This window comes from Canis lupus, chromosome 16 (genome assembly GCF_003254725.2).
Source record: "Canis lupus dingo isolate Sandy chromosome 16, ASM325472v2, whole genome shotgun sequence".
NCBI lineage: Eukaryota > Metazoa > Chordata > Mammalia > Carnivora > Canidae > Canis > Canis lupus.
The window spans coordinates 31,601,818-31,673,906 of NC_064258.1; positions in this window are offsets into that span (position 1 = coordinate 31,601,818).

Sequence of the window (72,089 nt, forward strand, 5' to 3'; positions counted from 1 at the left end):
AATGTGAAACATAGGCATTCACTTGTTCACTACTCTTTCATAATTATTCTTTGGCTAGCACAGTTGCTAGAGACACAGTATTAAAGTAAACAATGGCCATGGAAAAGACACACAGACAGAGAAGCAAAAACCTGTATAAAGTGAGAAGTGGACCAAGTACTCTAAAGAAGATGAAACCATGATAAGGAGACTACAGTTCTGACACCAGTTCCAACATGGAGAGAGTTTCCCTCCATGCAGCAGGCAATTCTGGGACACTAACTATGTGTCCTACCATCCTGCTCAATTTCTACCCAGAGATAGAATCAGATTCCACAGGATGAGAGCTCAGTCCCACAAGACTGTCCTCTACTCTGGATGCCAGCTTTAAGTCCAGTTTGTAACCTGCACTTTGTCCCCCTGGCTATAAATCAGAGGTGTGATTAATTTCCTAGAGAAGCTCACAGAACTCAGAAAACTAATTTACTCCCTAGATTATAGGTTTATTAGGAATAATATTAAAGGATACAAATCAACAGCCAGCCAAAAAGATACACAGGACAAGATTCCCAAAAAAGGCCTTCTGTCCCTGTGGAGATTGGTGCTTAACTCTATGGCGCATAGATGCATTCTGGTTTGCCAGCCTGGAAGCTCTCTGAACCCCATCCTTTTGGGTTTTTATGGAGGCTTCATTACATAGAAATGATTGATTAAACCATTGGCCACTGGTGATTGATTCAACCTCCAGCCCCCTCCTCTCCCTGAGAATCAGGGGTTGGGACTGAAAGTCATAACCCTCTTATTGTGGTTGGTTCCCCCAGCAACCAGCCCTATTCCTCTTTAAGGGATTTCTAAAGGATAGCTTGTTATAACAAGACACCCATTTCACCTTTATGACTGAAATGATTTCAGGAACAGAGGACACAGAGACTAAATATTATAACAAAAGTTGCTTCTATTGCTCTTATTGTTCAGGCCCATAGAAGGATGAGGATGCTATTTTAGAAGTTGGCCTAAGATGGAATCTCAAAGGAAGAGCATTTGATTCATGAACTGGGGCCAGCAAGTTCTGGGGGGATGGGGGAGAGACATGTTAAGGGCAGCCAGGAACATAGGAGGTATATTCAGGAAATACAGTGAGCTTGAAGCAGAGTCAGTGAGGGAGAGTATGAGCAAGGTTGGTCCAGGCTCAACAGGGCCTTGGAGGACTTTAGCTGAATATTTTGTCAGTTTTTCTGGGGTTCAATTCCCTTATCAAATGAGCAAGTTATAAATTCATGAGGTCTCTTCTAGTTCTAACATCCCACATGCCCTACATGAAAGCCTCTTGGCATGTCTAGCTTCACCCCATGACAGCCCTGTTTTACCAACCTTCTTGGAAAGCTTGGATGTTTCATGGGGAAGGGGGCTTCCCAGTCAAGCAAAGAATAGGAGAGTACCATATTTCCTTCAAACTCTAATACCCTATATTACAAATGTGAGTTCAAGTATAACTTCCTCTGCATTGGCACAGCTAGGAGGAACTCAGGTTGTGAACCCAGCCTTTGGTGCCCCTCAAGGGTCTGCCCACTGTGGCTGAAAGTGGAGGCTCAGACTCTCTCTCTCTCTCCTCCTTTTATGTATCTATCTGGTCACAGGTCAGTGAGGACACAGAAAGAAGCTGATGGGCTCATCCCAAGCCCTGGATTTGAAGAACAAATTCCACCTACCACATAGAGCTCAGAACACTTTCAACAATATGCTTGGAGGAAGAGTCAGAACAGAAATTATAGACAGGTCACAGTTAACTTTGTGAGGAAGCCAATTGTCAACTGTGGCCTGTAGCAGAATGTTTCTGGAAAGTTCCTGACAAGCACTGCAATGCTGAGAGACTCCTTCAAATAATGAGAGGAAATATAGAGCTATACTTCCTTCTAAGTTATAAAGGATAAATTGAATGAAGTTCAGTGTGGCAAAATGGAAGTAAGACAGACTTTTAATAACTACTAGGATTGACTCCCAGGTCTTCCCCTCCCGAGCTATATCTCAAGGGTGTTACATCTTGGATATCAGGTCCATCATCTGTTATTCCTTAGATAATAATATTCACCTTATATAACTATTTTAAGTGTCACAATAGATGCATGTAAAACTCTCTGACCCTAAAAATACAGCAGATGCTATTGTCATCAGTAATGAAAATTATTAGTGCAATATCCTCCCTGGATAAAGAAAAAATTCTAAACCCTTAGAAGAACCTCCTCTTTGAGCTCTGCCTGCCTATGACAACACAGCACAGGAGAATCTAGAGTCCCTAGCATGGATATATATTCTTTTTCCTTTGGCTTGAAGTTTTAAGCTACTTACAACATGTGGAATTCAAAGCTGCAGGCACACGACTGTCAGAACTGTCAGGAAGATTAACTACAGGTATTTGAAAAGAAAACAGTAGGCAGTTAAGGAGCTGTTCTTGGAGTATGATTTATGAAGGTTTTCTTGACAAGACCATGGTTTTGATGAGAAAACAGTACACATTTCATGAAACTCAACTACATGGGTGTTTTGATAAACAAGTTGCTTTTGACCAGTGGATGCTATTCATGCCTAAAACATCTGTGAGAATCAACGGTCAAAGAGAAATACCAGAATGATATAGAGGTAGCCCCGAGGTCCACTCTAACAGAATAAACTTTTTGTGTCCCCTATTTTATATGTCATCTGAACCACAGGTGACCCTTCATTTATATTTTACAAAGGTATCAATTTATCAGCCTCCAGCCATGCCTTGTAGAAAGTACCAGGTTTTTATTAAGTGTGACTGTAAAATAATTGATATATTAAAGATAAAAAAGTCTCATAAAACTCTATTTAATATATGAAGATGCAAGAAAAAGAAAAGGTTTAGAGTTAGAGTTCACTACAACGATCATAAGAATTATTCAGTCATTTTAAAAAGTTCAGTCCTACAGGATTCTCACTTGGACAGATTTCACTTGACAATGAACCAGTGCCATTAAAGGGGAAACATACATACAAATATATAATTTGCACAGTGTTTGATTCTGGTGGTAATTGTTTACAACTACCGCACATTTTCATTTTCAAATCTAGTTGGCTGGAGCTCTGTTTTGTCTTATTTCTGAGGAGTCCTTAGGGCAATCAGCCGACTTAAGCCATTTTGAGGCTGGGGTGCTATGGCAAGGGGTTTAGCCATCACCCTTCTCCATCACATGGCACTTCATATCCATCAGGAACCAGCCCACTCCAGGCCATGGTTTCTTCAGCCGTCCCTGGTGCTGCCATATAATTCATATGCTGCCTTCTACTCCAGAGAAGCAGTTACAGCATAAACCAGGTGTGCAGGCTAGAATAACTTGATTGAGAAGATTATATCTAAACAAGGATCAGCTATTAAGTTTCATCAAGCTGCATTTTTGCTCTATTTCATGAAACAGCAGGTGAGTTAGACCGGGTGCTTGCTAAAGAAACACACATTAAGGCGGCTTAAACCTCAAGGAAGTGTGGATATGGAAGTGTCATTGGTGATAAAAATCTAACCCGTAGGACATTTCTACAGCTATAATCTAGATGATTGAAATGAACATTACTATTTTAGGTTTAACACAGAGGATTTTGTGCCTCAAGGGGTACTTTTGAATCCCTGATACGGTACCCAGCACCACTGAAAAATGTCTCTACACGTTATGTAGCTACATGGAATCCGATGAAAATATTTAGAACATACGTCTTCAGCAATGGGTTCCTGGCTGCTGCAAATACATCAAAATGACTGTGCTTGGGCAAAATGGGAGAAAGGAAGAGAAGTGACAGTTTAAAGAAGATTAAAAAACCAACCAACTTTTAGGAAGATTAAAAAAGAGAGAGCTGAGAGAATCATTTATAAAAGGAAGGATGTAAATTCTTTACACTCTGATTGGTTTTCCCTGGAATTTGCTTGCTTTAATGAAACTATGATTCCTGAAGGACTGAAAGCCCTTTTTTAAAATGTGAATAAAGCAGCACTGGGGGTTGGCATATTGTTAGTCTTTGGCCTCAGGAGACAATCTCTGAAGACCTAATTAGGTTACAAACGTGTGAAAATGAGTTTCATAATCCCTTGTGCTGGAGGTTCCAGGGTGGCTGATTTCTGCCTGTTGGGATGCTTAACACTTCCCAGAGCATTCTTTGTGAACTCTATAAATCACTGCTTTTCTGCCTTCCCCACAACAACTAAGTTATCATCAAAGGCTCATTTTAATCAGATGACCTTTTCTACAGTGAAAAAATTAAAGATATCTTGGGATTTCCATTGACTTTCTGTAGGATAGTTACTGACAAAGTTCACACATTTCCTAAGTTTTATTGTAATGTTGCTGTCAAATAGAAAAATGGGTCTGATTTATGACTTTTCAATCAATCATTCCAGGGAATCAAAGAACAAACTCTTTAATTTCATAAAATGGTGTTTGAGCTTTAGGAACCAAAGTTTGGCATGCTTGCTAGCACCCTCTAATGGTGAGCTCAGGACAACCAGTTTAGCTAAGTAGGGTCAGAGGTAATATGTGAAACTGAAAGAGAATGGCCTTGAGGATCACAGGACAGCAAGGCACTCAGTTTCTGAGTATTTTCTTAACTGTGTAGTGGAAATAATAGCATGTACCCTGTATTATATACGCATATATACATAAAAGAAAGCACTATATCAAAGACAAAGCATTGTCAAATAGAAGATATTTTCATGTATACAGAGCCGTACATATTCCCCTATAGTCAGTATATGTATTACGAGCAGCTAAACAATCCATTGAAGTATTGAGTAATGAAATCATGTGTTTTATTACAATTGGGTCAGTTATAGACAGAAAGAGAGTATTTCATGTTGGCCACCCAGGTAAAGATGCATGTCATTGCCTACCCAAACGCATATATCATTACTCACCAGAAAATGAGAATAGTAGCCACTGCTGGAAATCTTTCTAGTAAGAGGTGTGTGTAGCATAGTAGCAGTCCAGTTGGTCAGATTATTACAAAGAGAAGAAATGCTTATGGGGTTGATATTTGCATGAATACACAAATAAACTAGACTACAAGTTTCATAGGACAGGAATATTTTGTGCACTATCTACCCCACTAGCTTGGGAACATTCTTACACATGGTATGGTCTGAATATATGTGCGCTAATTGTAAGAGTAAAATAAAGACAAACAGACCAACATCATCCCATAGGTCAGATTAAAACTTAATTTTTAAATCTTAGAAGGCACAGCAGACTTCAATAAGCCAGCTCACGGGTGCTCCAGATGGTAACCCACACTGAGTTCATCCTTCCTTTGGTTGGATTAGCTTGGGACTACCGTAAGCATAGTTCCTATTCTGTGCCAACGTTCTGGCCAATCCCCTCATAGGTGGCTCTGTCCTTCCCCGCCAGGACATATATATTTACATTTCTGCTCAAGAAATCCCCCCATCTCTTCTGTTATATAACCCAGTTGTTCACTCTGGGGAGGACTCTACTCCTTCAGCCAAGCTCATTTCTGAACAAGAACAGAACTGATTCTACTGGGCAGAAAAATGTAGAAGAATGAAGCTTCTTTAAAAGGCAATTGGTACCTGATAGGCACTCAAGTTTTAAATCTATTCAATAGATTGTGTCAATAAGAAAATTAATCAAAAAACTTATGAGGTACCAGTTGTGTACAAGACACTTAATTGAACTCTGTGTATTCAAATGGAAGATATAACCTCTGCATTTGAGGGAGCTTAAAACTCTCCCTGGATAGATATAATTACACAAATGGCATTTCCTGGCAATAGATAGTACAAAAAAAAAAAAAAAAAGGCCATAGAGATTATGTTGAGCTTGGTTTGTAAGAAAAGACTTCAAGGTAGAAATGGGATTTCAGCTGTCCCCTGAAGAATGTGGAAGAGGAAGGAGAAGTATATTCTAGAAGAGGAGAAATAATAAGCAAAGACCAAAAAGGTGCAGGGGAGCACAAGATGCATTTGGTAAAGTAAAAGAACAATCACTGGAATAAGGGAGTATAACAAAGCACAGCAGGAGGTGAGGCTGAACACATAGTAACATTTAAATTAATCTCCTTTGGACTTGAAGCACTAGAACAGAAGGTATTGGGGGCCATATAGGGACACATATCTCCAAATAAGGCAGAAACAAAACAAAACAAAACAGGGTGCAAAAACCTGTAAGGAATTGGACAGGGCGTTTTCAAAGTTAAGTGTTGAAATCTGTTTTTTAAAGTGCTACACTGACCCCTCAAAATATAGGTCTTCCTGAAAGTCACCAATTTGCAACTTTTAAAAAAGAACAAACATATAAAAATGAACACAATTTGAAACAACATTTAGTGTAATTAGAGTTAATGCATGTATAATCAAATGAGGCCTCTCTGTTGCCAGTAACATAAACAATAAACCAATTTTCCAAAACTAAAGTTATTATTTTAGGTGCATGTTCCCAGCCCCCTAATTTTTAGTATGCTGGAGAGCAGTGGTATCCAAACCTTAGCATGCGTCAGAATCACCCAGAGAGCCTATTAAAACAGAGACTGCTCAACTCTACCCCCCAGAGCTTCTGATTCAGTAGCTCTTAGAAGGGGCTGGAGAATTTGTATTTGTAACAAGTTCCCAACAGATATTGATGCTTTTAATCTGGAGATTATACCTTGAGAAGCAATATTCTAGAGCAACCTACATCAGGCATGACTGGTACTATAATTTGCCTTATAAGGGATATCAGTGAACAACATTCCTCAAATCTAAGCGTTCATGGGATGACTTGCAGATACTGCAATTTTTTGGTTGAGGTGTAACTTTGGTTACGCCTATTTTATGTATGAAAATTGAAAACACATTCTAAGCAGAACACTGGACATAGTAAGAGAAAGTAGAAAGCCCTCTCTCCTGGCACACATCCTCATCAGGTCCCTCAGTTCTCACAACATAAAAATCTTACACTTTGCTGCTCTTAAAACATGTTGTTTAGATTTAATTGTCAATGTAGAACAGCTACATTCTAGGTATCTGTCAGAGAGTTCAGTCTTCACTCATTATCTATTTTTAAAATGCTTTAAAGAAATTATATTTGTCAAGCATTGTCAGAAGTATATGGAGTCCACACATTCCTCCAGGTAATTTGTATGTCTGTGACACAGTGGTGTGTTGCTGTCAATTGTGGAACATACTGGAAGCTATTTATTAGTAATGAGAGATAAAAGAGTAAAATTTACAAATGATTTATTTAGAACAAATAATTAGAGCAGATGCAGGGCTATTCCTCCCACATCGTTCTGGCTTATTTGCATTCTGAAATGTTCTTTCAAGTGGAGAGAAAGCCTGGGGATTTCTTACATATGTCTTTAGTAGTGTATCTATCAGTCCAGGAAGTGTCCTCGTCAAGTATACAAAAAAAAAAAAAAAATTAAAACTGTCACTTAAGGACTCTTAAAAACAAATACAGGCTGAACCAGAATCACCTGAAACACTTGTTAAAATGAATATTCCAGGGTTCTGTTCCAGAATCTCCTAGGCTGTTAAGTAAGAATGTCAGGTAAGAATTCCTTAAGTAAGAATCTCCCAGGCTGGTAGAGCCTTGGTAGGTGCACATGATGAGTTACTTGGTTGTTTCTAATGCTCATCAACATTTGAGGACAGTCCTTCCTGGAACCCCAACTCTGGGCCCCTACAGAGCGGCACAGGGAAGTGATAGCCTTGATCTGCATTGCTAACCTTTAAAAGAACCATCTGGCTGGTCCATTTCCGCATCTACTCTAACGATGCTAAGAGGGAGGTCTTTGGCAAAATTACACATCATCTGACTTACAATGACTCTCAGAAAAAATATTTCTCCCGTAAGTATTAATAATTGTCATTCTCCTCCTCTGCTTTTAGTTACCCATTGTAAAACCGTATTATAAGCGAATTGGGTTCTCTCTGTGCAGGATTGTAAGAAAGCATGTAGCCGAAGTTGTGTTTCCCCCATGGTGGGGAGGACTCTGGGGGATAATTCACGATGAGCTTAATCCCTACTCTACTTCACTTCCCTTGATTTGTTAGTTTGTTTCCCTTCTTCATCTTCTACTTTCCCTTACACCTTTTTAATTTCAGTATTCCTTATATGAAATCTTATGTGTTTGGTAGAACTAAAAAGGAAATAAGTCTGCCTAAGTGTGTGTACATTGGTATTTGGCAAATGGCATATTTTTTCTTAAGGAAATGAAGGAGATTTGAGACTTCATCTGAAAACAAAAATGTTTTTTAGTCTTTTTAGGAATATATGGGAAATCTTCATCTAGCATTCATTCAATAATACTCCAGTTTTTCTTATGATTTATTTTTCAAGCAATGTATAAAAATAATAGAGGATACTAGTGATGCTCTTCTGAGATCTTAACCACACCAGTGGGGGTGTGTTTGTGTGTTCTGTTTTTTCTAGATGTATTTAGGTGCTGTGATCCTCCATATATATCCTGTATCTTTACTTTGGATATGATAAAATGAATTACAACTATTAAGAAAGTCAGAGAAATACCCCAATTCTAAAAATGTTAGAGGAAATATAAAATTTTCTGGAAATATTGGTACATGGCTCCACATGAATATAGTACAAGTTCTCTGAACTTGACCTTCTCCTTTTTTAATGTCAATCCATCTGTATATGCAAATAAGATACCCCAAAGAAAGCTTAGCTATTATGACTGAACTTCCAGTCACTTTAAACAAACAAACAAACAAACTGATTCGGGAAACTGTAATTCTTGTAATAAGTGGAGAGTCAGTGCTGTGGAGAATGGGTGATAGTCCTAATTTTGCCTTGATGCTTTGACCAGAGAAATGATAAAATTCTAAGAGGAAAATTCTTTTGTCTGGCAAATATTTGAATAAAGAAGCTGAAAATGCTGAGAGGACTTGAGAGGAAGCCTGTCCGGGTCAGAAATAGACAAACACATTTCATTCCCCTGAAGTGGGTTAGGGTGAGGACAGAATTAGTTGACAGGAGCAGTGATTTCTTGAAATCAGCTGCCCTCTATAATCTCAGATGTGAGTAGTTTAGAGGTAACTGCTGAAAGAAAAGGTACAGTACAAGAGGCTCTTGGTTTAGACTCCATGGTCTGATCCTAAAACATCCTTCCACATTGCAATGGGCTCTGACTAGAAGTCAGTGTACCCCAAACCTATTCCTAATCTGAGAAACCTTCAGATTTCTGTACATTTTTTGGCTGTAAAAGACAGCAGGCATGGAATTTAGATTTGACCTGTGTCCAACCAGTAGAATTAAAAAGTGGAACAAAGAGAGTGAGGTCTTTAAAAGCATGAAGGCAGGAATATGGTCATCACAGAATAACCAAAAATTAGGCTAAAAGGAAACAATGTTGGTCCGTAGGATTTGAGTTTTCACATGGTTTAGGTAGTTGGGTAATTGGAAGGGTTTGGCCAAGTTTTCAGTTGTTAGTGGGGAGTAAAATACTCTTTAAATTGAAATTAAATATTGATTTGGCTTAATAGTAATTGCTAAGTTCCCTATTTCAGTTTGACTTTATACAATTTATGATCACCACCTCCGTCTCAAATTTCCTTCTAATGAAGTGAGAGCAATATTTTAAGTCGCATGTCTTTACGGTTCTTCCTCGTTGTGTGATCCCATATATTTCAAGCACAGGTGCATGATTCTATGTGATTCATAGGCAGAAATATTAAAATTTGGATTTCCTGTTATTAATATGCCAAGTCTGCATATTATTTACTTATATATTTATTGTTTCTACTCCCCTCTCGTCAACACACTCACTAGAATAGATGCCTCTATAAGATCAGGGACTTTAACCATCCTGTTTAACTGCTAAATCACCAGTGCCTAGAATAGTACCTGGGCATAAAAGATACTCCATAAATATTTCTTGAATAAATTAATAAGAAGTAGGCAGTTACAGCACATATAAATCAGACTGTACTGCTGTTGGCAGTGATTGAAATCCAGGAAATAAAAAATAAGAAAGGTAGGGGTGTGTGTGTGTGCACTCGTGTATGATCTGAACAGGCTGAGGAAGAAATCAGAGGAGGCAAATGCCAATCAGACCTTATTACCTTATCAGAATTTAATTCCTTAATAACTGAGAATTACTAATAAGTCTAAGAATATCGGTTCTCTGACGCCTGATGGGAAATTTCACACTGAAGAAACAGACCAACAAAACTGATTGCTCACGTTCATCCCTGGTATATCTTCTCAAATTATTTTCCCCAACTCTCTTCGTGACTCTGACATAATCTATTATTGACACCTAGTGAGTTTAATCTATCTCTTGTTTGCCAGGTTCTTTTATCCCATCTCAGGCTATCACTTCTACTGAATGAGAAGCACAGGGAAGAGGACTCTCTGAGGAGCCACCTGTCAGAACTGTCCATTTGGGCATCAGTTCTGAGGTCTGAAAGCAAATGCTACAGGAAAATGCTAACAGAATGCACAAGATAAGGCTGAGTTTCCCCCAGCCTCAAATCTAAGCCAATGCTATAGAAGAGGACTTATTTTTAAAATAAAAAATTGGACTCCAATTGATAAAGATCTTAAGAAATATTGTCAGAAGAGCTTCTGGAACTAAATAATCTCTATATCACCTCTTCTTTACACCTCTCCTTTGGAGTTCCCCTTGCCTCGGGCCAAAACTATACATTTTCCTTTATTGATCCCTATATTAATCAGAATAAATGACACAATTGTTCTTGAAAAATCCTTCCTCCATATTTCACAGCACCCCTAAAAATGAGCTAAGTCTATGTCTTATGTTAAACTTCATCTAATTATTCCTCTCCATTTAACAGAGTTACAAAGCAAAGAGAGATTATATGGTCATATTATTAAACTGATCAAATGACCAAAACAATGACATTGAACCAAAGCCAAAATGATCTGTTTTGTTTTTAGCACATACACTCTACAAACAGCTAATTGCAAGTCAATATAATGTTTTTAAAAATCTGTATGAGAATGAGAACTAGAAATAGACTCCTACCCTCTATTAGTAAGGGTCATAAAGAAGTTTTGAGCTCAGAGTGAGACTTATGCATGAGCCCTTAAGCCTACTTTAAGAAGAGGGAGGAATCCCCACATTCCCACCCAACACTCAAAGTCACAGCTTACCCATCAGCTTTGAGTCACTACAACTGATCTCATTATGCTCCTTATTGTGTTTTAGGCCAGGGACCATCAGAGGCCTAGGAATCCTAGGTGCCCCCCAGTCATCTCTATGCTCTTATCCTCCTATGACATCCTATACTCTTTCCTGTTCACCAATCTCTCCCCGACTCTGGAACCCTGTTCAACTGTGCCCTCTAGAATTCATGATTCCTCAAGAGGAGAAACTGCATTCCCAAATTCTTCTCTACATTTCCCTTTCATATTCTTGCTCTAAAATCCTGCTCAAAGGCCTCTGAATTAGTGAAACCTGAGCTCCAATCCTTTAACCATACTATTCATATTCTTTCCTTGCTTTAGCCATCTGCCAACCCATGATTCATCTCATCCACCCTCATCGTTTTAGGTCAGGCTGAGGGAACACACTCCAACACTGCGCCTATATCATATCCAGCACATTTCAATATCCATGTAGATGCATCTTCCCATAACCTAGGCTCAGTTTCTTGAACTGCTCTTTTCCCATGGTGGTTCTAGCAAATTTGCCTTTTAAGCATTGACTTACATCCTATCTCTTCCTCACAAAGACATGGCTCCAGCACAACTTGCCTGGATCAGCATTTCTCTCTTTATTAGATGATTGGATCAAGATACAAACTCAGGCTTTCTAAAAATCCACTCTTGACTCCAGTTCCCTTTCTCTATTATCCTATTTTTTTTAATTTATAGCAAAACTTGTGTTGAATTGTCTATAACTGAAATTTTTAATTTGCCCCATTTTCTCTTTTATTTAATCCAAACAGGCTTTTCATCACTTCACTAAAAGTCCCCTCTTCAAGGTCGTCAGTGACCTCTACGCTGTTAAATTCAATGATCAAAATTCAGTTCTGATCTTATTACACCAACCAGCACATTTGACCCAAGTGCTCATCGCCTCATCCTTAAACACATTCTGTTGGCTTCCTGGACTAAATTCTTCTTGTTTTCCTCTTATTTGTTAGTCACTCCTATATAGTCAGTTTGCTGGCTCCTTCTCATGGTTCTAATCTTCTGTGTAACTTTGACTCAGTCTCTAAATAAATCTCTTCTCTTCTCTATTTATATTCCCTTCCTGGATGATCCAATTCTGTCATGAATACTCTGATGACTCTCTAATTAATATCTTGAGTATAGACCTCTCCACTAAACTTCTGAACTCCAGATTCATGTATCTAACAGCCTGCTCAACACCTTCAATAAGATATCTATGTAGGCTAATTTAAACATGTGAAGAAATGAAAATGAACCGTTGGCCTTGTTCACTAGCTTCTCCCAGCCTCTGCCAATCTATCCCTCCCCTTACATCCATTAATTATAATTAACTCTTCCAGTTGCTTGTATCAAAAATCTTTCTTTTTTTTTTCCAAAAAATCTTAACATTACCTTTACCTTCTCTCTTTCTCTCATATCCCACATAAAATCTGTCAGCAAATTCTCTCATACCAACTTTCAAAATATATCTTTAACCTGACCTATTTTACTACTTCAGCTGCTATTCCCTAACCCAATCCACCATCACCTCTTGCCTGGAATATTGCAGTAGCTTTCTAACTAGTCTCTTTGCTTCTATATTCATCTTCCTTACAGTCTAGGTCTATATAAAAGCAGAATGATCATTTAGAAACTTTGAGTCAACAGTCACTCCTCTCTTCTAATCCTTCAAAAGCTTTCCTTTGTTCCTCAAGGGCAGTGGGATGGAGGGTAAGTACAGCAGTCAACTCTCTTGCACTCTAGACCTCCAGTGATTCTATGCTTTCTGACATGCTATTCCATCCACTGGCTACCATATGTCCCTCACACAAGCCAAGCATGCTTCCACCTCTGTTCATCTGTCTGGAACACTCTCTGCATAGAAATCTTCCCTCAGATTATTTGCTTCAGTGAGACCTTCCTTGACCACTGCATTTATACTTATCTCTATATCCCCACCCCCCTTTTATTTTTCTTCTCTGCTTTAGTTCTCTGCATTTACTTGCCATGTTCAAATGTATAATATAATTTACATGTAATTATTATTTTAAAGATTTTATTTATTTATTCATGAGAGATGCAGAGACATAGGCAGAGGTAGAAGCAGGGTCCCTGCGGGGAGCCTGATCTGGGACTCAATCCTAAGACCCTGGGATCATGACCTGAGCCAAAAGCAGATGCCTCAACCACTGAGCCACCCAAGTGCCCTTAACTTATATGTAATCTTATTGTGTGTCTCCTCACTCTAGAAGAAAGGCAAGAATTCCGATATTTCTCTTTTCTTTACTCTAGCCACAGTGTCAAAAGTAGAGCTTAGCACATAGTAAATAATATTTGTTGAACGTATGCATACATAAATGAATGAATAAGTGAATAAATAAATGAGTGAAAGAATAAGATATTATTTGCTAGTTTCAACTTAGGAGCCATGATATAAATGATGATTGATACTTAAGCATACTGTGAAAGAATCTATAAAGCAAAAATCTCAAAATGGATTCCCAAAATCAATATGGTAACTCATGAATATCTAGTGAATAAAAAGATGTTAGAGGGGTGCCTGAGTGGCTCAGTTGGTTGAACTTCTGCCCTCAGCTCAGGTCATGATCCCAGGGTTTTGGGATGGGGCCCTGCATTGGTCTCCCTGCTCAGCAGGGAGTCTGCTTCTCCCTCTGCCCTTACCCCTGCTCATGCTTGCTCTCTCCCTCTGTCTCTCAAATAAATAAATAAATAAATAAATAAATAAATAAATAAAATATTTTTAAAAATTTAAAAAACAAAAGGTGCTAGAAATGTCAAAAATTCATAAGAAGGATTTGGGCAAAACTGTGTTGACAATGAAGCCTCCTCAATCCAATGGGGAAGGTAGGAGGAAGGAATAGTGCTTCTATTTTCACCTGAAGTCAAGAGAGAACTTCACCAAGACTACTCACAGAAGCTGCCATGCATCCTCTAGGTTTGGGAGTAGGTTACAGTGAACCTTAGTAAAGATAAGAGATTGTAGCTATTTATCTAAAGCATGGTACTCTAAGAGCATCTGCACAGAAAGAATTATCAAAAAACAAACAGGGCTGAGATAGTAGCATCCAGGTGGGAAAAGTGCAGTGCCAAGTCTAAGGATAATGAATTTGGTCTAATAAGAGCATCTGAAAACCTATGGAAGGATCCAGGGGAGAGTCAATGCTATATTCCTGACAGACCCAGAGAACTAAAGCCCCCAACCATATTGCACGGCATGAAAAAAAATTCTTATCCTATTTACCTCTCTTCTTTCCTGGACTCTGACCCTGATAGAGTCCTATACTACAGTCACAGGGTGAAGAAGGAGCAACATTATATGGAAAAGCTGTGGGTAAAAACACACAGCATACTCACAGCTACCCAAAGGAAGGACCCAGATAAAGAGGGAAGATAGAATATAAGATGAAGTTCAGAGTCTAAGTTGACTTTAAGATTGGAAAAATTAATTAGCTAATAATAATAGCTGCTTTTGAATGTGTTTTTAAGATTTTAACCAAGAGGAATCAAAAAAGTCACAGGGACTTGATCTATCTTGCTTCAGAGACTGAGGGTAGGAATAAAAGCAGCCTTAATTAGTGGATTTAAATATATAGTGGGGAAACAAAAATAAATTTATCTTAATGAGTACAGATGGGTTGGGCTTATTTAACATTTATTACAAGAGGATGAAGACATACAAGCAGAACATATACTTGAGCTTAGGATTATCCTTGAAAATAGCAAATAATCACCTTCTAACCTTGGCCTCCTAACATAGTGGAAGAAGATGTTTGTAATATTAGTCTGACAAAGAATTCATGGACAATATACATAAAGAACTCCTACAAATCAATATGAGGGATATATATCACAAAAATAGGAAAAAAAAAGTCAAAAGACCTGATCAAGCCCTTCAAAACACTAAAATAACTGTTAAAAGTCAATAACTGTTAAAAGATGTTCAATTCCATTGATGATCCAGGAAATGTAAATAAAAACCAATTAAAATACATTTAGTACTCCATAGAAAAGCTTAAAAACAAATAAAAACAAACTTCCGGTAAAAAGTGTTGAGAGGATGTGAAGCATTTGGAACCTCAGCAGTGATGTGAGTGTAATTTAGTGAATCACTTTAGAAATTATTTGGAAATATCTACTAGTACAACATATGCATACTCTATTTACCTATGTACTCAACAAAAATGTATATATATATATATGTGTATATATGTGTATATATATATGTGTGTGTATATATATATATATATATACAAGACCAAAAGACAAGATCAAAAATGATCATGGCATCATTGTGAATGCCAACAAATTGAAAAAAAAAAAAAAAAAAACTAACTTGTCCATTCACTGTAATAGCATGGGTAAACTGTTGCTGTATACAACAGGAGGGAATCTCACAAACAAAATAATGAGAAAAAGAAGACAGGCAATGCAATGCATTTAGAATGGCTCCATCCATATAAATCTTAACTGTAGTATGTTAGAAATCAGGATTGTACTTTCCAGTGGAATGATGTGGTTAGTAGTGACTGACAGGGTGCATGACGGGCTCTCTTCAATACTGGTAATGTTCAATCTCTTTTGATTCAAAGTCACAGTATGTGTTCACTTTTGTGAAACTGCATCATACTATATACCTACAATTTGTGGGATTCGGGTTTATATTTGAATAAAGTTATTTAATTTGGAATATTATCACAAAACAGAAATCCAAATAGTAAATGTAATAGTCAAGAGAAGAGGGAGTATATAACTGCTGCCATACTAAAAACTTCAACTTGGCTGGCTTCCTTCTTTGTTTTGTTTTTGTTGTTTTTTAATCAGAAGAAAAATCCATTGAGCTGCTCTTCCATGTTTAATCTTCCATCAGCTTATCTTCCTACAGAGATTGTCATAAAAACATGACTTGACCTGATAATATCTACAACTGTCTGCAACATATTTTTTACAGTACTTGAATTTAAGCTTACAGTAGATATGAGACATAATCTCAGATTCTATGATTTGTAACTGATATCTAGTCAATAAAAGAAAAATATCTATGGTTTGCATAATGTTTATTTGATGCAAAGGCATGCCAAGTTTTTAGGATCCAATTAAACTAAAAGTGTTATCAGTTATATCATTGTTTTTAAAATAAAAGAGTACTTACAGGAGTAGGTAATTTTTAAAAGTTATTTAACTGATACACTTTGTCTTTAAAAAAATTTCAAACTTATGAGCTTATAAAGCAAAATATTCCATTTCTGAATACGCGCATGCAAAAACTCATTTTTATTTTTAAATTTATTTTTAATTTTGCCTTTGTTTATAATTTACATAATGAGATTCCACGGGAGTCAACACATGGTTCTGTAACTTATTTTTTATCACTTTACAATATGGCTTAAAGACTTTCCTTGCCAGTACATAACTCTACCTCATTCTAATTTGCACCAAACTCTACAGATACCATAATTTGTTTACGCATAATTGAAAATTTAGGCTGTTTCTCATTTTCACTAATGTATTTTATTCAATGAACATTCTTATGCATGTTATTTTCAAACATTTGTAAATAGATCTATAGAATAGATTTATATTAAAAATAGAACTACTCTATGATCCAATAATTGCACTGCTAGGTAGTTCCCCAAAGGATAAAAATATACTGATTCAAAGGGACAAATGCATTCTGATATTTATAGTAGCATTATCAACAATAGCCAAATTATGGAAAGAGCCCAAATACACATTGACTGATGACTGTATACAGAAGATGTGATAGATATATGCACAATTGAATATTAGTCATCAAAAAGAATGAACTCTTGCCATGTGCAACAATGTGGATGGAGCTAAAATGTATTTTGCTAAGTGAAATAAGTCTGAGAAAGATAAATACCTTAGGATTTCACTCATATGTGGAATTTAAGAAACAAATCATATGAACATAGGGGAAGAGGGGCAAAAAGGGAGGCAAAGTGTAAGAGACTATTAACTAGAGAGAACCAAGGATTGCTAGAGGGGAGGTGGGTGGAGGAAGGGTTAAATGGGTGATATTAAGGAGCAGATTTGTTGGGATGAGCACCAGATATTGTATGTAAGTGATGAATCCCTAAATTATACTTTGGAAACCAATATTACACTATATATTAACTAAGTAGAGTTGAAATAAAAACTTGAAGCAAAAAAAGATAATATTAAAATAAAAATAAATAAATATAAAAAGGTAAAAAGAATAGATTTTTAAAGAGGGATTTCAGGATTTGGGGTTCAGTGTTTTTGCCTTTGGAGCTTCAGTAGATAACACCACACTGCTCTCTGAAATAATTCCACTAGCCTATTTTCCAACTAAGATTATGAGAACCTATATCCTGATATTCACACACTGACATGATTCTTTCCCCTTATTTCCAGACTGAACTTTCTGATTCACTTTTAACAAAGTATCTTAGTGATGGGACATTATAAAAAGACTGTGACTTTCATATTAGTCTCTCCTTCCCTTCCAGTCTGGGGGAATCAAGATGCCATGTTGCCCTTTGGAAAGACCCATGTGTCATGGCAAGGGGAAGAGACCCTCAGTCCAACAACTTGCAAGGAACCGAAGGACCTACATTCACCACAAGTGAACTTAGAAGTGGATCATTCAGCCCCAGCCAATGGTTTGACTACAACCTCATGAGAGACTTCAATTTGGAAACACACAGTCAAGCACTTCCCAGATTTCTAACCACACAAAGTATAAAGTAATAAATGTTGTTTTAAATTGCTAAGTTTTAGGGTAGTCTGTTATGCAGTAGGCTCTAACTGTAGCTCCTTGCTGGCCTCTGATTATCATTCATTTAGTTGTTTGCCAAATACTAATGATGTTGACATCTACATTTGTGTATATGAGTATGTGTGGATGTGTCAATTGCTTCTTCAAGTCCTTTGCTCATTTTTCTACTGAATTGTCTTTTCTTGCTGATTTGTAGGAATTCTAATGTATTTAATGATTAATGCTTTGTTTTTCATAGGTGGTACATTTGTTTTCTTTCATCTGTTTAACAATATATAATGTATAATTCATGTGCAGTCAAATATACAGATTATCTCCCTTGTCACTTCTAGGTTTGTATTATAATGAGAAATCCATCGCAATTCCAATATTTTTAATGTCTTACTGTATTTTCTTCTAAAAGCCTTAGGGGCCTGTTTTTCATTTTGCCCTTGACCCCATCTGCAGGAAGTTAGGTTTTAATGAGGTTATGGAGAAAGCTAAATAAAATTTTCCAAATGGATAACCAATTGTGAAAGTACCAATGTAATATATTCCATCTTTTGACACCCTATTTTATATGTCCAATTTTTGATAAGTTGAATTCTCATAAAAACCTAAACATTTCTGACTTTATATTCTGTACCAATTTTATTTCCTGCAATAACCAACCTGTTTAAATTGCTATAATTCTATAATATGTTTTCATATTTGGTAGGACTTTTAGTTGGTTTCTTTCAAATATTCATTTTTTCATGCCTATTTCTCCACAATATATTTAAAACCATCATATATTTTAATTTTCAGTTTAATGTTAATATGAAGAATAATTTGGGAAAGACTTTACCTCTTTCAAACACTAAGCCATTTTTAACCAGGAATATAATTCAACTTTCCCCTTTTATCAGGGCTTGCTTTATGACCTTCAGTAAACTTGTATAGTTTTTTTAATAGGTTTTACAAGTTTCTTGTCACACCTAATCATAAGTATTTAATGACCTTTGTGGCTATTCTAAATGGGACTCGTTTTTCTATTACATTTTAAATTGGCCATTGCTAGTGTATAAGAAAGCTATTGATTTTTCAATATTGATTTTTTATCTGGCTACTTTCCTGTACTCCTACTAGTTCTGATAGTTTTTCCATTGATTCTCGTTGATTTTTTTCTTTCCTTCTTTTTTTTTTCGCAGTTTGTCTTTGTCTTATATATCATATATCGTGTGTGTGTGTGTGTGTGTGTGTGTACACAGAGACATATTCTTTTACTTTCATTTTATTTCATGGTCCAATCTCTTTAATAAATATTAGTATTAACATAGTAACAGAAACTTTTTTCTTTTTCTGGTTGCTATAATTCTTTCTGTATTAGCTTTCTTGCTACTACTGTAATAAATTACCACAAACTTTGTGACTTGAAACATAAATGTATTATTGCACAGTTCTGGAGGTTAGATTCTAAATGAGTCTTGCAAGCAGGGCTATCATCACAGTACTGGCAGGGTTGGTTTCTTCTGGAGGCACCAAGGGAGAACCAGTTCCTTGCCTCTGCAAGCCCTCCAACATTCTTTGTACAGGCTCCTTACATCACCACATCACTGTACTCCCGCCTCCGTCTAACCTCCCATCACCTACATAATCCAGAATCATCTCCCCATCTGGAGATCCTTAATGTGATCACATCTGCAAAGTCACTTTTACCATGTAAGGTAATACATGCACAAGATGCAGGATTTATTATTTTTTTGGAAAGAGTTATATTATTCAACCTACTGCACTTAAGATATTTCACTATGATTTATGGGATTTTCTTAAGGATTTTGGTCAATTACTAAAGCCAAATTTTAAAAATGTATTTCCAAAACTAGCTTAGTAAGAGCTTCCTTTTTCTGAGTTGGTAATATTGTAGTATTGTAATAAATCATATGTTTTATTCATCCATATTGAGATGTTTATTCACTCTTCTCCTTTAATTTGTTAATGCACTAATTATATTAATGCATATATTTCACAGTCTGAGATACATTGGCATTCCCAGCCTACGCTTTCTGAGCATAATTAGTAGTCTGCTAATGCATTCTTGAAATTAATTTGGTAATAGTTTATTTATGATTTTCATATGTGTTCATGAATTTTATGTACTATATTTTGTTCATTTTTGTTATTAAAGTTATATTACATCCATAGAATGCTTTGAGAAAGATTCCATTCCTTTCTACCAATACAAAAATAAAAACATGTTACAAGGAAATTATTTTTTCCTTTGAGGTACAATTAGCCTCACCCATAAAATACTTGACCCTGTTTGTGCCTTGCCTTGTCATGGCAGATAAACTTCTAATATTTTCCCTATGTACTATCAACATTTTGTACCATTCCATAAGTGTGCTTTAGTAATTTAGATCAATAAAAAATGATTTTTACTAAAGTGCTCAATTTTTAACATAAACAATATTTAAATTGGCACTAAATTTAGAATATAACTTATTTTGTCATTCCTACTGTTATTTTTTGTATTGTGTGTGTATATGTGAAAGTCACCCAAGTTCATGCATTTTATTGATCATTTTAAAGTGTTAGTTTTTTGTTTTATTGATTGCCTCTACTTTGTATTTTTGTCTTTCTTTAATTTCTAGTTTTATCTCTATTATTTCTTTTCTTTCTCTTAGCTTTGCTCCCCGCCCCCACTTTCTTAGTTTTGTACACATAATTTGTTTTAAATTTTTATTTTAAAATACATGCACTGATTTGATTTATGCTTTGATTTTTCAGCTCACTATGACTTTGGACAGATACCACAGCTTTTGATATATGCTGCCCTTAATGTTTTTTAGCATCAAAATAGTTTTCGATTTCTGTTTAGACTATGTGTTTATTTCACAATTCTTTTAAAGGAACAATTTTGAAGTTCTACCTGTGTAGAAATGTTAGGCTTCTGTTTTTATTGAATTATATTTGGGGAATATGGACTGCATTATTTCTGCCTTAGGAATTAATTGGAATTTCTGTTAAGGCATTAATTCTTGACCAATTTTTATATATCCGATTTGTTTTCAAAAAGGTTTTGTGTTCTCTTTTTCTTCAATGTCAAGGTCTTTTATTGTATCTATTATGTCATACATACTAATTTGTATATAAATTCTTATATTAAACCTTTAAAAGCATCTGTTAAAAGATAAAACGTCTCCTACATTAAATAAAAACTTTAAAAAAATCCATATTGTTTACAAGAAATGTTGAATTAAAAGGAAGTGGGAAAGATATACCAGACAGAATGAGAGCAAGTAGAATATTTAATATTAATACCAAACATGTTAGAATTAAGTTTTAAAAAATGACAGAATTTAAGAGGTCTTATTTGAGAAAAATATATTCCACAATAAAGATATAAATTTTAGACATATCTGTGTGTCATACAGCACATTATTTAAACATATGTCAGAATGTCATCAATATATGGGATGGTTAATGGGAATATAATTGAATTAGAAGAGCTTAATATCTTTTTTAATTCTTAAAAAACAAGAAATAAATTAGTTATAAAATATTTGGCAAATTTCAACATTTCTTTAAAACAAACACACACATCAACTGGGAAGAGAAGGAAATCTCCTGAACACGATTAATAGCATATACAAAAAGAATCTACAGCTAACTTCATACTTAATGTCGAAAACAGATGAATTCCTAAGATTAGGAGCAAGATAAGGCTATTTATTCTCACGACTTTTATCCAATAATGTATTAAAGTTACTATTCAGTGCAAAAAGGCAAGCAAAACAAATAAAATCACAAAGTTTGAAGGGAGAAAGGGAAAGAAAGAGAAAAAATAAGGACAAAAGAGTTTTTACTCATACTTCCCATGATTGCCTATGTGGAAAATCTAATACAAAAAATCGATTGAAAGTTATACGTGAATTTAGCAATGTTACTAATACACACACATACACACACACAAATATATTTGTATATTAATAATAACAAGAAACTTTTTTTTTTTTTTTTTGGCAAGAGTGAGCATGACAGGGGAAGGGTGGGGAAGGGGGGAGAGGGAGAGAGAAACTTCAGCGGGTTTCACACCCAATGGGGAGCTCATCATGGGGCTTGATCTCACAACTCTGGGATCATGACCTGAGCTGAAATCAAGAGTCAGAGAATCGAGTGAGCCATCCAGGCACCCCCAGGAACATAATTTTTAAATGGCATTTATAAGAATACTAAAAAAGAAAAAAAAGAAAAGAAAAAAATGCCTATGACTACATCTGATAAAAGTATCCCTACACAGTACATATCCCTATACCAAAAACTACAAGCTATCACTAAGAAATTAAAGAATATCTAAACAAATTGAAGAAAATACCATTTTCATGAATTGTAAAACAATATTGTTAAGATGTTCATTTTCTCAAAACTGATTTATAGATTAACTATAATAATTCAAATCTCAGAAAAATTTTTTGTTAAATATTGACAAACCAGTAAGATTATAGAATAACAATTTGAAAAGGAATTTACAGGGTTTTTGGGTTTTTTTATTTTTATTTTTAAAGATTTTATTTATTTACTTGAGAGAGAGTGAGCACAAGTTGGGGGGGAGGGGATGGAGGGAGAGGGTGAAGCAGAAGTCCCTAGTGAGCAGGGAGCTTGATGTGTGAGGGAAGCCGTGTTCAATTCAGGACCCTGGGATCATGACCTTAGCTGAAGGCAGATGCTGCTACCTAGGAACCCAAGAGTTTTTAATTGTTACTTGATTTTAGGGTGACAATAAAACTTTTGCAGTCAAACAGTATAGTATTGGTGTAAAGATACACTTCTAAATCAGTGGTAAAAAAGGTGATCTGGAATATATTTACACATACACAGTGATTGATTTCACAAAGGCATCACCAGAATTGAATAATCTTCTCAATAATTTTTAAGTAATCTTTTCAATAAATAATGTTGGGAAGAAGGGATAGTCATATGGAAGAAAATGAACCTTGACTCCAACTTCACATCATACATATATATTCATTCAAACAAAGAAAAAAATCTTTGTAAACTTTATGTAAGGAAAGATTTTTTAGACTTTGAAAAAATAGCACTAATATATTGGAACTCACAATATTAAAATAATAAAATATTCTGCTCTTCTAAAGACACTGTTAAACCCATACATCTGTGTTTAGTTGATTTTTTACAAAAGCGTCAAGTTCATTCAATGGTGAAAGAATAGTTTTTTCAAGAAATAGTGCTGGAACAACTGGATTTCCACATGCCAAAAACAAAACAAAACAAAAAACAAAGGTGGGATTTCTACTTCATATCACCTGCATAAATTAACTCAAAATGAATCAATTGCCTAAATATAAGACCTAAACCATAAAACTCATGAAAGGGAACATAGTGGCAAATCTTTATAAGATTAGATTTGCCAATAGACTTCTAGATACAACAAAAAAAGGCACAAACAACAAAGAAAAAGGAGTTAATTTAGACTTCATTAAAATAAAACATTTGGTCATATAAATACATTATCGAGAAAGTGAAAAGACATCCCACAGAATGAAAAAAAATATTTGCACATCATATCTAATAAGGGTTTACTATCTAGAATACATAGAAACCTCCTAAAATACAGTAACAACAAACTACCTTAAAATGGCCAAAAGAAAGAGAAATTGCTACACTGAAAATATACTAATGACAAATAAGCACCTGAAAAGGTCCTCACATCATTAGTCATTGGGGAACTGCAAATCAAAATTATAATGAGATACCTACTAGGATGATTATTACTAAAAAAAATTTAAAAAACTAATAAGTATTGGCAAAGATGTGGAGAAATTAGAATCCTCATACATTGTGGATGGGGATATTAAATGGTGCAGTTTCCAAAAGAATTGTCAAAGAACTCAACAAACACTTCATAAGAGTGGGAATGTGAACTGCCAATTAGCTCGTGAAAATATGCTCAGTTCTATTGGTCACAAAGGAAGTGCAAATTAAAATGATTTCACATCCATTAGAATGACAGAAAGCAAAACACAATAATACCAAGTGCTGACAAGGATATGAAGAAACTAGTATTCTTTTATTGCTGATGGAAGTGTTAAATAGGACAACTGCTTTAGCAAAATTTGTCAATTTTGTATAAAACTGAAATATACTTACCAAAAAATTTGGCAGTGCCACTCCTAGGTATGTACCTACAGAAAAGGGAAAGGTATGTTCAGAGAAACACTTGTACATAACTGTTCATAGCAGCTTTACTCATAATAGTCAAAACCTTAAAGCAACTAAAATGCCCATTAACAGGTGAAAAGATAAATTGCTACATTTGTATGATAGAACAGTACCAGAAATAAAAAGAAATGAACTACTGATATCTATAGTAACATGGATGGATAAATCTGAAAATCCAAATGCTCAGGGAATGAAGTAGGACATAAAATAGTACACAATATATAATTTTATTTATATGAAATTCTAGAATAGAATTCTAGAATTCTAATCTATCCTAGAGAAATCTATTCAGTGGTCACCTGGAGCAGAGGATGTGGAAGATAGCCAAAAGGCATTTGTGATGATGCAAATAATCTCTATTTTGATTAGGAAGTTCATTAAATAAGCATATATGTGTCAAAACTCATTGAACTATACATTTTAAATATGTTTTAGTTTATGCAAGTTATACCTAAATAATCAATTAAAAAATACCTGGGGATTAAAGAATACACTTATGATGAGAACTGAGCAATGTATAGAATTATTGAATCACTATATTGTACAACTGAAACTAATTGAACACTGTGTGTTTGTGTGTTAACTACATCAGAATTGAAATTAAGAACTTAACAAAATTTAGGACATTTCAAAATAAAAGATATATATCACTCAAATACTTTAAAAAGTTATTTATAATTATGGTGCAGAATTGTGTTTTTAAGTATAACATAATCATAAATGCCAAATATATTGGAAAAGTTAGAGTACAAGTGTATTTTACATCTCTGCATAGCAAAATAAAGTAAAAAAGTAAAATGTGACAAGAAACTTTTCCAAGAAATTTTAAAAGTTAAAATTTTGAAATTTAATGGCAAATTGTAATAAACAGGCAAATTTTCAGAAAAAGAAATGAAACAGTGATAAAAATATGAAAATATGCTCAGTCTCACTGGTAATGAGGGTAATACAAATTTAAATCAATGGTAATTTTATTTCTTATGGGATTGGCAAAGCTTGCGTTGGTTCGCAATCTCGGGAGCCTCAGGAGTGGGTGAAATCTGAAACTGTGTGATACCATCCCCCCATCCTCTGCAACCCCCCAAACCTCACATCCCTGCCCCCACCCAACCACACAAAAGGCAGGGTGTAGTTCAAGAAAAAGGCAGACCACTTCAGAAAGGTATACAGCAGGTGTAGGGAGGGAACTTACCTATGAAGCTTGTCTTGAGCAGCCGCAACATGAGCAAATCTCAAAACCTGCTGGCCAGACTCTTTAGAGTCTATATAAAAGCCTTAACTAGGCTCATTGACTCAATACCACTCAGATGAACCCAACAACACATTACTCTCTCAAGGCTGCCTCCTTGATAATGGCTCTGGGGGTGGGGATGGTGAGCAGAATGTATACTCCAAGGGCAGGGAAAGGAGGAGACGCCTCTGATTGCCCTCATCCAGCTAGTGGGTCAACCAGAAGTCATATCCTCTCTATGACCTCCTCCAAGAGTATGGGAATTAACACTATATAGAAAAGAAAGTGTTTTCCTCTTCCTTTTAAATACACATTGTTAATTTTCTTAAGGGCTATTTGGTGGAATGAGGAAAACTTAAATGGTATGCACCATTTGTACAGTATTTCTGGTCTAGCTATGTAGTTTAAGGAGGTGTATGTGGATATTCAGTACAGTATTGCTCAGTATTGCTTATAAAATGATAAAAAGGTAAGTATGAATCAAGATGTAAATGGTGAACTGAAATTAAAAGAAGCAAGCTATGTATGATATCATATATGTCAAACATGCATAGAAAAATAAATGGTAGGATTAACTGTCAATATAACAGCAATGTTCTCTTAAATAGTGGTAGTGACAAGCCCTGTATCTTTTTGCATTTTTATACTTAAAAAAATTAGAGTTAACCTATCAAATCATAATTCAAATCAGTGCTAGCTCCTATAAGGGCAAGCTTGTTGTCCATAAAAAAAAATAATATTCCTCCTTATAGTTAATATATTCTTTGTTATAATGGTACATCGACATTTTAGATAAAACTGGTTAAAGAAAATAAATTTTGAAAAAATGTAATTTTGAATTTATATTAATTTTCATTATTTATAAATTTGATGAAATTATAATTCCCAGTACATATATAGATTTTAGTATTCTCTCCTGTGATTTACACATGATAATATTCACCAAAATATATCCTATTCCTAAGTATTTTCCAGAGTGGTATTTGTTTAATTCCTGAAAATCGTGTGGTTAATTTCTGATACAGTAAAAGCTATTTTATGACTTCATTAAGATTTTTATTTGCTCATTCTTTGTGCATAAAATTAACCATCTTTTATCCTTTTTCAAACTTATTTTCTCAAGAACAGACTTTTTTTTTTTTTTTTTTTTTTTTTTTTTTTTTTTTTTTTTTTTTTGTAGAGAGTGCACATGTGTGTGAGTGGAGGGGAAAAAATCTTTGACTCCATAATGAGTGTGGACCCCAACACAATGAGTGTGGATTCCACAACCCTGAGATCATGACCTGAGCTGAAATCAAAAGTCAGATGCCCAACAAACTAAGCCACCCAGGCACCCCTCAAAACAGACATTTTCCAGATGTGATGAATAAGGTTGCTCCTTTGGTATATGTGCCAGACATTGTTAGTTGGCATATGACCACCATTCCTACCCTCATCTCTGCTTCTTCTTGACTCCAGAGAAAAGTACATTTCAAAGACTCACCTGCAGCTGGGATTTTTTTTTTTAAGATTTTATTTATTTATGCATGAGAGAGAAAGAGGCAGAGACACAGGCAGAGGGAGAAGCAGGAAGCCTGACGTGGGACTCAGTCCTGGGTCCCCAGGATTAGGCCCTGGGCCGAAGGCAGCACTAAACCACCAAGCCACCCAGGGCTGCCCTTGCAGCTGAGATTTGAGATCTGTATGGGTCTTAGCTAATATGCTGGTCTGGACCCTGTATAGGGCATTAAAGACAAGGGCAGTTTCCTGTTGTTTTTTCCTGTGAGCAAGCAAGGTCAAGGTAATGTGTGTCTTTCCTCGTGGCATACTCAGCGTGTGTGTCAGGTAACCAGCTCTGCCTGCGGTATTGAAAGGCAATCACACAGGCAGCAGAAGTAGCTGCAACCGCAGCTTCTTGGCTTCTGGATTATAGCTGGGACGGTTGTACTTGGACTCTCCTACTGTAGTAGCCCCAAATCCCATTCTTCCATGTCTTTTGTAAGCATCAAATTTCCTATATTAAATCTTTTTTGTAAAGCATCTACAAGGAGTTTTCTGTCACTGAATATTAACATCTAGAATGTTTGGTGTTAGAAGTGGCAGGAGTAGGGTGGAGTGGAAATAAAATATAAAACAGGTAAGACTGGTTTAATAAGTGATTAACATATTGGTGTGTATTAGCTTCTCTTTGTTGCTTTTAGCAAAATATATGAGAGAAAGATAATGTCAGGAAAGTGTAACGGCATAAGCAGCAATGGAAGAAATACAGCCACCTAAAGGAAACTCTTTTCTTGCAATCTACAATCTAAGTTGACTCAGAGGCTGGAGATTTCTGGACGTAGAAGTCTGGAAGAGCCAAACCAGGTTTAAGAGAGCCTCCCATTGAGTGTTCTCTGCCAGAGGAAAAATTCAGATAAATGGCGATAATTCCCATGGTAGATTGATCTGTTTACCCTAATGTTTTACCCTCCCAATGTCCATACCTTTTGTCATATAATGTGGCATCCATGCTAACGGTACATTCCCCACCCCTTGCCTTTGGGCATGGCTATGTGGCCAGCATTAGCCAAAGAAAACTGGGCAAAGTGACAGTAGTCACTTCTGAGCATGGGCCTTGAGAGGCATAGTAAATTTCCATGATTGCCAAGGCCCTCTCTTACCTCTGCAATTACCAGCTGACATGCTCATCCAAAAAGAATGACAGAAATCTGGAATCAACCTATTGCTTAGAGTTCAGTTAAAACCCTATGTCAACTGAACCTCAACCAATGACAGACACAAGTGAAATGAATACATGTTGTTGGGTAGCACTGATATTTTGTGATTGCGTCATTTATAGACTGATAGACTTCCTAAGTCTACCATTACAGATTGCCTCACAATAACCACCATTACATTAGGAAGACAAAATGATGAGTTCAGCACAGACTATAGCTAATAAATGCACTGACAAAAGAACCATGACCTGACAAGCTAATTGCTATTTTAACTTTCACATGTAAGTTTCTGGACGTAAATAACCCAGAATCCTACTAAGTTTTGAGGAAATTACTTTGTCAACAGAACTGCAAGCCTGGCCTAGAAAAACCTGTGATTGTTCCACTGATAAAGCAACCTGAGGATCTCCAAAATGGTGCCCACAGGAATTGGGCTGTGATGGCTGTGCAATCCTGAAGAGGATTTTTGTTTTTGTTTTTCTGTATCTACTTCAGATTTATGCAAAGGTAATAATGGACAATTAAGAATTTCTCAGAGGGCAAAGCCAGAAGCAATGCAGGTTATTGGACAAAACCATTCCTCCCAGAAGTCAGAATCGGACTTTGACCAAGAAATTTAAACTACCGCCAAGACAGAGATTCTCTACCCTTCCTTGCCAGTGATATTTCTTCATTGCTATAGAACTATGACAGCGGTGTGCCTGTGGTCCTTCCCTTCACTCAATGTGGGATTTTAATGCAACAATCCTTTTGAATGCTGAGTATTTGTGGAGAATTGGGGAAGATAAATTTTCTATTGCATGGGCCATCAGATGCCAGAAGCCCCATCTGGACAATATGGAAAGGACTGCACATCACACAGAGATCCTGGATTTCAACTTGTATACTGTAGCTAAACGAGATTTTGGGGTAGTATCCTTGGGAAGTAGTCAGCAAGGGTATGAGAAAAGAGTTTTTAGCAAATGGATTGTATATATGGAAATTATGTTTGCAACTCCATATGGGTTCCTTGAAGGGCATATGTGTACCACTTTCTCTTTTCCCCTTTCTAGATGTTGTAACACTTGGTGCCAGTAAGCTAACCTTGACCTTGAAGAACAGGGGAAACCCCTTCAGAACTGGTGATGGAATGAAAAAGAAAGAGCCTAGATACCTGAAAATTTCATAGAGTTTATCCATCCACCCATCCTGGAATATTCACCTTCCCCTAGACAGTGGGGGGAAAAATTCTTGTTTGATCACTAATTTTTTTTTCTCTCTCTCTTCCTTCCCCTATTGTTCTCTTCCACGGCAACTTAGGTTGTATATGATCATATATATGAGTATATTTATTGAGAAAAGTTTATATACAAATAATTATAGAACTACTCTTCAGTTAGAAAAGTATATTTAATAAATTAATTTTTCAGCAATGGTTTTATGCTATAATTTGGATTTATGCAAATGAATTCAGATTATTTTTGCATGTGTACTCTCCATGCTTGTTCATCTATTTTATACTGAATTTATATGTTTCATTTTCCAATAAAATACTAGTCATGCTTAGATATTACCAAAATTTTTTAAAAAGAAAAATTTTAAAACTATGCATAGCAATGAATGTCAACTAGACTTACTGTGGTGATCATTTCACCATATATAAATATTGAATTATGTTGTATACTTGAAACTAATACAATGTTATATGTCAATTACATCTCAATAATTTTTTTTCCTAATCTTAAATAGAATAATGGAATTCATGTCTAACATATGGTGTTAGGCAGGCCTTTTTTCACTTTATTTTTAAAGTAGAACCTATCAGGATTCCTCAGTGTTATGAAACCCAAAAAAGAACTGAAAAATACAAGATCTGTGGGGTCCCCTGGGTGGCTCAGTTGGTTAAATGTCTGACTTTTGATTTTGTCTCAGGTAGTGATCTCAACATCTGAGATGAAGCCCCCTGTTGAGCTCTGTGCTCAATGTGGAGCTTGCTTGGGATTTTATCTCTTCTCTCCTTCTGCCCCTCCCCCAGCTTGTGCTCTCTAAATAAACAAATAAAATCTTAAAAAGAAAAAAAGAAAAATACAACTGAAATTTTTAAAAGTCAATGGAGGGACTCGAGCAGAATGGAGAGAATGAGGAAAGAATCAGTAAACTTAAAGACAGATCAATAGAAATAGCCAAGTTTGAGCAACAGAGAGAAAAAGAAAGAAAGAAAGAAAAAGAAAGAAGAAAGAAAGAAAGAAAGAAAGAAAGAAAGAAAGAAAGAAAGAAAGAAAGCAGATGAACACATCATAAACTTCAGAAAACTAAAGAGAAGGGGAAAAATCTTAAAAGTAGAAGGAGAGAAATTGTACCTTACCTGTAGTGAAAAAACAGTTTGCATAATGGTGGATTCCTCATAGGAAACCACAGAGGCCAGAAGAAAGGGGCACAATATTTTTCAAGTGCTGAAAAACAAGAATGGTCAATCCAGAATCCTATGACCAGTGAAAATATCCTGTAGGCATGAAGGAGAAATCAAGATATTATCAAATGAAGAAACATTATGATAATTTGTTTTCAGTAGACCTACCCTAAAACAATGGCACCGGAAATTCTTGAAATAGGAAAAAAAAATGATAAAAGGATCCTTAGAACATCAAGAAGGAAGAACAATGTAAAGGGCAAAATTAAGAGTAAATCCAATAGACTTTCCTTCTCATCTTCCATCTTCTGAATTATGTTGATAGTAAAAGCAGAGAACATAATGTTGTCTGATGTGGATCTCAGTATCTGTAAATATTTAAGACAATTATACATAGGAGAGGGCAAAGAAACTTAAAAAATGGCAAGACTTCTATACTTCACTCAAACTGGCAAAATGATGGCACCACGCAATATTTATGGTGATAGACTACTTCTGTTTCCTGGTTGTGATGTGGTTAGAAAAATCAGCACATGTGATAAAAAGGATCAAACTATACACACACATTCCTAATTTTAATAGAAAAATTCTTTCTGTTTACTACTAATGAAGATACTCCAATATTTGTGGCTAAATGAAATATCTGTTAGCTCTTTTTTTTTTCTGTTAGCTCTTTATACTTTGCTAAATAAGTAAAATGGAGGAAAAGAGGAAGAGAAGACTTAGAAATGAGGAAAAATGTAAAAAAGCAGACAATATAGCTACATCTTAATGCGAGAAGGACAACGTAAGTATTAGTATACCATTCATATTTTACTATTACATTAGTTTTATTGAGTTACAAATTTCATGAATCTTCAGGAATGTATAACACTACAGTCTCAAATGGCATCTAAAAATTCTATTATCCCTTTGAAATATCATAAATCCTGGCGCTTTATATTATTGACTTCTATTTCATTGGAAACTGTAACTACATTAAGAAAACACAGTTAATTGATCCATCCGAACAGTTCAGACCTGCTTTCTGCATTTTTACCCATGTTACTGAATTTTTATATGATTTTCCTCTCACTCTGCCTTCCCCATCACATAAAAATGGCCTTCAGCTTCTTAGTCCTTGAGTCAATGGGGTCAAGACTCACTGTAACCAAAAGGTTAAAAAAATAAATATTTCTACACACTATTTTGAAACCACCAAAACCCCCAGAGGAGAGGAAATTATCTATCAAGAATTTTTCTCAATCTCAGGATGACTTCATCCAGCTTTGAAATGGCCTGAATTCCCCAAGTTCTTTCTTAGCTGGAGTTGGTCTCTTGGACACATATGAACAGAAATACTTTCAAGAAAATCTCAAATTTTATTAAAATTGCCTGAGGACATGTTTTGATATGCACAGAGAAACTAATTTCTTATTTAAAAGTCTCTCACTTGATTTCTTTTTTTCATGCATAAGAAAGATGAGACTAGGGTATCAATTCTGGTCAGCCAATGCAGAGAGGTAGCCAGCCCCTTTGAAGTGTAACTACATAACTGCTTACTCCAGGCACCTCCTCATAGTGGATGTATTCTAAAAAGATTCTCAAAAAGATTAAGAGGATTGACAAGATCAACTAGCCTCCTCTTTCCTTTGCCCCTCTTTCAATAATGACACCACGACAACCTAGTAGCCCTAGACAAAATCCTGGTTTTCTCAATCACTAATTTTTGTTAATTCTATTTCTGATATATCAATTTTTCTTCACCCAATACTGTTTCCACTGTCAGTACTCTCTTACTTAAAAATACAGATCCATTGTGATCTCTACACCCTCCATTCATGGTCTCAGTAACCCTCTGAAATATCTACATTATCCCTTCACAAAAATCCTCCAAGGCTTCCTTTGCTAAGTGTAAAGTCCAAACTCTTTTATATACCTTTTGCCATTTATCTTTCTAAAATTTTTTAGAATTTTATCTTTATATAGCTTTTGCAACTTGGTTTTCTAAACTTCTCCCTAGAGTTTAGAAAAAATAAGGACTCAGAAAAATTATGGACACTTAATTTCATGCCATCTCAACCTCTGTTAAGACCACTGACATCATGGAGTGCTATATTCACAGCTACTTGGATTCTCTATTTTTGTTCCAAAAATAGAGGAACAAATCATACAATGCTGTGTGATTCAAAACATATAAACTAAATCCTCTTCCAAACATCATTAGGGATCAGATCCTCTACACTCTACATACATGTTTCTTTCATCTGAATGACTATACTACCAAGACCTCAATGCAGTAACATCCTTGAATTTTGCCAGATGAGAATAAATCCCCCCAAATTCTCAAGCTTCACCCAGTGTTTAGTTTTTCCAAACTCTATAGTTACGACAGTCAGAAATTATACATACAAAGGTATGCGATCATGAACAAGTTTATGTCACACAATCTATAAACTGCCTTGTTCTTTAAGTTATTGCAATCCAACAAGTAGAGTATTAATTTTCTATCTATGCCATCACCAACAACAAAAGAAAACTATTTTTAAAATTTCTACAGCTCAGAATTGTTGCTGTTCTGTGCAACTCTAAACATACTCCCAACACTCAAGTAAAGGGGGCATCATTTTCTGAGTAGCTAGAGAAGTGGAAGAGTTTGCAGAGGATATTCACTAATAATATCTAGGTGGGAACTCCCCATCTAATAGTTTGATTTTTCTAATTCAAAGAAAGCAGGATCCATCAATACATACCTTATTTCCAAAGCACACGACGACGTACCACTTTCAAGGACTAAGATGAGTCAAGTCTTTCAAATACTTGATGAGTAGACAGAAGGAAATCCGCCCCCCTTTTTTTTTTCTTTTGGTCAGTAAACAAACCCAGAGAGAATAGCTTTCCAGCATGTTGAAGATACTCTGGCAGATCATTAATCCCAGAAAAATCTCTCCAAACTTACTGATGCGTGGATTCCATTTTCAAATTTCTCATTAGTTCCTCTTTATGGATTAAATGCTGATGTTCACGAGTGAATGCACACAGCTTCAGCTGATGGATGTAATTGGGTTGTAATGGATTTTAGCTGCTGTTCCTTCTGATCTAGCCAATTTGAAATGCAGTATCAATGTATTCTCCCCATCTCTCGGTAGGGAATGAGAAATTGAAACCTACAAGATGAAATTTATCAACTTTCATAAAGTCAGCTTCAACCATCATAAAACTGTTAAACTTCTCATTATCATTCTACCGCAGTTATTTCTCGAACTCTGGTCTAGCAGTCAAAATATTAAAGTGTATTTGGAATAAGTAGAGTTGATCCTTCAATATTCTGTGTGTCCTCAACATTGATTTAGGTGCTGTAAATATTACCAAGTGAAGATGACATTAACACAGCAAAATTTAACACCAGAATCATAAAATGACAAGAAAAGATTTAAAGGTTGCAAAACCTTCCACAATTTTATATTTAAAAACATGATTTGCAGCTACACTAGGTTCAATAACAAAGATTACATGTTTCCAACTCTCAAAAATTGCTACTTGAGCTGTTCTTCTGGAGTTGGGTTCCTCTTGGCATCAAAACATCTAGTGACAAATGGGAGACGTGGACTGGGGAGAACCCAAGTTGTTAGCTGTCCTGGTCACCTTTCATTTTTCCACACCATCGTGTGTGTGTTTCAAGTCTCAACCAGTATTTTCCTGTAGTTAAATATTCATGAACACTGTAACAGTGAGGTCAAAATTTAATTGAGCTCAGCTAGAATGAACTTACCTCTTATTTGTGATAAAACAGAAGATACAGTGAAACAGTTATTAAGAATTTTCAGTGAAGATTATCACGGGAAAACAATCTCCTATTCCTATCTACCTTAAACCCTCTATTTAAATTAATGCAGAAATTCAAGATTCTCATACAATTCTAAAGTTTACTTAAATAATGCAAAGAGTACTGTAAAACACCACTAGACATTTACACACCACTTTTATTTTACTCTACAGAGACAACTTATCACTGTAAAACCAGAGATAAAGTAAAAATATTAGCCAGTTCTTATCAGTTGTGTCTCCGAATTTAAACATTTTCTTTGTATTGTGCATTTTATAAAAGCATAGAAATGAAACTATTTGGGTTCATAAGTTAGCCAGCTAAAGTGATATACTTGTGAGGAAATAGAAACCATTAATATCGTATTTGCTTTTTACAAATAATACTAATTAGCACATACATTCCATTTAGCATTTTCAAAACACTTGACAAACATTAAGTAATTAATTAATTAAAGAGAAGACCATGATTAGCTTAATTGGAATCTCCCCAAGGACACTCAATACTTCTTGGTTCAAACAGGTTTTGAAATAACAAGAATAACCTTTCTTGTGATATTTGACTGCCAGTTCAAGCCCGGAAAGTACCTGGGTGCATGACAATTAGATGTTTTTAAAAAGGTCAATTGGATTTTGTGTAACCTCCAAAATGAGAGGTTAAATTTTTTCTGATATTTCTCTTTCTTTCTTTCTCTCTCTCTCTCTCTCTCTCAATCTCTCTCTCCACACACACACAACTAGTTTAATGTGCTAAATAAAAATCCTTCTTCCCACTCAAAAAATCATGACCAGAACCAAATTTATGACTAATAATGTTGTATTAACTTCCGACCAAATCTATATAAGAAGGTATCATTTTAAAGAAAAAGATAACTTGATTCACTCTCATAAATTAATATTAAAATCAGTAGTTATTATCTATGAATTCAATCCCTTCCTTTTCTCCCTGTAGGAGAGGAATTAACTCAGAGCTGTAATCTTGGTTTCTGCAAGAGAGAGGCCTTTCTAGTGACAAAAAGCAACATTTGTTTTCGTAATCATTTATTGTTTCTCTTTGTACCTGATTTAAAGATCTACAATACAGTAATTCTTTTTACTGAGAAGAACCTCACTCATTTCAAATACAATGAAAGCTCAAAGAAAAAAGACATGAATTTTCATAGCTATTCTATAAACATGTGCTCAACTACCCAAATGTCATGTAAACTCCTCGAGGTGACTCACGGAAGCAGTGTAACAAGGAAGGTGGACTCCACAACACTTTCTTCTCTTCATTCTATAATCTTCCTTCCTTCCTATTAACCAAAGATTTTCAAAGAAGAGAGGATAGAGTAGATCTATGATGTATGTGACAAATATTCTTTGATCCAATCATAATTGAAAGTCTAGAAATACCTTTGTAAGCAGCATCTATACTACTTTTAATAAATCCAATTCAATACTAAACATTCACCAATTATTTCTTTTTTTAAAAGATTTCATTTATTTATGAGAGACACACACACATTATTTATTTATGAGAGACACAGAGAGAGAGAGAGAGAAAGAGAGAGAGAGAGGCAGAGACACAGAGGGAGAAGCAGGCTCCATGCAGGGAGCCCGACGTGGGACTCCATCCCTGAACTCCAGGATCAGGCCCTGGGCTGAAGGCAGCACTAAACAGCTGAGCCACCACCAATTATTTCTGATGAAAAAATAGTATTAACTACCCTGACCCCCTATCCTATTATTTACACTTGGTGAAATTGGTTTTGGCCATTTCTGAAAATTAACTCCCTTGCTCAGAAGTTGAAGGTTGCTATGATTAGGCCGAAGTGATCAAAAAGAAAATGTACTCAGTGCTCTTAGAACAATTCCAAAAGAGAAGTTCAGAGACAAAATGATAATATATATACATTTAGATGCTAATATTTTGGTAATTTTATAAAGGTAATCTAAATAATTTGGAAATGTTTAATATACAATTATTCCAATGATGTTGTGTTTTCTCAGAAAATCAGATAATTTTACCTCTCCAGCTAATAATCTACAGTTTGTACATCCTTTTCATTGTACCTGATACCCTGTTTCACCTTGGAGACATGAAGACTTATTTCACACACCTGGCTCCATATACAGTGTTGCCGGCCAAGTAAAGGACCACTGACCTCAGCTCATCATCATGAAGCCTGTGCTATCCAGAGGAGATGAGGACCTTTCATCTGGGGCTTTAAAAACAAACCTAATTTATGGGACTCCTGAGTATCTCAGCAGTTAAGCATCTGCCTTCAGCCCAGAGCGTGATTCTAGAGTCCCAGGATCGAGTCCCACATCGGGCTCCCTGCATGGAGCCTACTTCTCCCTTTGCCTGTGTCTCTGCCTCTCTGTGTCTCTCTCTCATGAATAAGTAAATAAACAAATCTTTAAAAAAAAAACACTGGTTTATTATGGGGGGAAAATGCAACATAATTGTGTTTGATTTTTCTATGTTTAAAAAAAGATCTGGGGTGGAGCACCTGGGTGGCTCAGTCGGTTAAGTATCTGTCTTTGGCTCAGGTCATGATCAGGGGTCCTGGAATTGAGACCCGTGTTGGTGGGGGGGGTATCCCTGCTCAGTGGGGAGTCTGCTTCTCCCTCTCCCTCTACCACTCCTCCTGCTTGTGCCCTCTCTTTCTCTCAAATAAAAATAAAATAAAATCTTTTTTTAAAAAAGATCCAGGGTGATTTGTTTGGAGTGCCAGGATGCTTTCTGCACCCTTTAAAACTAGCAATTAAAAAAATGAAAGACTCTACTGTGGTAGGATGTCTACATGTGTAATATACCTAAGAAAGACAGTAAAGGTGAGGTGAATAAAGGAAGAGATAAAGATGATGGTGAGATTGTAGGGACTGGGGGCCAAGGAACCAGAAGAGGCACTTATCATTTCTTCACCAACAATGACAACTTCAAGTGGTCAACATTATTAATAAGTTACTAAGATAATGGACAGAAGCACCGAGGGCAAAGGAAAAGAACCAAAAAGGAAGATCCTGAGGAAGATCTTTTGTTTGTTTGTTTTTGTTTTTAATCTGACAAGTCCCCTTTAAGCATAAATGCAAGGTTATTGGAAGGATAAAATAAGCAAATGGATGAATACACTTAAAACAGTTTACAAATGGTAAATGAGAATAAGATATTATATGGGGTTTTTTTCTGACTTTTTATTGTCCTTCTATCTTCTGGAGGTTAGATTGTTTTAGGCCAGCAAAGCTTCCCTGCTTTAGAGCCTCTCTCTCTCTCCTTACTGAGACCCAGTCAGTCCCTGCACAAAAGCCGTTAGTGTTTCGTGAGCATCCAGTGAATATTCATCAATTTGTATGGATTAAATTATTAGCCTGCATTGCTGGGAATCAAGTTCTCACTTTTTTTCTGCCCCCAAATATGTAATTTAAGAAGTTCTAAACTAATTATCCAATTTCAGCCAATACGAGGTCTAAATTTCATAGCCTTATTATCTTTATTATAAGGCTCTTCAGTCCCACTTCAAAGGCAGTTAAAAGATTGGCATCAACACTAAATTATACAGCAAGGACACTCTGCACTAAACTCTTTTTATGATCCTCAGCACTGAACCTGATTTTCTTATCTGTCCAGATTATGCAAAATTAATCAATTCTTTGAAATAGCAGTGAGATATTGTTTCCTTCAGTTAAGAAGAATGATTCAAGGGAATAGAACTGATCTTTCACTATATTTATAGAGTAAAAATGTAGGGAGTATCCAGAGGGATAACAGAAGCCTGAATTCTTCTTACTGCCTTTCTATTTGATTTATAGACAATCTCTAAGCTTTCCTGGTGGGGGAAAAAAAACCTTTTATGGGAAAGAACAAACAGAATCTGCTTTAGCTTCCAAGAAATTCTTCAAAATAGTACAACACCAATCTTGAGAATGCCATTTGGTTAAATGCATTGGACATGCAGTTGCACACATCATGTTTGCTACCACGTATATAGTTGTGCCCAATAAATATATTTTACATCTTATTAGCCTTTGACCAAATCCAACCTCTCACATTCTTTCCAATCAACACTACCATTCTCAACCACTCTCCTTTTCTCCTTCATACACACACACTCACACAAACAATTCCTTATTCTTCATATTTGGCCACAACCCTCACTCCCTGAACTACTTCAATATATATAAAGATAAAGAGGTAAGACGTTTATGATTAAAGAAGAAAAAAGAACTCATCCAGAGACACAGGTAAAAGTGCTTATCACTACTATTGTTATTTTAGTTGTATACTTCATTCTTGTCCCTTTAAGATATGACAGCCATTACTCCAGACTGCCAACCAGCACAGAAACTCAGAGGGAGAGATTGGACGACTCAGATGCAAATCCTTTTAGTCAGCCCTGAGAATGCCAATAAGCAACCAAAAGATCTGCCCTCATAGAGTTTGTTTCCTAGTGAGATAAGACAGAAAATAAACAATAAACAAAATAAGTTAAATATTATACAATGTTAGAATCTAAATGTTAAGGAAAATAAAGTAAAGCCAAGTAAAGGGGATGAGTAGTGTCAAGAGGTGTTTCCAAAGAAAATCACTGTGAGCAGTCTTGAAAAAAAGACAAGAGGAAGCCATTGGATGTTTACAGGGAGAGAACTGTAGGCAACATGGTTGCCATGGTCAGCCTCATGTTACAGTGCACAACCTAAATGTTACCCAGTTTTGCTACCAGGCAGAGACAGTGGCAACTGCAAAGTGCTGGGTGGGTGGGAGCATGCCTTGCAGGTACCTGAGGAAAGGAGATCACTAGAGCTGAAGAGAGATAGGGGATAATAGAGACATATAAGAGAAGGACTAGGAGTCCAAATGAGTCTGTTGTTCTCCTTTATTATTCCTTGTAATTGATTTTTTTGTGAATAACCCATAGGTAGAGGCATGTTTGAGAACAAACCCTCCTGGGAGGAGGTCTTATTGATAACCCTGCCTTATGGTCATCATCATTCTGACTGGTGCATTATTGACCCCAGAAGATCAAGAGGTAACACAGTAGCATGAAATGAGCACTTGGTTTTGTATTAGATTCATTGCTTTAAATTTTGAGCCCATCATTTCCTAGATGTGGTACCACAGGTTAATTTCTTAACTTGATGTCAACTCAGTCAACTCCATTCAGCAAACATTGGTTCTTCTAGATAATCTAATATACTAGGACCCAAAATATAAGACACATACTTGGAGCTTTTAGCCTCAGACAGCTTATAGCCTAGTTCAGGATCAACAAACTTGTTCTACAAAAGATCAGATAATAAATATATTAGACTTAGTGGTCCATTTGGTCTCTGTTGGAACTACTCAACTCTGCCATTTAAGCACAGAAGCAGCCAAAGATAATATTAAGTGAATGAGTGTTACTGTCTTCTGACAGAAGTTCATCTACAAAACCAGGCAGCAGTGCAGATTTCATCCATATGCTGTAGTTTTCATACCTGATCCAGAGCATCATTATCCGGGAGAACTTCCTATGATAATGGAAATGTTCTACATTTGCATTGTTGAGTATAAAGGCCAATAGCCACATGTAGCTATTGAACTAATAAAATGTGACTACTTTACTAAAGAACTACACTTTAAGTTTTATTTAATTTTAATTTAAATAATCACCTGACACTAGTAGTGGGTGGCCTCAGTGGTACAGTTGATTGAGTGACTCTGTTTTCACTTAGGTTGTGACCTCAGGGTCATGAGATCGAGCCTCACATTGGGCTCAGTGCTGGGCATAGAGTCTGCTTGAGTTTCTCTCTCTCCTTCTCCCTCTGCCCCTCCCACTCATGCGCATTCTCTGTCTCTCAAATAAATAAATCATAAATAAATAAATAAATAAATAAATAACTCGCCAGTAATTACTGTACTGAGTTGCTCTGGTCTAAAGGAAAAACTAGGCATAGGAAAATATGAAGACTATATTAAAAATGACAAGAATCATATTGATGCAAGCAAGACACAATTAGCACCGACTGAGAGTTTAATTGAAGGCTTTGTGAACTGAGTGGCATTTGAAATGGACCCTAAGCCATGAGTAGACATTGGTAGGTTTTCTGAACTTGCTTGCCAAATCAAAATAGAAATAACCAAAGCTGCAATAGGGACTCTTACTATGCAATTCTGCTTATAGCAATAGAACATCATTATAAACTGAGAAGTTTTTTAGATAGCCACTTGTTAAAAACTCTAATTTTTTTATTTTCTCTTTAAAAAAAAGATTTTACTTATTTATTTGAGAGACAGCATGAGCAGGGTGGAAGAGGCAAGAGGGAGGAGAAGCAGACTCCTCGTTGAGCAGGGAGCCTGACTTGGGGCTAGATTTCAGATCCAAACTAAAGGCAGACACTTACCTGATTGAGCTACCCAGACAACCCTCACTCTACTATTTTCTAAAATTATTATGGTATAATGAGGAAAGTATAGGCTTTAGGACTAGAAAGAACTGTTCTAAAGCTTAATTCTGAATCTTACTTTTCATGTGGGTTTAGATACATCCTTTACCATTTTAAGAAGCAGTTTTTCTCATCTTTCAGATGGAAAAATTACTACCTATTTCTTAAATCATTGGTAAAAATTAAAGATGATTCAATTATCGTGTTTAAGAAAAAGCTAAGAACTCGAGATTCAGTTACTGAATTATTATGTAATTATTGCTATGTCATAAATATCATTTCAATCAATTCTCACAACTCTGTGTGAGTAAGGAAGAGTGGGTATTATCATCTCCATTTTTTAAAAAGATTTATTTACTTGAGAGAGAGAAAGTGAGTGAGCATGTGAGCAGGGAAAGGGGCAGAGGCAGAAGGAGAGAGAACCTCTGCTTGAGCATGGAGTTTGGTGGGGGGCTCGATATCATGACCCTGAGCTGAAATCAAGGGTCAGAGCTCAACCGATTGAGCCACCCAGGCACCCCATCATCTCCATTTTTTACATAGGACAGTTATTTGTGTATGATATGTCCAGATATTTTACCCAAGACCACATGGATCATAAATGGCAGAATCAAGTTGAGAAGGCTCAGCACTCCTTTTACCTGTTCTAGTGCCTTTTCCACTATCTGGTATTAACTCCCTTATCAAAACAAACTAAATATTTGGAATATTAGTTCTAGACTGAATCTGACATCTTTGGGTTATAAGAGCTATTCAGGCTGATGGGTTTCATCCAACTAGTCACTTATGTTTACTAGTCAGATTTCCTGTTTTGACATAAAATCTGTCTAGACTTCATTTCATTATTTAAACAACTTTTACAAGATAACTCCATCTGTATAATCATTAATCAGTGCCACAGGCTAGAGAAATGAACTTGGATATTCAGAAGCATTATGTAAAACAACTCAAACATGCCAATACCTAGGGCTTTATATCTTAAGTCTTATTTGACATGGGTTTGTAGTTAAGTCCTGACCTTTCTAACAGCTTATGTTTAATTTATGTTTTCAAAACAGGGCAGCCCAGGGGCTCAGTGATTTAGCGCCACCTTCAGCCCAGGGCATGATCCTGGAGGTCAGGGATTGAGTCCTACATCCGGCTCCCTGCATGGAGCGTGCTTCTCCTTCTGCCGGTGTCTCTGCCTCTCTCTCTCTGTGTCTCTCATGAATAAATAAATAAAATCTTAAAAAAAAATAATTTATGATTTCAAAATGAAACAATAAATTGTTTAAAATATAAGGAATTTCATTTCATGCCACCTGTAACCCCACCTTGCTTCCTAACACTTATAAACACAAGTACTGAGGAACACAATAGTCTTTCTTATTTCCAAACAAAAAAGTAATGAGGACATAGCTAAGTGTAAGCATGTATTTTCTTTCCTTACATCAAAGCAGAACTTAGATTAATAACAATAAGTACTATACAAAGTGTATATGAAAAGCAGGAAATTTTTGTGTTTGACTTAAACCATCCCCTCATTCCACCCATTTTCTACATCTTCCTTATCAACTAGGATTCTCCAATTCCAATTTATCTTTCTGGGATTGCATCCCTCTGGGTGTGTTTGAAAGGAAACATACTTGTAGTCTGAGATATTTACATTATATCCTACTGAAATGATGATATTGCAAACAGAAAGAAATGCCATCTAGCTCAGGGATCAAACTGACTGTATTACCTTCTCTTTTCTAACCTGACACCAAATTTCTTCATCATTTTCTTTCTTATAACCAGTTAGAGTAGAACCAAATGTTCCCTCATCTGTCTGATGTTAGTTTGGTATCTCTTCATGGGATTTGAAGCTGATGCAACTTGCCATGCCAATGGAAGAAGACAGAGAAGGGGAAGAAGTAACAAAAGATGAATACCAATTTCTTGATTCCTTGGACAGACATTTCTCCGGAGAAGATATCCATATGTCAATGGATACAGGATAAGATGTTCATCACCACTTACCATCAGGGAAATACAAATCAAAACTATAATGAGATGTCACCTCATACCTATCAGAATGGCTAAAATCAACAACACCAGAAACAACAGGTACTAGTGTGGAGACCGAGAAAATTAAGGCCATTCCCCTTTAAGTTCAGCGTTAGCACAAGTACAGCCATCCCAGGCCCCTGTGAAGAAGGGCTGAAATTTACACTACTTCAGTTACAGGAAGAAAAGAGCTTACAGCTTAACGTCCTAGAAAGCCCCATATTAGAATGAGAACAGAGCCCATGCCAGTGGCAGGAAGCCCCATATTAGAACGAGAACAGAGCTCAATGCCAGTGGCAGAAAGTCCCATTAAAGCCCCATATCAGAATGTAAACAGAACTTGAGAAATTCCTCCACCCCTTCTGGAGGTCCCCTAGACCAGCCCATAAAACTAAGCTGAAACCCACCTCGGGGTCCAAGTCTCTGCTCCGCTGTGTCGGGTATACTTGGACCCAAGCTCGAGCCTGTAAATAAACCCTCATGTGTTTGCATCGGTGTTGGCCCCTTGGTGGTTTCTCGGATTCGCATCTTGGGCACAACACTAGTAAGGATGTGGAGGAGAAGGATCACTCATAACTATTGGTGGGAATGCAACTGATGCAGCCACGGTGGAAAACAGTGTGGAGGTTCCTCAAGAAGTTAAAAATAGAATTACCCTATGATCCAGCAATCACACTACTGAATATTTACCCAAAGAATACAAATAACACTAATTCAAAGGAATACATGTACCCCTATGTTTATAAGCAGCATTATTTACAACGTCCAAGATATGGAAGCAGACCTAGTGCCCAACAATTGGTGAATGTATAAAGAAGATGTGGTATATATGTTTATACAGTATACAATGGGATATTATTCAATATACAATGGAATATTACTCAGCCATAAAAAGAATGAAATCTTGCCATTATCAACAACATGAATGGAGCTAGAGAGTATAATGCTGAACGAAATAAGTCAGTCAAAGACAAATACCATATGATTTCACTCATATGTAGAATTTAAGTAACAAAACAAATGAGCAAAGGGAAAAAGAGACTGAAAGAGACAAACCAAGAGGACTCATAACTGTAGAGAACAAGCTGATGGTTTCCAGATGGGAAGTCAGTGAGGGGTTGGGTTAAGTAGGTGATGGGGATTAAGGAGTGAACTTGTTACAATGAGCACCAGGTGATGTATGGAATTGTTAAATCACTATATCATATAGCCGAAACTGATATAACACTGCAAAATAAATAAATAAAGTTATGCTTTTAAAAAAAAAAGCAATCTTTTAGTTCCCAGGTAGTTCCTCTCACTATTCCTTTCAACTGAGTATCTTTCATGGGCTCCCAAATCAAATTCAGACTGCAATGAACTTTTGTACATTCAGAATTATTATAACATGTAGAGTTCTACATTTTTTTTTTCTAGTCAGTTCAAAGAGAATTTTAGAAATGTAGAGCAGGAAAGGAGCATTGAAGCAGTTAGGAACTTTTCTTTTTTATTTACTTATTTTATTCAATTCACTCTTTGTTACAGTTGGTCCAGAGAGGTGAGGTTCCTTACCAAAAGTTTGATGCTATTTAATAGCAGAAATGAGTTTGACATCTGTGTCTTAAACATTTTAGCACAGTACTTATTCTATTGTACTTACTACTCCTTTTATAGGTAGACATCTCTGTGGATACACCATAGTTTCTTTTTGTTTGTTTTATTTTTATAAGCAATATAATGTTCTAGGGCCTTTTTGTATAGAAATGTCTTACAAAGCTAGCCATCTGTTTTAGGTTCACACAGATTTCATAAATTTCACAGTATTGTGAAATAACAGTATTTATTGTGACCTTAGTGACTTACAGATTTCCCTTTCCTATATACTTTCACACTTCTTTCACATATTCAAATTTGTCAGTTTTTCCTCACCCAATTGCACAAAGACTTCCCGGAAGAATCCAGGCTTGATTGGTTTACCTGTAGACTCGATCCTATATGTGTTAGCTCTACATGATGCACTCATATTGTACAGATCAATGCTGTGGCTCCTAACTAGGCTGTATGTTAACATCTGCCATATAGGGGATCAGTCCATGCCACACAGCTTCTTCTAGTGCCATGTTCGGCATAACTCTTTCTCAATTATATATGAATTTGAGGGACTGGATTAGTATTTTTTTTATTACTTTAAAGAGAAGCTGTGACTTCCCAAATTACTCTGAAATACAAATTGTACCTGGTTTATTAATTAGGTGGATGCACCTCAAAGTCTATTCCGGGTTTGAATGTTATTACTTCATTAGTATTCTTGCCCCCAAAAGACCTTGCTACATTTAGCTGAGCCAACAGTCTTCACAAACATTGATGTTTCATTCACATCACAGTTGAGGAAGCTTTGTTTCTCTCTTAATGGCTGAGAATAAAACTTTAAAGAAAAACATCTCTACGGGAAGTCTAGCATTGCTTAGTAATGAATAATCTGTGGCTGCCAGAAAACATTACTTGATTATCAGTTTGAATTTCCTTTGCTCCTTAGTTTCATCCCATTATGTATTTCTTTCATTCCCTTGGACCACCCCAGACTGTTGTTCTCCCTCCTGGCTGTCTCTATATCTTTCAAGTATTTGGCAAGCTTCAGATTTTGATTGATCCTCCCTTTTTTTTCTCCTCCTCAAGTGCTAACTTCCATCTTCAATGGATTCCTGTCTATTGTTCTTTGAGATTAAATCAATGAATATTACAAAAGCAAAAGAATTCTTTAACAAGCTCCTTTGCCCCTCCCTTTACCTCACAAAGGATTTTTTTTCCATTTCATCACTTTCCTTCCAAAAGTACCATACACCTTAATTAAATTATTACAATTCTTTTGAGGATTATGAATAAATCTTCATTTGTTTTCTTTATTAGCATTCGATCTGCTTTTTTAATTGTGTAAATGTTCCCCGTAGGCAGAAAAGCAATATAACGCAAATGAAGCAGGGCTTTTTGTTAAGGATAGTCAATTTGATTAACATCACCGTCAATATGATGAATGGAAGCATTTTGGAACAAGTTACCCAGTAACTTGAAATTGACAATATAATGTGTGTGTCATTAGGACTAGAACAATATATTCAACAATATATCATAGCATTGATCTGGGATGCTCCTTAGTTTGGAATAAAATAATGATTCTGTGCACTTACATAATATTCATTCTTGGATTCAATGCTCATAAATAGACTTTATCATTTTGATGCTTAAGTGACATGGAAACAAGTGAACTTCATCAATGCTGAAGGAGTAAAATGGTAATTCGGGGATCTGGATTCAGGGCTTAGAGGGATAGAAATTAATTACCCCTGTATGGCTAACATGATGTAGTTAATAAGAAAGGATTTATAGCAAATATAAGTAAATGTTCATAGGAACCACTTAAAATGCAAACCAAGGAATTGCAAACTTCCAACTATAGACTTTATCTATGTCAACCAAATACTTCCCAATATTCAACAGTGGCCAAATGTCTGATTAACAAATTTTCTTGTTAAAAAAGAGTAGAGAGAAAAAAATGTACCTTAGGATTGGATTGAGCACTATAAAAATAAACTTTCTGCTTAGAGACTAATTCTTATTAATATCTTCTACAGACTGTGGTCATAGACTTAGAAAAGTAGAAAATAAAGAGCATATTTGGGTTTTGTTCAGTTTTTTTGTTTTGGGAGGGTTTTTTTTTTTTGGTGTGGTTGTTTTGTTTTGTGTATTTTTTCTTTCTTTCTTTTTTCTTTCTTTTCTTTCTTTCTTTCTTTCTTTCTTTCTTTCTTTCTTTCTTTCTTTCTTTCTCTCTTTCTTTCTTTCGCAAGCTTGGGGCACAATTTTGTTTACAGGGCAAGAGAAGGTAATTTATAAGGATAAAAACTCATCAAGGGAAATATCAATGAGAGGAAGAGAGATAAAGAGACAAGAGTTTCTTGTAAATCATTTGTTTACCAGACACAAAAATGAAATCACTACTACCATGTAACAGAGAAGCAGTGACTAAATTAATCTGTAAATGCATGAAATCTAACCACCCTTTTGCCAATCTTTCTACAAAGGAACAACCTGATTCTTAAAAATTAGCAAGTTCATATAAATCTACATTAATTTATTGTCAATTAATAGCTGCCCTTCAGCTAAACTCTTTTGGTTTCCTCAATAATTTTTAAGATATACAGATTTCTCAGTTATTATTTTAATTTCACTCTATTCTATTTATTTTTTCTAGGATTTATTGTTAGGCTCTTTGAAGAAACTACTGTATATTTCTATTTTGGTAAACTGACATATTCCCAAAAACAGAAAGAACTTACTTTTTAAGAGACCTAGAATTAATGTTAAGTTCAAAACGATGGAATTCTGTTATAGACTAAGCAATTGGTTCCAGGCCATAAATTTTTGGAGGTAAATTCAGCCTTTAGTACAAAGATAAATTATGTACAAATGCAGAACAAGCATCTTCAGGGGAAAAAGAAGTTTAAAAGTACTTTAGAGAGAAAAAAAATGAGTGAAACAACCTAAATCAAAGACTCCTAAGAGTCCAATCACAATTTTCCCCAGCAGACTTTATTTTCCTTCAATTTCTTCAACGGAGTATACAAGATGTTAATGAACAAAAAATATGAAAAGTCAGAGGGTTTCTTTCTACTTTAGCATATGTTAAGCCTGTCCTGTTCAGGTTAAGGTTAAGTAAGAGAAAAGCCTCTCACGGAAGAAAACAACCGATTTCGAACCATGGAAAAAGAAGTGGACAATCCTGAAGTGCATGGATAAGACTCAAAACAAGACAGAAAATGATGGCCAACTGATCAAGAAGGACACAGTGAAAAAAATGACTCAAGAAATTTCAACATCGAGATACCTATAGGCTGAGGTAAACATATTCCTTTAAATCTTGTTCGAATTATACCTAGTAAAACGGTAGAAACAGTCGATATATTTTGATGCCATTTTTGAAAATATTCCTTTTTAATCTTGCTTTACACACTCTTCCCAAATATGAGATATCTCTGTGATCTTCTTTCTTTAATTTAAAAACAGATAAAAATAAAAAAATAAAATACATAAATGAAAGTAGAAAAGCGAATGTTCTTCTTTGATTTAGTTAACACTCCGTATGGTTCCACTGTAGCTTTATTTCACCTAAAATAAACAGTAGACAAATAAAGGCTGCTGTTTAATAGGTGTGAGACTGAAAAGGTAGTCATAAATGCCACAGAAAACATCAGAACTTTTTCTGCATCATTTTAATGTTTTTATATATCTTGAATGTATTGGGGACATTGTTGCTTTTCTTCCAATGCCCACATTTGACATCATCCTTGTGCATGAGTGAAGCCCTCAGATGCTCTAAGAACAAACCAACAAAAAGTGAGCCACCCCCAGAAAAGGAGGGAGAAGGGTTCTTTTGCCCTGGCTTTTGCCCATCCCTTGTCCTTTGGCAATAGCCTTTCTACCACTCAGGTAAGTGAAGAGAGCCGGTGTCAAATTGCCCTATTCTGTTGTCTCATCCTCATTCTGGATCCTTGCCCCTCTGCCCTGAACCTCCACCCTGAGGAAGGATTCTAGGCCGTTGACCTTTCCTTTCTTGCTTTTTCAGAAGCTTCTTGCTGTCAACACACTCGCTCATCTCTTTAGTCCAAATGTGCCCCTTACAAAAATATCTATGGACCCTGACCTTTGAAAAGGGCAAAAGGAGTTTTTAGTTGGAGCTAACAGGGAGGAGATGAAAGGCTTGACAGCCTCCACGGAGCCCAGGGATACTACAATTTCTCCAAGTGCAGCCCCCTCTCTTCCACTGGCCAAATCACTGAGCTTTTTGGATAACCAGAGAGAGTGAATCTGCAGCAGAGGTTAGGAAGGAAAACAGTTCTCAAAGTGTAAATTATAGCCTACAAAGAGGGAAGGGAAACTTGTCATTTTTTAACGGAACTTTCCTTGGCAGAATGAGCCTTGCAGAATTCCCCTGAAAGGAGTGCTCCGCTCCCGGCAGGCTTCTGGCCACGCAGTTCCCTTTGTTTGGGAATGATTACTTAAGCTCCTCAGTTTAGCCTCACAGCAGTGTTCAGGAAAGCTTTTTATTTTCCATATTCTTAAAACAAATTTGTCTCCCGAGGACAACATCACTTTCTGAGGAACTGAACCACCTCTAATACTGTATTTACAACTGCCAAAAATGCCTACATTATTTGTTTATTACTCACACTGAAGTCATATATAAATTAAAGAAGTTGTTTAATTACACATATATTTCAAGATTGGTGCATGACTTTTGAGGCAATATTTAGTTAGCAGTGATACAGCAAAAGATGGGGATCCCTGGGTGGCGCAGCGGTTTGGCGCCTGCCTTTGGCCCAGGGCGCGATCCTGGAGTCCCAGGATCGAATCCCACGTCAGGCTCCCGGTGCATGGAGCCTGCTTCTCCCTCTGCCTGTGTCTCTGCCCCTCTCTCTCTCTCTGTGACTATCATAAATAAATAAAATCTTAAAAAAAAAAAAAAAAAAGATGGCTAACTTCTGGAAGCAAGAAAGCCACATACAGGCAGAGTCTCCTGCCCCCTCTCATTACCATGTCTGTATGTGTGTGTGTGTGTTTGTGTGTGTTTAATTAAATATCCCTGGGTCCTGGTGATACTGCAAATGTTTAACACAATACCTGTTCATTAGAAATGCTTTATACTTATCACATCTTGAAGATGGACTTATCAGCTCTTTCTTTCAACCACATGTCTCAGATTAATATGCATTGTGAGAGAACTTATTTGACAGGTTCAGAAGGGTCGAGCCGCAAGGAGATAACATTACGAGTCCCACTAGAATTAGTAAAAAGGCAGAGTGGCTGCATTAAGTCATAGTCAATAGTTTAGTTTGAATGAGTACATGTGCTGTTATCTCACAAGTACATAAAAGAAGAGAGAAAGAGATAAGAGAGCTGTATTTTCCACCTGTTGGCACAACTGCGGTTTTATTCTAATCCCTGTGTCTCCCCATGCCCTTCATCAGAGCTTATTCATTTTGCTCCAGTGGGCCCAGTGAGCTTGGGTATTTCAGCTGACTGCCAATGAGACAGTGCTCTTCTTGTTTTGAGGTTCCTCACAACCCCAGTGAACAAAGTATCATAGATGCCCCATTTCATTATTAAACTCATGGCACGCCATTTTTCCTTCTGGCCTATGTTGTCTTTCTCACTTGATAGCTCCACCAGCTGCTGCTGTAGAGCTGCTTGGGGAACAGCCAGATCACCATGAAGAGAGAAGTGATGTGATGTAATGTGATGTGATGGAGACGTTTCTGCTTATCACTGCCATCCCCATGTGCTGCCTCCCCCCTCCCTCTTACTCATGGACTCTGTGCAGGAGAAATCTCTGGAGTTTACTCCTCCCCACACATCACCTTCCCACCACCCCTTCTACACTGTGCCCAGCTGTATTCAGGACACAAGAGGAACCAACACTGTGAAATACAGTGGATGGTGATGACAATACCATTTGCAAAATTTCATTTTCCTCTAAAGCATTTCACCATTGGTGTTTGCCAAGAGAGATGATTTTCCATTATTGTTTGTATGAAAAGTTTGGGGTAAAAGTAGAAATGTTGATTGGAACAGTAAATGTGGTACATTTCACCCAAGGGGAGAAGTAACATAGGCCACCTGCTACATACACCAGAACTAAACCTTCATGATGAATTTGCTTTGGTTTTAAAGGGTGAATGTGGTTCCAGGGCACCTGAGTGACTCTGTTGGATAAGCGTCCAACTCTTGGATTCAGCTCAATCATGATCTCAGGATTCTGGGATCAAGGCCCATGTTGGACTCCCCACTGAGTGGGGAGTCTGCTTATCTCCCTCTCTCTTTGCCCCTTCCCCTGCTCTTTCACACTCTGTTAAAAATAAATAAATAAATCTTTAAAAAAAATAAGGATCAATGTTCCTTGTTGATTTCTACACATCAGCTCTATCCCTAGATTGTGGTTTTCACTATTAGCTTCCTGCATATTCTGTTCTTTCTCATTAAAGGAAAGCTATATTTATATAAATAAGGAAACTCTAAAATCTGCTTTTTGTCAACATGCTAAGAATAATAAACATGAGGAGATAGAAAGGGAGATTCCTTCTATGAGACACTTCAAAGGAGAACTATTTTCTTTTCTTTCTTGAATTTTTGGTTTGCAGTCTTTGTACCTGACATGTATACTGCGAAGCATGATGTCCTTGCATTATGGATACAAAGATTGTCCTGAATTTGGAAGACCCCATAGGATAGCAAAGGAGAAATATGCAAAAGTCAATGCAGTGTATGATCAATTAAGTGCACTGGAAGATTTGGGGTACAAAGGAAGACTAGCTTATAGTAATATGGATATAATAATGGATGCTACTCAATGCAATGGAACAGTGTAAATTCCAGTTCAGGGTATGAAAAGATAGAATGTGTCCAGGGGAGAAAAAAACAGCTAAATCAAACATTGCAGGAATAGATGGACAAGAAGGAGTGGAGAGGAAGCATCCCAAGACGTTCTGTGGTTCGGTCTCAAAGCTTTTCATGGTCCATGCAGCATAACTTTTACATTATCCAAAGGACACAAGAAGATCTTTGGAGGTAATGGAGTTTTGTGTGTCCTGGGAGAGCCCCCAATAAGCACGAGCCCTGAATGGGAACACCTGCAATCTGGTTGGAAGAACACAGGTAGACTTGTTCCCCACTTCCTTGAGTGTCACACAAACCTTGGGACTAAGCTGATGAAGGTTCAGTGTCAGAAAACTGGTTGGCAGGGTGAAAGAGGGGGGTCGCAGAAAGTGAGCAAGTATCAGGTATAAGAAAAAGAAATGATCCATTTTGGAGAATCAGAGTATTCTGGAAGGGAAGAATAAGTACATTAGGCTCACCACTTATAGGCTAATATTATTTTTAATTTCTTCTCGTTCAGCTCACTATCTTTCCATAACGTCATCCATTCTTACAGCTTCTCTGTAATCACTGTAACACAGCCACTGTGTGTGAGCTGGAGCAGCAGGCAAGTGTTACTTCCATACAGGAGATAGGACAGAGCTAGGGCTTGAATGATGGGAGAGGGATATGGAGTCAAGCACCTGGAGAATTGCCAATCGGTGATGAAAGCCATGGGCAGCCTTCCCTAAATTAAAATTTAAAAGTTTCAATGGGATCTAGTCTTAAAATCAGTGATGATCAATCTTAAGAGTTAAAAGAGAGATAACACCTCCTTTGTCATTTTATTTTTATTTTGAAAATGAACCGTGACATCCCTAGTGGCCACAAGATATCGAGATGGTTTCCTCAGGTCAGTTAAAAGCCTTCACATCATGGGAAAGAGGAAAGCTAACTGGAGAGTTGGGGAAACAGTTGCAAAAAGATCCACAGGGGAAGAATTTATCCGAGAATGACAGGTTGTGTGAAGATGATGTGAGATTGTCAGACACTTTTATGATCCTTTCCTTCAGTCTGGTTCGCATGCCTTTTGAAAGAGTGCCTGGCTTGAAAGGGAGGCCAGCCTTGAAATCAATTGACAGAGCAGAGTAAACATTAATCGCATCTGCAGCCACAGGACGCTCTGCTACAGTGAGATCTGTTGTAGGACAGAAATGACAACTATCTAACAACATCTTATGGATATGGGCTTCCTGAGCATAGATAGGAAAAGAAGAAGAACAGATACCCCAGCAGAAGGTGTTTGCAGCGTAAATTAGGGCTTTGATAGAACAAAGTGGGCTGCCAATAAGGTCATAGGAGAGGGCAACTGGAGATGCTCCTGCTGTGGGGAAGGATCCTGGGGCAATCACCATGCCTTGGAGTGTCAGACCTCCACTTCATTTTTAGCAACTGAATAGCTCTCACACACCCACCATGCCTTGGACTTCTCGGTTCCTTCCCATTTGACTCATCAATAGATGTTTAACGCTAGGGTGACTTCACAGAGATGAAATGATAATAACGGATTAAAGTGAGATGAAATCCATCTAGTTGCACAGGTGAAATTCACAGAAACAAATGCTGCACTTAGATTCATGCTGCTTATAATAAGATCATAATAATATTAAGCAAAAAAAATCAATTCCAAAATTACTGTCAAAATTCATTGATGTTATTTTTGAGTGCACAGACCGATTTTCAGTTGAATTGGTTAATTTATTTTAAGCCTCAAGTTCATGGATCTTGAAGTGTTGACTTGATTGTTTTAAAATGGGGAAACTTTATACAGTGCTATCAGGTCAAACTGCATAAATCAATGGGGGATATTTTTCTCACATGTTACAATCACAGTTCAGAATAGCCCTGATTTGGTGCATTACTATATATATTTTTTTTTCTTTTTTTTTTTTTTTTGCCTCTAGGGACAGTGTGGATGCTAATCCAAATTTTTCAAGGCAGGAAATGAGGTGTCTGGTCTGGTAAAGAAAGTCGTTCATCAGAGTTACAGTGCTTCCTGGTTAAGGATGTAAACGGAAACATCTAAATAGTTTAAGAAAGCTGATCTTCCGATATCTCTGGAAAAGATGTCATAACACTAGCGTAAACCATCATTCATTCTTCCCGAGCCAGGGCCTAAGTACTTCCAGGTTAGTGATATATAAATAGGTTCTAGTTCTATGAAAAGATGTAAAACATTATCATTTCTTTTCTTGTAATTCCTAGTGATATGTATGTAGTTTGGAGAGAGCGGACAAGCCCATTAGGAGAAAAGGCTGTGTTTGGTTCCATTTCTCTCCCAGCTATCTGTTCTGTGAAATGAAAGGGGATTCCCCCCCACCTCCTTTCTTAATGCAGTTATATCCCATTTGGACAACTCTGGAGGGTGTTGCTGGGCTTAATTTGTGACATCACACTTATTGCTAAATCTCGTTCACTCCAAACAAGATAATTCCAGACACTATAGGAGACAAAAAGAATTATGAGCCTCAATTGCCTATCTTCCAGTAACTTACTCTAGAGTTGAAGACAAAGCATGTTCATTATTCTACCACTTACTTGGGGGCTTTGGCATTTTAAAAAAATGACTAAAAATAAATGCAGCTTTCATGCTCTGGAGCCAGACTCCCTCCTCTATTATTTAGTGTCTAGGTGATCATGGCCTTGTGCCTTAGTTACTATAGCTATCAATGGTGTTAGTGGACCATATACATCACAGGGGTGTTCTATTAAATTAGTAAAAATATATATAAAATAACGAGAATGATACCCACAGATACATACCCATAAAATGTTATTCTTTTATTTATTCAGCAAACAGGTGCTGAGTACTAATTTGTGCTGGATATGCAGAAGTGACTAAGACAAGTTCCCCTCTCTTCGTGGAACTTATATTCTAGAGGAAAGAGACAGACTCCGTAAATATATATGATCAAGGGACTGTCAGAGTGGTGAGTGCTATGTAAAAGCAGGATATGATAGCAAATAGGTTGGGAGAGGACTTGCCTTAGGTCCTCAGTCAGGTGAGGCCTCCCAAGGAGAAATTTTATGGACTGAAACCCAAATGACTCCCAAAGCCAGCCATGTGATCCCTAGATAAGGTAAATAATTCAAAAGGAAATCCATCGAGCCCTGCTGGCATGATCCAATGAGACTTCATGGAGGAAGTGGGCTTTAGCATAATGTTTAGATTAACTGCAGGCAAAGGAGTTGCAACAACTGCAGAGTCTCACAGGTGGGAAACTCAAGGCACAAAGTATGCTGAATGAGTCTTAACATACTTGTGTATCTGTAATTGACAGTATGTATGGAAAAGTAGGAGATGGGGTGAAGAGATAAACCGAACCAGACTGTAGAGGGCATTCAGCCTCAGGTTCTTCCTAAAATGTCATAGATTTCTCTGTATAAAAAATGGAGCTATTGATTTGTTTATGAGATGAAGAAATAAATTATTTTAATATGTTTAAATTAGTCCTCATTCCAATGACCACCTCATGGGGGATAGGGGTTGGTACACTGGGTAAATATTCACTGACTAAGTGACTGATGGGCTAGTTAGTTGGTTAGTTTATTTATTGCGTAACACCTGGAAAACTGAATGCTAAATAAATTTTTAGGGAAGGAAAGGATGATGGAAAATAGTAGTGAAAATAATAGTATAAAAAGTTGAAGTTGAGAAAACAGGAGAGAGAAATCCACAGTCCTATGTTAAAGATGAGTGAGTTGTTAGGCCTGAATGGCAAATATACAATAACAGGACAACACCAAGGGGAACTTCTTTTGAAGGAGAAAAGACAAGGAGCTCCATTTTGTATGTACAGACATCTAAAACGTGCGCACATTTTGTGATGTATGCTGTGATGGAAACTCTGTGATGGTCAGAAAGAACTGCCTCTAACAAACAGCAGAAATACAGAGCTGAAATGGGCAATAGAGCCAAAATGCATAGTTTTGTTTCATCAAAGGAGTGATTCTTCATCTCTCTTCATTCTTTTCATCCTTATAGATGTGTTATCCATTATCATGATTTTTTTTAAGATGTTGTTTATTTATTCATTAGAGACACACAGAGAGAGAGAGAGAGAGAGATTGAGAGAGAGGCAGAGACACAGGCAGAGGGAGAAGCAGGTTGCCTTGCAGGAGCCCAACGTGGGACTCGATCCCAGGACTCGAGGACCATGCCCTGGGCCAAAGGCAGGGGCTAAACCACTGAGCCACCCAGGGATCCCATTATCATGATTATTGAAAATGATTGAGTTCAGTTGAATTTAACAAACACCAGTTGAACCAACACTAGATACCAGACTAAGATAAATAAAACATAGTTTCTGCATGTCTCCTAGAGGGGATAGGATGAAAAGGGAACCAGCAACATGTACATGCCTGTGTATACATGCACACAAACATGCATGCATGCACACACGTAGGCATAGTTAGTTGGTCAAAAGGAAGCTAGGATAAACTAAGACAATGAGAATACAAATTCAAGAAAAGCTCTCTGAATCATTTAGCAATATAGATTCCATGAAGAATGAAAGCTAAGAAACTACCTTTAGATTTGTCAATGAGGAGATCTCCTTTGATCTCTGAAGGGTAAAATCAGTAGAACACTGGGGATGGAAGCTGAGGTACATCTTTGGTCTCTTCATCCTTCATTCTCTTGAGATTTCAAAAAAAGTCTATCAGTAGGTAAAAAGTTGTAATGTTAGTGCTCTCTATAAATACTGAAAATAAACAACTGGGCCATACTGATAATCATTAAATTGCCAGATTCCATTAGAAAACAAAAAACAAAACCCACAACCAAAGCCATTTAGAAGGGAATCAGACAGTTAAAGTGTCATCTCCTCCCAAATAAAACAATGTCACCAAAATAAAACTTCTAAATTCATATAATAATGTGTAATTAAAGATATAAAGCAATCATATGTCCTGACACTTCATGCCAGTGGAATTGTTCCCTTGAAGAGTTTCCAAAATAAAAAAAAAAAAGAATAAGTAAACACAATAGAGTTTTTTTAAGATAATTTTTATTTACATCCTCTTAAAAGACAAATTTAATAATATAGAAAAAAGAAAAGGACAAGCATTTTGAAGGTCAAGTGAAGCATTTTTCTTTAACAAGGTTATTTTGACATGACTAAATGGAACAGTCACAGAACTTTGAGCAGCCCTATTAGATTAATGATGGCATCAATGGCAAAAACAACTAGTATTTGTTAAGCTCCTTTCCCCCTTAATACTTTCATTCAGTTTGAGATAGAGAAAATGGTGATGAAAAGAAAGCCTAATTGAACCCTGGCCACTACATATTTTTTTCTTTTCTTTTTTTTTTTTTTTGCAAGTCAATGAGAAAAAATCAACAGCAAAAAGGATAGCCTTTCCCAGAGAGTACCAAAAAAAAAAAAAATCAATAATCAATCTTGCCAGAAGAACATTTTCGGTACTATAACAGATTAGACAGACTGTATTGATAATAAAAAGCTGTATGTCCTGTCTTGTAGATACTCTGTAAAGAAGTATCTTTATTATTGTATAAAGCCTCTTGACCTAGCTAGCCATGCCTCTCAGCCAAAAATAATCTCTTCTTCTTCTGACCTCTTTAGGATTTTACATTTCAAATAGAAAGTGAGAATTTCTGGTTAAACATGGAGGATTGAATAGCGAGAGATTTGTCTCTGTTCCTTCCAGTAATCCCATTCAAATGAGAGTAAAGGTAAATCCACAGCACAAAGAGAAAAGGAGGGAGCTACTTTGGGATAGAGAAATGACAACAAATGCATCATGGAGCAGGAACTCTGAAAGACTCAGATACTGAGATTCTAGCTATCAAGGAAGGCCTACATGAGGTATGGGACTAACAATTGAAAGTCTATCTGAAAATCATCATGGGAAGTGTTTAAATCCTTGGTACCTTCCCAGAAACTGGTGGTTCATTTTGTGGAAAAATTGGATCAGAGATACCCACATTTGGCAAAGAAAAAAGGTGAGGAAGAGGCACAACTTTGAGAAGACACTGCTTGATGACATCCTCAAACCTTCTGAACTACACTCCATTCACTGCCTGAGTGTCCTCTTTCTGGCTAATATTCTGAGGCAGGAGTTAAGAGTAGTCTTCCATGGAAAAACTCAGCAGCACCCAAATAAGACATATACATACTGACCTTTGGTGGTCCCTTAAGCAAACAGCTAGGTCCCCACCATTCCTCCTGTGAAGCCCACTGGTTCTTAAAACCTAAATCTGGGATACGATGATTCAAGACAATTTTCTAAAAGATGACAATATTATTTTCAGGTCAAAAAGGCTTGCTAAGATCCCTGGATACTGAATGATAAATTACTCGAGGCATGTCAACATGCAAATCCAGAAAGCAAGGAGAAATAAACTTCCAGGAAAGAAATAAATTAGATAATAAGAAGGATCAAGAAACATGAAGGCATTGGACTCCTCAGCAAAAACACTCAAATGTAGAAGATGATAGAACAATTTCTTCAAAATTCTGAATGTCAATGGTTTTCCAATTATAAATAGAAATGCTGACAAACTGTCAATTAAACATGACAGCAAAATAAAACATTTTCATATATACGAGTTTGAAAAAGATTATCTCCCTTCCGACTTTTTTCCAAGAAGCGCCAGGTAGAGGTGTGTTGCAAAACAAGAGAATAAAAGAAGCAAAAGGAAGACCCTGATTTCAGTAAATCAGGGACCAACAAAAACCAGAGGTGAAGTGAAGTCCCAGAACAAGGATTGTGCATCAGGCCCTAGCATAAGTCCAACAGGGAGTAGGGGAGACAGTTTTCTGAGAGAGGTTTCCTGGACAATGGTAGAACTGTCAGAATATCTGAAATGTTTTAGTGTACAAAGAGGTAATATTGGTTTATTTGGGCTACTATTTATTTCGCTAAAGATTGGGTAGTTTGGACAACAGGAACTATTTTCTCATAGTTTTGGAAACTAGAAGTCCAAAATCAAGCTGTTGGCGGGGTTAGTTCCTCCTGCGGCCTCTGTCCATGGTTGGTAGACAGCCACCTTCTTGCTTTTTCTCCATATGGTTGTCCCTTTGTGCACTTGTACCCCAATGTCTCTCTCTCATCTGATAAAGACACTGGTCCTATTGGATTAGGGACCCATTCTAATGGCCTCATATTAACTCAATCACCTCATTAAAAACCTTATCTCCAAATATGGTTATATTCTGAGGTGCTAGGGTTTGAGATTTCAACATATAAATTTTAGAGGGACAAGTCATCCCATAATTGAAGAATTATGATTCCATGGGGAAATATGAAAAGGAAATGTAATCAAGGAAAAATATATCAGCTGGTTGCACTAAACTAAAGTTTGAATATCATTTGGGATACATTGCGGGCTTAGGCAGCAGATCATATGACTCTTGATCTCTGGGTCATGAGTTAAGGCCCCATGTCATCGGATGTAGAGTTTACTTAAAAAAAAAAAAAAAAAACTTAGTACAAATTAACCAACATTGTCATATAGCCATAACAGGAAAGCAAATGAGGAGAACTGTCAAAGAAGAGAGTTTGTAGAAGAGTATCACAAGTGAAGAAAGGTGTGTCAGAAGAATATTGTTATTCTATAATTAGTCTTATAGTACTCTCTGATTATTAAATTCTGCAAATATATTTCATTGACAAAAATTCAACGACTTACAATTCAATATATTGTAATATTTTAAGGGATCAGTGTCATAAAGGAGAGGCAATAATTTTTTGTTTAAACACTTTAGCTTTGCTACTTGATTGTCATATCCTTGAGTGCAGGTTCCATGCCTTATTTATTGGACCTCACTTGTATTTTTATATGTTACATAACAAACCCATGACTAAAGTATACTACTACTCAAGTAAAGAGTATAATGATTTATTTCTCATAAATCTTAAGCACCCAATTGTTGCCCAATTAAGAGCTAATTTTAAAAATTGAGTGTAATTATTCAGTAAATATTGGCTAAGGAAACAGACTAAATCAGAAAGAGAGCCATAGCAGATACTAATAATAATAACTAATAACCCTGTAGTAATAATTGTTGCAGCTTTAAAGATAGAACATAGGAGCGCTTGTGTGGGTCACTCAGTTAAGCATCTGCCTTTGGCTCAGGTCATGATCCTGGGGTCCTGGGATCAAGCCCCACATTGGGCTCCCTGCTCAGTGGGGAGTCTGCTCCTCCCTCTGCCCACCCCTCTGCCTACTTGTGCTCTCTCTCTTTCTATCAAATAGATAAATAAAATATTTTTTAAAAAATAAAGATAGAACATAGAAAATAATGCAGTGAATGAAAGATTAGGGAGTAAGGAGAGAAGGAGAGAAAGAAAGATAAATCAGCAAATTTATGCAAGTAACCTGATGATACAGACTGAATGTTTTGTCCCTCCAGAATTCGTATATTGAAAGCCAATCCCCACTGTGATGATATCTGGAGGTGAGGCCTTTGGGAGGTGATTCTGTTATGAGAGTGGAGCATCCATGAATGGGATTAGTGCCCTTATAGAGGAGACCCGGAGAGCCCGCTTGCCCCTTTCAACATTGAAGATGTAGCAAAAAGATGGTCATCGGCGAACACAGAAGCAGACTGTGATCAGACACCAAATCTGCCTGCATCTTAACCTTGGACTTGTCGGCCTGCAGAACTGTGGAAAATAAATGTTTGTCATCTACAAGTCACCCAGGCTATGGCATTTTGTTATCACAGCCCAAATGGACTAAGACACATAACAACAATTCAATCTTTACCAAACTAAATCAATTCTCTATCCTTTGCTGTTTTATTGGCCCTTTTTCCAGATCACTTTTCTCTAGAAAATCAGAAGTCTTTTTGGCAAACAATTCCAAAATGGTACTGAGAATATTTTTAATCAATTTTCAACTGGGTATGCAAGAGATAGATACATTTCTGGTTGCTCTTTAATCACTTCCCTGTCAGAGAAACCAAAACAACAATTGTACCCAGGTCAATTTGAGAATAGCTAGTGCTATTCAGATTGCTCCCTTAGTGAATCAAAAAGTCCAATAGGCTGCTCATCATGAAGAGGACAGTGGAGGTGAAGACAAACTTAGCAAGTATTCATGAGCTGAAGATGCTTACTCTGTGGCTGCAGAATAAAGGTAGCTGGATAAATAGAAAAAGAGGAGATACTTACCTTAATGCTGGAAAGAAGGAGTGAAGGTGGGGGAGAAGGGATGGAAGGAAGGAGAGAGAACAGGAGGTAGAAAGGAAGAAGAATGAGAGAAATCTTAGCAATGAAGGAAATATCTAATAATTCAAAATGAAGTACAGGTCAGTTAGACTAGTGGCATGGGGATGGCCTGGTAATGAGTACAAAGAGTTTTCCCAAAGATCAGTTAAGAGCAGGCTCTAGCAGTAGAGCAAGACCAGTGCCTGATAGTAGTAAAAAGCAGGAGTTATCACCACAAAGTTAGATGGCAATCTTTCAACCTGTTTTTTTTTTTTTTTTAACTAGCATCTGAATTCAGTTTTATTTTGAAGGAAAATCCCAAAGAGCTCTCCATTTTAAGAGAAATGTGGAAAAGTGGGAAAAACATAGTATCCATCAAATTGAGGTACATGTATTAGTAGTCAAATTTAGAAAGAAATTAGTAGTCATATTTAGAAAGAAAAACAACATATTAGAGAAAAGCTAAGTATTCCATATATCTAAAACAAGGGCATTTAAATATGGAACTTTCCTAATAGTTGGAGGCAAATTAGTTTGTGCCATTATGTGGTCAGCCTAAGTGTTCCATTTCAAGTATACATTGAAGAAATCTTTCCCTCCAAGTAACCTCAAGTCAGTCTTCTTTCCATAAGTTGATTATGCAACTGGAAATGATTTAGCATGTGATCTCACCATAGCTTTAACCTATTCCAATATATGATGTGCCTGAACATTTAGAAGATTGAAATATTCATTAAAATGAGGAATATTAATTCCTTAATATTTATTTAAATAGGAAAAAAGAAACCTTGGTGGCACAAATGTAGATTAATTGAAATAGGAACTTATATCTAAAAATGCGACTGACCTCCTTTCCGTAAATATCAGACAAGGAATTCAAACTAAAACACAACTTATTTTGTCAGAAATTACAAAATGTGCATTTTTTAGCAGATACTAATTGTACCGATGAGATTTATCTAAACCACTCTCATCTGGGATATGGTTAATTCTTATACATCAGCACATCTATTCTGTCTCTGAGGCTTAGGCAGAAAAGTACATGCTACTTCCACCCCTGCACGAAGTGAAGGGAATACATGGGACTGTTAGTTCTGTGGTTACCTGTCAAGGACAGACTACGTTACATTGCACTTTTCTAGGCAATATAGGCAGTTGCCTGTGGTTGAGAAAATAATTCAAACACTCATGAAACATTTTAAGGGTAAGACAACAGATGATGACTAGTACGGAAAGTACAATTAGAGAAGAAGAAAGCGCCCAACAAGTTACTCACTGTAGTAAATAGAAATCATTCCAAATGAACTAGATAATGGGGAGGCAAAGGAACAGAAGGTTTACTGTTCGAGGTTTAATGACCATTGCTAAGAAAACCCAAGGATACATCCTGCCCACCAACTTCTGTAGGTTTCTCTGGGCCCATGTAGCCCTCCACAGTAGTAATGACACCAATAGATTTACGCTACGTGTTACACCTACCGAAGAACTTTCATATGACCGAAAAGTCAGGGCGTGCACTATCATCACTACTGCCCAGAGGCAGGAACGAAACTCAGTAACATCATGTGACTTTCCGAACATCACCCAAAAGCAAAATGTAAGGCCTTCAAGTTTCTGCCCGTGGCCATGACACTACTAAATCAAGATGTGTGGCCTAATGAAGACGGCATGTTGGCAAATGACAAAGGAGGAAGGCAATAGAAATGATTTTACAGCATCCAAGTGTCAGATGGACTCCTAGGGTAACGCTTAAAAAATCACTTTGAAGAAATTATCCATCACTTGTTCCTCTGAGTTACAGGAAAGGGAGGAGGGGAAAAGACCACGAGGTCCTTTATTATGAGGGATTTTCCTTTCTGGCTATGTGACAGTGACCCGGATTAAATGGCATGCTTTTTCCTATACTAGGTATCCTCCTCTGTGTGGAGTGGGCACAGAGTCCCCCAGCTCTGGGCATAAAATGAAAGGAAAAGCTGTAAACAAAAATGCTCAATTGAGGTGGTAGCAACTTGCTTGTATTTATAGAGAAAATATGAAAAGCCAGTTACACTTAGGGACCAGTCCAACAGTACAGAGCAAAGTGTATTGTGGATATACTTCACAGAATAGGCACATGCAAGTGGATTGCTCCCTCTAGACCGGACTTTTGTCCTAAGTAAAACTGTAAAATAATTTGCATTTATCCTCTTTGTCAGAAGAAGCCAGCCAAACTCATAGGGGAAAAAAGTTCCTTTGCAAATGAATAAAATCCCCTTTCCAAGGGAGACATGCATTTTTAAAATTTAGTCAATGTGGTGGACCTTTGGGTATCTCCTCTGCCCTAAATTGTCTTATTTATCCTTTCTTCTGCCTTTCATATGCTACCCAACAGGGTGATTCCACAAAGAGTGCAGATCTATGGGGAAGAACACCCTCCAATTCTCCCTCTCTCTTTCTCTCTCTCCTAGATTTATGGGATCTGCAGACCCTAATGGGAGACAAAATGCACTTTTCCGTCGGTGAAAGTCATCAAAAATTACCAAAAGGTACACGGGGAACAAACATCCATGATAAGAAGATAACATATTCATACGGTCACTTTCTTATCACAACGAAGCTTGTGAGGAGAAGGAAAAGCCTGGAAAACTCAAGGATACGAGGAAAGGTTACAGAATCCACTCATTAGAATACACAGCATGTCATCTTGGCGCTGCCTGCTGCACTCCACAGTGGTAATGCTTTTCCTTCCACCGAACAGATCCATCTCCAGAGCCCTCTTGGAACTGTCAATATAGTCATTATCAATTATGTAATGCAGGGGGGAGCAAAGATTAATAATTCAGAGCTAAGGCATCACCATGATTTATAATCTTGCATGTAACTGTCTACAGCTAGCATTGGGAACCTGTCATTAAAAGACATTAACTTGAGAAAATTAGAGTTCTGTATTGATCACCAAACATGTATAGTTTATCGTGGAGTGATGCTTTAATTTATATTCCAAGCAAGGCTCTAGGTGAATATCATTTGCGTAGGGAGGGCTGCATCCCTAAGCCATCTGGTTCCACAACATGACAGTAGCTGCAGGTAAGCATCCTCTAGACAAGCACAGTCCAGTCGCGACAGGCAGACGTTGTACCCAAACACCGCCTGTGCGGTTCGGGCACAATTATTAACGAAAAGAAAGGTTTTATCCTGAACGTGCAGAAGTAGGGCCACTCGGTGACTTGATGGATGATCTCAAGGGGATATTACCTTTCCACATTCCTATCCTTAGGTAGGTGAAATGCCTCTCTGCTCTTCTATTTCCTGTACCTCACTAGCAATTTGCCTTCCTTAATAAAATTAGAAGGAAGTTATTAAATGACTTGGCCCAATCCCTGAGTTTCTGCAAGTGAATACTACAGGATTGTGACCGCATGATGTGATCTCTGGGAGGACTGGCTGTGAGGGTGCATTAACTCAGGTAATCAGACTGTCATCACCAACCTTTAGCAAAAGTGTCTCAGAGGCCCGAGCTGAACTTTGGAGGAAGCTGACAGGCTTTTACAAACACCACCTTGATGACGAGCCAGGCAGAAATGCACAGTAACAGTGGGTTAATGATGGTTTTCAAACCTTGGCTGCATATTATAATCATCTGGGGAGATTTTATAGAAAATACTGATGTCTGAGCCTCATGCAGAGATTCTACTTTAATTGGTCTGGGATGGGGAACCAGGCAGTGCAAAATTTGTTAAGTTCCCTAAGTGATTCCACAGTGTGCCAATTTTAAGAAGCACTGGTTGGGGTGTGTTCAAGTGTATGTGAGTAAATTTAAGATAGAAAGGATGGAACACATTGAAACGGCTAGGATCTGGGTATAAACTTTAAAATGGTGAATATGAAAAACAACTGAACAGTAATTAGCAAATTAGCATGTAACACAAAAATACAGGTGCAAAGTTTTGGTTTGGTTTTGGTACCAGTCTTGGCTGCTTGGCAGGTACCTTGGAGGGAACACAATGGTGTGATGGAGCACAGGGTGCCCCTCTCCTTGTACCAGACTTGGATGCCAGCCGCTGAGGGGTGTGGTGGATATCAGCTGAGTCCGGTGGAAATTAGATACGCCTTTCCTGGTTATGAAACATAGGGTGGGGTGTGGGATCATTGTGGACACTGAAAATCAGATTTTGCCACTGTGAGGTTAGAAATGTAAGATCATTCCTCTAAAACTGTCTTTGAGAAGCTGATGGATGTCCAGTGCATGTTTCACCGGGGCTTCTGGGGAAATGTTCACTGGGTCACATCCACCTTTCATCTGTGCACTCAGATCTGGCTGCAAACAAAAAGGAGAGGTTGATAGTAGGAGAGCCTGTAGCCAGATACAGTGCAATGTGATAAAGGGAGATTAAGGGTGTTTTTAAAGGCTCAGAACCTCAGAGATAATCATCTGACAAAGAGCATTCAAGGCAAAGAACAATAGATTAGAGAGGTAGCTTTGATAAGTTTTCATGCTGAGGAAACAAAAAGAATAAAGAAATAAACCATCTCGAAGGAGCCCAAAGATCTCTCTGTGCTTATGCATTATTAATAACTAAAGAGGAATAAAAAATAACTAATCTTGACAAATAGAATGATGACAGCTTTGATGTTTCTGTGCTAGTCAAGGATGAATGAAGAATAGATAACTTCTATATACAAAGAAATGCATAAATTGAGATAATTACATTATGCAAGGTGTTAGCACTCTCTCTAGATCTAAACGGAGTCTGGTTTACATGTTAGTAAACAATTCTGGGCGTATTACAGGGGGTCTGAGCACTCTTTTCGGCTTAGTGGTTAGTACCATACAGATTTGTTCCTAAATAATTCAAGACCCTTGAGATGTCCAGTCTCCCAGAATCTACCAGATTCTGAATCCCAGTGGAATGTTTCTCCTCTAACCTTCTGTTCAGCCAACAGAGAAACTGTTAGTACTTGCTGAGCCATGGAAAGCAAACAGGTAGCGAACTTTTCTTCACCTCCTCCTGTTGTGATAGCAGTAATATGTTTTTTGTTTCAATCCAGAGCCTGCAGAGCCTTATTATCTGGGGGGAAATGCAAAGGAAGAAGAGAAAAAACATGCCTGAAGTGGCCCCATTGAGGAAGCTATGGGCCATCATTTCTTGTGATTAGATCAAAGAAATCTCAGAACACCTCAAAGCAATTTACAGAAAAACACATTCCTATGTACCTGGGGAACAGTGACTCAGGTCACAACTCCCAAATTCTAGTCTTATTGCCTTAAATTTGATTAATGGGGCATATTGCTTCACATTAAGCTGCGTCAAGCCAGGATGTAATGAGATACGATATTGACTATTGACGGCGACTTTGCTACTTCAGCTGACCAGTTCAGAGGAGAGCGCTTGTCTTAAAGGAAATACACTGGTTTGAATTCCTTTCTAGTTTCTTTCCTTAGAACCAAATGTTTATATCCTTAAGATCTACTTCCATGTTGTGTGTACCCTTCTTTGTCTGCACTGTCAAACAACATTCTAAGGGGGTACCAATCCATCAGTTCAAGAAAGAGGAAGATCTCAGTTTGTATTCTATAATGATTTTTGAAGAGCTGCCTCTAAACATCTTTTTTTTTTCTTTTTAGAACAACAATCCCTAAGCTTTAGCCCTCCCACATCCAACAAAATAATAGCTAATATTTAATTGACACATCATGCTTCTGCCTAGGCTCACACAGCTACTGAATAATAGAGCGCCATTTAGTTTTTTCATCAACACTTATTTGCTCAAGATCTTTTATGTGTCAAGAAGCACTATAATAGGTATATGGAATATAGCAGTGAGAAAGATATAGAGGTACCCTCATAGAGATTTTGTAATGAGGGGAGAAGGACCAATGCAAAAAAGAGACAAATAAAATATTGACAAATTGTGATGTCATGAGATAAAAAATAAAAGGAAGTCCTTCTTTAGAGAACATGGTCAGGAAAGGCTTTTCTAGTCCTGGAGGACAGCTCTATCACCATAGGGTGAGTTGGGGAAGGGTGGAGGTAGAACTGGAACTCAGAGAAGATGTGCCTTGAGCCCATATTCCTGATGGCCATACTACAGCCTCTCTTTGACTTCCTGCAGAACAATTTAAGGTATTCATTTGTCTCAACTCATTCTAGCCAATCCCCTAGTCCACACTCCACATTTAGGGCTTACTATTTCTACCCACGTGTCTATCTCTCCCGTCAAAGGGGAAGAGGTGTCACTTGTCACTTCCCATTTTGTCACCCTAGAAGATCCACTTGGAATCACACCCCTGTGACTCACCAGAAGCTTTACCCCTTTGTCTGCTTTTTATCTTCTGTATCTCTCTTCTCTGCCCTCTTGATTCCTTCCTTACAGTGCACAAACATGCATGAGTTTCTCATATTAAGATAGCTCTCAAACAAACATCTCCCTTCTAGCTACTATCCCTGAAAATAATGCTCTATAATCTTTTCCCCCTTTTTCCCAGTTCTCATTCATTCTATAGACTCTATGAACTGGCTCGGCCTCCTTTACTCCAATGAACAGAAAACATAGTAGAATGAAGAGAACAGACTTTGGATTCAAATAGAAATGAATTACAGACCCATGTTTCAATCTTTAGCTGTGTGCCCTTGGGAAAGATATTTAACTTCTCTAAACTTGAGCTTATATATCTATAAAGTAGGCACAGTTATAATAATACCTGCTTCACAGGTTATAAGAAGTATTAAAAGAAACAATAGATACCAAGCACAGCCCAAACATTGTATAAGATCAGAGTACAAGTGCTAAGTCATTATTTAAATCATCCCCTAAACTGTGCTAGCAAAGACACTAGTGACCAACTGAGCGCCAAATTCATTGGGATATTTTCAGATCTAGTCTTTGTTATAACTTTCTTGTGATGTTTGACATTATTGAACTGTCCTTTCATCTTAAAATCCTCTACTGTCTTGACCTCCAATAACAATACCTTATTCTGGTTCTCATTCTCTTTCTATTACTGTCCTTCTCTTCCCATGACCATTCCTTCTTGGCATGCTTTGCTGATTCTTCTTCCTCCTCTACTTCCTCTTGTTCCCTTCTTTTGTCACTCACTTGTCTTATCATTCTGGGCCCCCTTCTGGTCATTTACATGACCTTGGTTGCCATCTCTGTTAATTACTCTCAAAACTAATTTTCTATTGATAGTTGCTTCATAAACTTTAGATGGGTGGATGGATTCCCCTGCTCACAGGACTTCTCCACCTCCACATCCTGTAGAAACTTCATTGTCAACACAGAAAATAGTTTCTCTTCCCTCGGTTTTCTAACATCTTCTGTTACCAAGATCCACCTGATTTCCCGATGGAAGAAACATCTGTAATATCTTCAGCTGCTTGCCTGGGGATCCAGGACAAAGACCCAGATCTCTTGCCTCCAAACTCAGAACTTTTTGACTCCGAGATCTGTGATTAGCAGTTTACAGCATGCTCTTTATCCAAGTTCATAATAGCTTGATATTATTACCTTGTGATAGTTAATTTTATGTGTCAACTTGGCTAGATTCATGATACCTAATTTTTGGTCAAATACCAGTCTAGTGTGAAGGTATTTTTTAGATGGTGATTAGCATTTAAATCAGTCATTTTGAGTAAAACAAATTACCCTCCATAGTGTCAGTTGGAGACCATCCAAATCATTGAAAGCCTCAAGAGAAACACAGAGGTTCCTTAGGGAAGGAAGGATTTTGCCTCCAGACTGACTGCCTCTGGATTCAAGCTTCAACACGTGTCTTTGACATGCTGGCCTGCCCTGAGGATTTCCAACTTGCCAGCACTTACACTCATGTGAGCCAGTTCCTTAAAATCAATCACTCTCTCTCTCTCTCTTCTATTTATTATGTTTCTCTGGGGACCCCTGACTACTGCACACCCTATATCCCTTCCTCTATCATTAGAAACATATCATTAGCATTTTGCCAGCTTAACTTCTCTTTTGCATATTGGTGTTATTTATTTTAGCATAAATAGATGTCGTGTATGTGATCAGTAACCTACTCTAGATACATGGAGTCTGGGAATACATTCAGTCATGTGTCGAGTAGGTTCTTTACCCTTGAGAAGACAAAACATCTTTCCTCTTTTCTCTCTCCCCACTTCTCTTCATCAAAGCCCCACTGAACTTGTCCTGCCACCCTCCAAACCAGACCATAAATTAATGTCACCCATCTCACTCACCCTAGTGTTTGGCAAGGGTTTGTGATCCAAGTATGTTGGGCTTCTTTGATAGGAAAACAAACTTGATTGCTATCTCAAGATCCAGGTGGTAGAACAAACTTCAAACCCAAATATCACAATTTGTGTCTTTTTTTTCCTTCTCAGAGTCCTACTTGATTTTTCCTAACTTGATTAATTTGCTATCCATAATGGCTCTCAAGTTATAAACAGAGGATTGTAAGAGCTTTGCACGTCACCAGCAATTCAGCTTCTCAGAAACAAGGGACAAAAACCTGATTTGGAGTGAAATCTCTAAGGGATTAATTAACTCAGTAAAGACATTTATAGCACTGGCTAACAGTTCAATGATGGACTGAAGGTTGAGTTCATTCCTTATGTGCCACTGGCTAAAAAACGCAATTAATCTAGTATATTAAATGAATATTTAGGTCATCAAAAGAAGACAAAAGTGTTTTGTTTGTTCATTTGGATTTTGTAACCAAAATTACAGTCCCTCTTCCTTCTTCCATTGAAAGGAGGTTAATATCTAAAAAATGCTTACAAGGAATAGGCTAAGCTATTCATGTTAAGCTTGGTGTCTTAAAATGATATTCAGTGATTCTAGTCACATTTGCTAAACTGCCAAAACTTTTAATAAACACATATGCTTTGGACTTCTAGTTTCTGGTTTCTGGGGATTACAATATTTTCCTAAGTTAGCCAGCCTTCTATCTTGGACAAGGCTGTATGACTATTTACTCAAGTAACTTATCTCAGGAGCTTTAAATGTTTCCCCATATTTCATGCCCTGTTCCTCTGAATGTCTGGATTTTGGAAATTAACATTCAGAGGAGAGTAGAAGAATTTTTTCATATAAAAAAGGTAAATAATATGGTATCACCCATATGTCTAGGGAGAGGAATGTAAATTTGGTGTCTACAGAGGCTCTCTCTTCGTTCCTATTTCTCTATTTATGTGTTATTTTTTTAAGTTTCTTTTATTACTCATCATTTGATAAATGGTAAATATTTTACTCCCCTACCTATATCCTCCTTCAATAATATTTTTATTTTGACAAACTCAAGGATATCCAAATATAAGAATAAAATAAATCCTTCACGTTTCTGAAAAGTCCAGTAATTTAGTGGCATGTCCATTTCTGCTTGTGCACACATTAGCATGGAGACTTGTTTTAGACAAAGGTTCATTTATTTTTACTGAAAAGGTATCACTCTCACTTAAGAAAAAAAAAAACCTCATATGCATTCTCTCTTTGCAGTTCCATAATATCTATGCAAATAATACACATTGTGAAAGGAAACATAAAACAAATAGATGTGGGTGGGGGTACTTTAAAAATCTACTTAGGATGATTTAGATGCGGTTTATTCTAAAGCCAGAGCAATGGATGAAATAACCTTTTAAACTACCCTTCTTGTTCTAGAATTGTAAGACAAAAGAAAATACATTCTGACCACAGAAATGGCATTTTTTGGAGTAGGATATCTGCCCAAGAGAAGAAAGACAAGTTCTGATGTTGCCGTAAAATTTACATGTTTTGCTCCAACCTTAAAATCCTAATAGGTATTTCATTAAAATTATGACGTAATTATTCATTAGGTATAATACACTTAACATTTCAATAATGAACTGCTATAGCAATAGGAGAGAAAATCTGATTTGTTTGTTTCCACTGTTTTAAATAGCTAACTATTCTTGCCATCATCTAGAGCCACTCCAAAATGTCCCAGGTACTGGCAAACAACACCAATTATTTAAGAGCTGAGTCTCAAGATAAAGATTTTCCCTTCCTTCCTTTCAAATGCCCATTGAAGGCCAGCAAGAATTGTATTTCTAGTCATTCTCTGTGAGTCTGTCTGTCTGTCTCTCTATCTCTCTCTCCTTTCCACCTTCCCACCATGTTTCCCTCTCCATCCCTCCATCTCTCTTTCCCCTACAGAATATGCAGGGCTTTAGAAGATTCAAGACAGAGTATGATAATACAAAACACTAGTAATAAAATGTGTATGCTTTTCTGATAGTTTTGAGATACATAAAAACTTGGAAAATTCATACACACAGACACACACACAATTTATGTCATCAAGTAATGCTACCTCAACAACTAGAAAAAGTTTTCTGAGCCAATGAAAAGGTATTTTTTAATAATATGAGAAATCTCCTGTGTATTTCTGTAGCTCACCAGCCTCCAAGTAGAGCTCTCCACAGTAAATATGATTCAAAAGCTCAATCATTAATTCTATTTAGGCTTAATGTGTCATAAAGCTAAGGAATGCAGGGCCATTTTCCTCTCTGCTGGGGCACAAAAAGTATATTAACTATTCCAGCCAGTACTGTGAATGATTTATTAATTCAATTTTGGAAAGTGAGACTGTCAGATCATATAAGCACATATTATAAACAGATGATCTCTCTGAAGATTCTTATTCCTTCTCTTAGCTAAATGACTGAAAATGCACTTCACCACTGAGATCTCTCTGTCTCTGTCTCTCTCTGTGTCTCTGTCCCTAGCTCCTAGATATACACACATACTATTCAAATAGGAGACTATCCACTCATCCTTGAGACATTAGAACTAACTCAACATAAATAAAAAGAAGCACCTGGACTGACATGAAGGAATTTTCCCAAAAACAGACCTAAAAATTACTGAGTCAACTGTGATGCAGTGATGTACTGAAAAGAACATCAGTGCACAGAACTCCAATGACCTGGATTCTGGACCACGATCTTCCAGGAAGTACACATGACCTTGGGCAGGTCACTTCACCTGTGTCCTTAGCCAGGAAGAGGAGGACCTGTGATCTCTACAATTTCTAACTTTCTATGAACCTGTGTTGTCAACATGAATGAAACCTGATGGCATAATGATGGTCTACGTTCCACTCAGCAGCAAGATTCTTTAACTGTCCATACCTTAGAGCCTTTCAGTGTTCAGCCTGTTCCTTCTAAATAACACATCATGGGGCAAATTTACATTTCCTAACCTTAGAATCCCAATGTTGGGACAACATCAGAATGAGTGTGTGGGTGTGTGTGGGTGTGTGTGTTTTCTTGGATTAAATTCCTAGCATTTGCCAACCACCCAGAAATGATTTTTAACCAAGCCTCTTTTAGAATATTGAATATTGCTAGTGTTTTAGGGTTCTTAAAACATTTTTATTTTTATTTTTTTTAAAGAATTTATTTATTTATTCACGAGAGACACACAGAGAGAAAGACAGAGAGACACAGGCAGAGGGAGAAGCAGGCTCCATGCAGGGAGCCCAACGTGGGACTCAATCCTGGGCCTCCAGGATCACACCCCAGGCTGAAGGCGGCACTAAACTGCTGAGCCACTCGGGCTGCCCCTTAAAACATTTTTATTTCCTCTTTCTGTAAAACTTGTAAACCCCTTCTACCATTCCTTTTTACATACAGAGGAATTGGGTTTTATTCCCATAGGAACTCTGAGAATTAAAATATAGAGATTATTTTAATCATGTGATGGTGATTCATTTCCTAAGATATTCAATGTGTGATAAATATGGGTGAAATCAAGGGATAATTTTCAAGATCAGAGAGCTGTTTGTAATTTTGCAACAGGTTGAAAGTACACTCACCTGTTTCCTACCCAA